The 70774-nt window shown below is 46.8% G+C and overlaps 3 protein-coding genes across 4 annotated transcripts in view; all 3 read left to right on the forward strand.

Annotated features, from left to right (window-relative positions):
* The window catches only part of LOC309534329 (WAP four-disulfide core domain protein 2-like), an 8186-nt gene extending 4474 nt beyond the window's left edge, over window positions 1-3712 (forward strand). The window contains exons 3-4 of the mRNA XM_082226594.1: window positions 2438-2590; window positions 3519-3712. Of these exons, the coding sequence (XP_082082720.1) occupies window positions 2438-2589 (152 nt within the window). The 3' untranslated portion in view covers window position 2590; window positions 3519-3712. The remainder of the gene's footprint in view (window positions 1-2437; window positions 2591-3518) is intronic.
* Window positions 3713-11416: 7704 nt separating this feature from the next.
* On the forward strand, window positions 11417-16688 carry LOC309535037 (waprin-Phi1-like). The gene is made up of 4 exons (XM_082227691.1): window positions 11417-11608; window positions 12633-12782; window positions 13434-13586; window positions 16035-16688. Exons 1-4 carry the CDS (start codon window positions 11500-11502, stop codon window positions 16064-16066), a joined length of 444 nt encoding a protein of 147 aa, XP_082083817.1. The 5' UTR covers window positions 11417-11499; the 3' UTR covers window positions 16067-16688.
* A 5994-nt stretch (window positions 16689-22682) lies between these two features.
* Window positions 22683-58692, forward strand: LOC309534133 (uncharacterized protein). Of its 2 annotated transcripts, none has more exons than XM_082226161.1 (13): window positions 22683-22877; window positions 24178-24369; window positions 28849-28989; window positions 30895-31038; window positions 33354-33497; window positions 34828-34938; window positions 36831-36977; window positions 40275-40427; window positions 41656-41805; window positions 47117-47179; window positions 48198-48263; window positions 55752-55889; window positions 58526-58692. In XM_082226161.1, exons 1-13 carry the CDS (start codon window positions 22811-22813, stop codon window positions 58567-58569), a joined length of 1560 nt encoding a protein of 519 aa, XP_082082287.1. In that variant the 5' UTR covers window positions 22683-22810; the 3' UTR covers window positions 58570-58692. The 2 variants fall into 2 exon arrangements, with proteins under 2 accessions (XP_082082287.1, XP_082082288.1); XM_082226162.1 differs by having other exon boundaries at window positions 24181-24369.
* The last annotated feature ends 12082 nt before the right edge of the window (window positions 58693-70774 follow it).

Genomic DNA, 70774 nt, shown 5'->3' on the forward strand with positions numbered 1-70774 from the left:
GCTCCCACTTCCATACATCACTAGCTTTAACTATATGGACCTTTGTTGGCAAGGTGATGTCTCTGTTTTTTAAGATGCTGTCTAGGTTTCTCATTGCTTTTCTCCCAAGAAGCAGGTGTCTTTTAATTTCATGACTGCTGTCACCATCTGCACTGATCATGGAGCCCAAGAAAGTAAAATCTCTCACTATCTCCATTTCTTCCCCTTCTATTTGCCAGGAGGTGATGGGCCCAGTGGCCATGATCTTCGTTTTTTTGATGTTGAGCTTCAGACCATATTTTGCGTTCTCCTCTTTCACCTTCATTAAAAAGTTCTTTAATTCTTCCACTTTCTGCCATCAGTGTTGTGTCATCTGCATATCTGAGGTTGTTGATATTTCTTCCGGCGATCTTAATTCCGGCTAGGAATTCATCCAGCCCAGCCTTTCGCATGATGAATTCTGCATATAAGTTAAATAAGCAGGGAGACAATATACAGCCTTGCCGTACTCCTTTCCCAATTTGGAACCAGTCAGTTGTTCCATATCCAGTTCTAACTGTAGCTTCTTGTCCCACATAGAGATTTCTCAGGAGAGCACCTAAAAAATGTTTAGCTGCTCTCATTTTCCTATTAATATTGAAATACCTCCCCTCAATGAAGTCAAAGTTAGATTCACAAAATGTTTAGGGGTATGCATCGTCCCCCCCCACATCCCCCCAGAAAAAAGCACTGTATCTATCATCTATCTATATCTATCTATCTATCATCTATCATCTATCTATCTATCTATCTATCTATCTATCTATATCTATCTATCTATCGTCTATCATCTATCATCTATCTATCATCTATCTATCTATCATCTATCTATCTATCGCATCTACTGTGAGGCAAGTATCTCAGGCAGCATGAGCCATGTGGCAGGAGATCTAGCCTCTGATGAATGCATCACTGCCAGCGCCTGCTCTTGATCTGGTGATAGCAACAGCTGTGTCACACTCCTGGTGCACTTCTTGGAAAGAGGGCTGTCACCTCCCCCACCGCTGCCTCTACAGTGGCCTTTGGGTGAACAGGTGGCACTGACGCTCTCCCCAGTATGGTGCCAGTATGGTGTAGTGGTTAAGAGCGGTAGTCTCGTTATCTGGGGAACCGGGTTCGCGTCTCCGCTCCTCCACATGCAGCTGCTGGGTGACCTTGGGCCAGTCACACTTCTCTGAAGTCTCTCAGCCCCACTCACCTCACAGAGTGTTTGTTGTGGGGGAGGAAGGGAAAGGAGAATGTTAGCCGCTTTGAGACTCCTTAAAGGGAGTGAAAGGCGGGATATCAAATCCAAACTCTTCTTCTTCTTCTTCTTCTCCCCCCACCCCTTGGGAGGAAAGGGCGGGGGCTGCCTTCTGGCGCCGCCTGGGGTTTGCACCGCCCAGCATCCTTCAGTGGGCCCTCCCCCCCCTTGCAGCAGCCTTTGATTCCCAGATTGAAGGTTGATTTGACCCCCACCAAACCCACACTCTTGTTTCCAACTTAGATCTTCACTCAGCCTTTTTTCCCTGGCAGGGGGCACCATTTGATGGTTCAACTCATGTGCCCAAAGACCTTGGGCTGGGCCCCAAGGGTTTGGGTCTGTATATCCAGAACCCTTGGAACACCCACCATTAAAATAAAAAATAGGAAACAAATTTAAGGAAACAGTAATTGAGGGGAGGGGAACAGAGAACACTGTTGCACACTAGTTTGTAAGGGTGCCCACCTGTGTGAACAGACAACACAGAGAGTAGCTGCTGCTTTAGACAATGTTATTGTGCGTCCAATTGCATACCATTCTGTACAAATGATCTGTGATCTAGTTGAGAATCCTACATTATAGGGGGTTGTACTGGGTGATCCTTTGGGTCCCTTCCAACTCTACGACTCTATGAAAAGTGCAGTGTGGAAAAGGAAGTGGTGTGAGCTTCAAAGGCTTCCTGTGTCCAACCTCAGAGGTAAGTCTTGTCCAGTGCTAGAAAGTGTGCTTGGGGTGGCAGCCGTCTGTCTGCAGCAGAGGCTTCCCCTTTAAGGCAACTGCTGCTGCTTCCACTTCTTACTGGTTCCCCACAATAGGCATCTGGTTTTCCACTGGGAGAACAGGATCCTGGACTAGAAGGGTCACTGGCCTGATCCAGCCGTCAGGCTCTTCTGGTGTTCTGTGTGACTCTGAAGCTCCATCTCCTTCTTCCTCCCCTTCCTTCCACCCTTCCTTGGTCTTCTGCTTTGCAGGATCCTTCTGTGGTTCCACTCCAAACATGCTCTTCCTTGCCTTCACCCGCCTGTCCACAAGCAGTGAAAAGCCTGGGCTGTCCTGGAGGAGGAGACCCACTGCCAGACGGGCGGCGGCAGATGCTTCCTCTGTCCTTGCCTTCCATTTTCCCCTGGGGCCCCAGATGTCCCTGCTTGCTCACTCTCTGCTCTTCTCCCCTTGCAGATAAGCCAGGCACTTGCCCCAGCCTTTCCATCGGGATCTCCATGCTGGGCGCCTGCCACAATGCGTGCGAAGTGGATTCGAACTGCCCGGGGGACAAGAAATGCTGTCAAAACGGCTGCGGCAAATTGGCTTGTTCCACTCCTGAATTCTGAGGTGACCCCGTTGTGGGAATGTTCAGGGATGCAGGAGAGGATATATTGTCTGATTATAGCCTTTCCAAATTGTGTTAACAAGTTTCACAATTTAGCAGAGTAACATCCCCCTTTTTAAACTCACAGCGGATGCGTTTGCTCAGGCTCGCTAAAGCCTCTGTAATAACTGTTCTGGTATCTTCCCCTTATTCCCTCATAAAAGATAAGACACGACACAGCCTTCTACAAAAGTATAAAAAGGTTTACTCACACATCATTTTATTCACAATCAGATCCCAGAAGGCAGACTTAGCTTAGAAAAGTAACATATACCTAGAAACTATCTCATAAGTAGACAGTCCCTTTGTCCTCTCTTGGCTGGAGGCCAAGGGAGCATCTTTGGCTAATCAGATGTTGCTTCTTTGATGCATGTAGTCAAAGAGAGAGAGAGATGGCTGCCCTGTCCTGTGCTTTTGTGGTTACCTTCACAGGTGAGGCCACGCCCCCTCTAGTCACATGCAGAGGAAGTCTGTCCCAGCCCAGAAGGAAACAGGAAGTTTACCTGCTGGCTGGATAAACATTCCTCCCCATGTGTAAACATGTTCACTCTAGGAACTGCTCTTGTGTTTCACATCCCACAAATCCCATAACCTGCCATGAGCTCCCCACAGGGTTTACTTAGGCATCACGGTATTGACCCACTAGCAGGATTTCTGTGGGACATTTATGATGCTGGGGTGGTGAGTGTCGTGGGCTGGATTCTGCCAGCCCAGCTCTGGAGTGCCTGCAAAACACAGGTCTTGCAACAGCGCCTTTTCCCACCTTTATGTTGTGAAATGCCCTGAGATCTTCAGATGGAGGGCAGTGTCTAAATTAAATAAATGGTAATAATTGCAAAGACACTCATGAGGCCGAGCTCACCATCTTCATCTCTCATCTTCCCTCTCCAGATGCAGCGTCCGGGACCTTGTGGAGCAGCAGCAGTGGGGGACCCTCCACAGACCCCGACCTGAGGGCAGTGACAACCACCGTCTCCCTGATGCTCTGCTCTCAACACCTGGTCGCCTCCCCACCTCCGCCATGTTTGCTGGACCCCCTCACCCACTTTTGCAGTAAAACTCTCACTTTGCACAGCAGTCCCTGTTTCCTGTGGCTTTGTTGCTGCCGCTTGCTCTGCCCTTTGAACCACCCGCCTCCCTTTCTCGGGGGGGGGGGAACACACCTCCCCCCCCAGGAGAGGCCCATCTCCCATTCCTCCCATCTGTCATTCCTCCCTCCTGGCTCACAGTGAAAGCCAAGCCAAGAAAAGAGCCACACAGATCGTGTGCCTAAATGCATACTGCACAGTAACACATGCCCTGTGTTTCCTGTGTTGTAAACAAAAATCTGCCCCTTTTCCCTTATGGGGTATCCAAGAGCCCATACAGAGTCATTATGTAGGTTCCCGATTGGTAGGAGAAAATAACAGAGGCCAACCAGAGAATATTGAGAAGCAAAGCAGCTAGGAAGCTTGATCTTTATTGATCTGTTGCAACAGGGTGCTCCCCTCACATGCAGGAAAGGAGGAGGAACCCAGAACAATGGCGTGCAAGGCCTTATATAGACATTTTAAATTGCCACCCTGTAGCTCAAGACCACCACATCATACCTACATCACAGAAGGGGCTGTCTACAAAAGAAATCTGAGTGCATTGTTTACCTCCTGTCTAGCAGATTACCTGTTAATGCTCACTTGACTGGATACCCTGGGGAGCCTGGCCAGTCTTTTGTAATGATAAATACTTAGTTCCTGAGTCAGGTCACAGGCTCACCCTATTCAAACACAGACATACCCTTAAGACAGGATTTGTGAAGGAAAAGACAATGGGGAGGCTTTTCCATTTTCCTTTGACCTTGCAGAGAAAACATTTGGTCAGTTTGGGACAGTTTGGGAATCAAAAATGGTTCCAGGTCGGTCTTCCTGTGCTGATCTATGTACATGCTTGGTTGGTACACTTATGAACATTTAACATATATCTAAGACCACAAAATTCCTATCACACCTGCTAGCTATGGGATTAAGGAAACTCTTCAGAGCATGAGATGCCGGGTTTAACAAAGGCGTCTTGCAAAGTGCTTTTCTTTGGTTGGTCTCAAAGAATCATATCATTGGGAGGGACCCTGCCGATCGTCTAGTCCAATGCGCAGCTGCCCCAGATGGGGACAACCTTGCCGTCAGCACCATGTTCTAACCAAATAGCTCAGTTTTTGCAAAGCTTAAATTACTTGACAATTACTCGCTTTGTTTGACAGTGCAAGACTTAACCACAACCTGTGCCTGAATATTTACTTATTTTATTTATTAAACTTGCATACTTCCTTTCACCCATAGATGTCAGGTTGGTTCACAGCATAAAGATACAAGATAAAAACATGCAAAACATAATAAAAACAAAAGCAAAACAATAGCACCCCCTCCCACAAACACATTAAAAAATAAATAAATCAGGATAAGCAAACAGACCATGGCTTGGATTTCCAAAGTTTGCTTTCCGTCTCTTCTTTCCTCCTGCCTTTATCTCCTGGCAAGCACCTGCTGCTAGATGGCCTGTCAAGCCACAAATCACAGACCATGGCTTCAGACGGTTGCTTGTTGGCAGGAAACAACCCATAGTTAAGCCCCTGGCCAGGTCTAGGCCTTCATCTAATAAGCCACAGTTCACTTTATGTGCAAATGAGGCAACATGAAACAAAATTGGAGGGCCAAATTTCAAAGCAGGAAGGAAGACTTTAGGGCTGAGTGTCTCCTCTTGAAATTGCAGGCCTGATTTCATTCTCTCATGGGATGTTTCTCTGGGGCTGCTTCCAGTGTGTGCACGGGGACTCATCTGGAGCATGCAGACGGGGGAATGAGTAGTTCCTTGCAAGTTTGCTGGGCTTCACTGGGTCACTGGCTGAAACCCAGCAAGGAAGCACTAAGGGAGTGGATCCCGGTTAGAGAGAAGACTTTTGCTTGTGGCAACCAGCAATCACACAAACAGGGAGATGCTTGCAGGTAGGAAAATCACAAAGCCGTTTATTGCCGTACCTACATACTTGGGTGATGGGACACAGGTGGCGCTGTGGGTTAAACCCCAGAGCCTAGGACTTGCCGATCAGAAGGTCAGCGGTTTGAATCCCCACGACGGGGTGAGCTCCCGTTGCTCGGTCCCTGCTCCTGCCAACCTAACACTTCGAAAGCACGTCAAAGTGCAAGTAGATAAATAGGTACTGCTCCGACGGGAAGGTAAAAGGTGTTTCCGTGCTCTGCTCTGATTCGCCAGAAGCGGCTTAGTCCTGCTGGCCACATGACCCGGAAGCTGTACGCTGGCTCCCTTGGCCAGTAAAGCAAGATGAGCGCTGCAACCCCAGAGTCGGCCACGACTGGACCTAATGGTCAGGGTGTTGTTGTTTAGTTGTGACAATGAGAGAGGTCAGCATAGAAATAAAGGTAGAAGGGTAGTCTGGGAATCTGGAGGTCCATATCTGTCTCAGCACTCAAACTTCCAACAGGTCGCCAACCACCTGGGGGGCTTGCTGTACCTTTCTTCTTCCCCTGCCTTGCGCATGACTTTCTGCACATTTGTTCCCACTTGCATGGTCAGCCTGGTCACTCTCAGAGGGGAAGCTGCAGAGCAAGGAGAAGATGGTGCTCCCCCAGAAGTAGGGTTGCCATACATCTGGGAAATCCCAGACATGTCCTCTTTTAGGGGTCCAACATGACCATCTGGGGGGATTTTTACATTTTAAGGGAAATGTCCAGGTTTGGGGATTGATTGATTGATTTAGTTAGTTAGTGGTTTCTTAGGCTTGGGCGGCTCAGGCTCAGACATGGGTGGCTTGGACTTGGGCTCCTCTACACACCACTGCCGCTGCCAACCTGAACCAGGGAAAAGGGCATGGCAGTGACGGCCCCGCATGCCTCTTCCCCCAGCTTGGACTGGCAGCAGCTTGGTCTGTCCTCTTTTTTGCTCTTCAAGTTACGGCAAGCCCTTTAAAGCCCTAAATGGCCTTGGCCCAGTAGACCTGAAGGAGCATCTCCACCCCCATCATTCTGCCCAGACACTGAGGTCCAGCGCCAAGGGCCTTCTGGCGGTTCCCTCAGTGCGAGAAGCCAAGTTACAGGGAACCAGGCAGAGGACCTTCTCGGTAGTGGCGCCCTCCCTGTGGAATGCCCTCCCACCAGATGTCAACAACTATCAGACTTTTAGAAGACATCTAAAGGCAGCCCTGTTTAGGGAAGATTTTAATGTTTAACAGACTACTGTATTTTAATATTCTGTTGGAAGCCGCCCAGAGTGGCTGGGGAAACCCAACCAGATGGGCGGGGTATAAATAAATTATTATTATTATTATTATTATTATTATTATTATTATTATGGCAACCCTTCCCAACAGCAAGATCCACTTCCTACCCCCCATGCAAAGTGGGGCGTCACAGCCAGCACCCTCCTGGCCTCTCGTGGAGGAGGCCCAGCAGCGAGTCTTATTGCAAACCGTATCATGGAACAGGATTCACCTGCAGCCCAGGAAACTTTGCAAAGCCATTTTCACTTTGCTTCTGTCTTCCTTAGACCCAAAATTCCCAGTCCAATGCCAGTTAGGGCAAGTGCTTGCAGGACAGCAGACCCTGCTTTCCTCTGAAAGCTGAGCCACAGTTTCTGGCCAATATCACTTTGCTTGTCATTGCACTAACTGACACGCCTCCAGTCGCTCTTCTGCAAAATGTGGAAATAACCCAAGTGACTACCAGCTGTGCAGATGAAGTACATTTCAGGCAATGTCCGTTTCCTGCCACTAGGTGGCTGCACTGTGGACGCTGCCCATTTCCTAAAGGGGCAGAGCTGTTCCCTTGCTGCTCTTCCGGCACTAGGGAAATGAAGAAGTGAAACTTGCGTAAGTCAAAAGGAACCACCAAGTTGGTGGTGCTTGAGGATTTATAATCCCCTCTGTTTAAAAACCTCCCAATAGGGAGAGTCCACCACCTTCCAAGGTAATCCATTCCACCGTTGAACAGCTCTTACCACCAGAAAGTTCTTCCCAAGCTTTAGTCGGAATCTCCTTTCTTCTAACTTGAAGCCATTGGTTTGTGTCCTGCCCTCCAGAGCAGAAGAAAACAAGTTTGCTCCCTCTCACATGTGAAAGCCCTTGAGATATTTGAAGAGGACCATCATATCTCCTCTCAGTCTCCTCCGCCGCCAGTGTGGTGTAGTGGTTAAGAGCAGTGGACTCATAATCTGGGGAACCGGGTTCGCGTCTCCGCTCCTCCACCTGCAGCTGCTGGGTGACCTTGGGCCAGTCACACTTCTCTGAAGTCTCTCAGCCCCACTCACCTCACAGAGTGTTTCTTGTGGGGCAGGAAGGGAAAGGAGAATGTTAGCCGCTTTGAGACTCCTGAAGGGGAGTGAGAAAGCGGGATATCAAATCCAAACTCTTCTTCTTCTCTTATGCAGGCCAGACAAACCTAACTCCTTCGACCTTTCTTCATAAGGCTTGGTTTCCAGACCCTTGGTCATCCTGGCCGCCCTCCTCTGCTTACCTTGCAGCTTGTTAATATCCTCCTTAAATTGTGGCGCCCAGAACTGGACGTAATATTCCAGATGTGGTCTGACCAAGGCAGATCAGAGTGGTACTATCACTTCCCTTGACCTGGACGCTACTTTTGATCCCGAAGTATAGTATCCAGATCAAGAGAAGGAGCAGTGCCACTGGTATATGCTAAGATATCCAGAGGAAGCAACAGACCAAATCTACATCAATATGGTAGGAATGCTGGAAGCTGCCTCGGACCGTCCATGTAGCACTATTTGTCACCAACACTGACTGGCAGCAGCAGTGGCTCACCTAAGCTTCAGAGGTGCTGCATAGGGGACTGTGGTCGGGGGCCGTCTGCAAATTAGCTGCAAACACAACCCAGCTACGTGACACTGAAGAGGCTAAACCTTCTCATAAAAAGGAAAGTGTGACTCACCTGTCTCAACAGGCCAGGGTCACACCTCTGGAGTTTTCCAAGTGGCCACAAAGTCTTCAACTGCAGGGAAGGTTTTGCTGTTCATGGAAATATAGATGCAAGGTTGGAAGGGGACCCTGAGGATCATCTAGTCCAACCCCCTGCAAGCAAAAATATGCAGCTGTCTCTCATGGGGATTGAACTTGCAGCCTTGGTGTTATCAGCACCACATTCAAACCAACCAGCTATCCTTGGTGGTCAATGTCTGGAGATGATACAGACCCAAAAGGGAGGAGTGCAGTAGGCATCCATAGCAGAGACACGTAGCTGGACCTCAGTGACCCAGGAAGGTCCATCTGGCTTCTCCAGGCCCTATAGGGCTTTCCACCTAAGAACCAATAGAGAGAAGCGATACGTTAGCCAACTTCAAGTCTCTGAAGCGCTGCCACATGGAAGATGGAGCAAGCTCATTTTCTGCTGCTGCTCCAGAGGGGAAGATCCGAACCAACGGATTAAAATGGCAAGGAAGGAGATTCCGACTCCACATTAGGAAGGACTTTCTGACGGCTGTCTGGCCATGGTGGAATGCATGGTTTCAGAAGGTGATGGACTCTCCTTCATTGGAGATTTTCAGGCAGAGTTTGGGTGGCCACCTGTGAGGGACACCTGAGCTGTTATCCCTGTGCTGCAGGGGGTTGGACTGGATGACCCTTGAGGGTCCCTTCCAACTCTACGATTCTCTGATTCTATGAGGAAATGTGCCTTGCCCTTCCTAGGAGGCCACCTAGTTTGCTTCCCTGAAGTTCTGAGCTCCTTGCCCTGTTTGTGGACTCCTTCAACGTGGGCTGCTGCTCCCAGCCCTGATCGTCCTGCTCAATCTCTCCTTTACTCTTAAGTAAGAGCCTCCGTTCTCATGGTCTGGGCAGGGGGTGGGACAGCAGAGAGAGAGAGAGTGCTCTCTAACAACCGACACTAAGCAGGTCCAAAAATCACTCAACAACCATTTCAAATAAGCTTGAATTTGGCGCATTATTCTTCAGTCAATACTGGTGCCCACTCTGAAACTCTGCTTTTCCTCACACCCAATAACTCAGTGGGGGGGGGGGGGGGCTAAAGGCTGCCTTGCAGCTTTACAGGGCTGAAGTTCTGGATATGTCCTGAAAGAGGGCAGAGGAATGTCTCTACCGGCACCTTGAAGAACACCCTTGTGGGGCATTTCCTCTTCCGTAGCACCAGCAGCCACCAAGTCTAGGCTCCCTCCTTCCTAAGAACATAAGGAGATCCTGCTGGATCAGGCCAATGGTCCACCTAGTCCATCATCTTGTTCTCCCAGGGGCCGGCCAGGTGTCTGAATGGGAAACCCACAAGCAGAACAAGAGGAACATTCTCCCCTCCTGTGTCACCTGACAGCTGGTATTGTTGTAAAAAAAACCCTGCCCTTTTCCCTTATGGGGCACCCAAGAGCCCATATAGAGTCCTTACGTAGGTCCTCTATTGGTAGGAGAAAATAAGACAGGCCAACCAGAGAATATTGAGAAGCAAAGCAGCTCGTAAGCCTGATCTTTATTGATCTGTTGCAACAGGGTGCTCCCCTCAACACACACAGGAGAAAGGAGGAGGACCCCAGAACCAAGGTGTGTCCGCCCTTATATAGACATTTTAAATTGCCACTCTAGATCAAGACCACCCCCAGAAACATCATACATACATCACAGAAGGGGTGTAGCTCAAGACCACCACCCCTGATACATCATACCTACATCACAGAAAGGGTGGTCTACAGCAGAAATCTGAGTACTTTTTCAGGTTACCTGTTTAATGGTCATTTGATTGGACTGCCTGGGGAGCCTGGCCAGTCTTTTGTAATGATAAATACTTACCGGTAGTTCCTGAGCCAGGTCAGGCTCACACCCTATTCATATCTTAAATGTGCTCTTAAGACAGGATTTGTGAAGGAAAAGACAATGGGGAGGCTTTTCCATTTTCCTTTGACCTTGCAAAGAAATCAGTTTGGAAATCAAAAATGGTTTCAGGTCGGTCTTCCTGTGCCGATCTATGTACGTGCTTGGTTGGTACACTTATGAACATTTAACATATATCTAAGACCTCAAAGGGATGCGGGTGGCACTGTGGGTTAAACCACAGAGCCTAGGACTCACCGATCAGAAGTTCGAATCCCCGCGATGGGGTGAGCTCCCGTTGCTCAGTCCCTGCTCCTTTCAACCTAGCACGTCAAAGTGCAAGTAGATCAATAGGTACCGCTCCGGCGGGAAGGTAAACGGCATTTCCGTGTGCTGCTCTGGTTCGCCAGAAGCGGCTTAGTCATGCTGGCCACATGACCCGGAAGCTGTATGCCGGCTCCCTCGGCCAGTAAAGCGAGATGAGCGCCGCAACCCCAGAATCAGTCACGGGGTCCCTTTACCTTTACGACCTCAACACTCCTATCTCAGTATTCAGAAGCACTGCTGTGGCTAGTAATTCTTCCCTGCTGCACCATTAGATATGTCCCACCCCAGAAGAAGCTGCATGGAAGTTGCAAGGGTCCTCAGGCTGCACCCTGAGAACCCCTCACAGCTCAGATGCAAGCACAGGATTTGTGGGAAGCCCTTAACCCCTGGCCAACACAGGTAAGAGCCATTCCTTGGGCTTCCAGGTTGCTGATGGCAAACCACCTGGCCTGGGCTGTGCTTCTCAGGAAAGATCGGCCCCCGAGTCTGAGCCTGCTCTCTGAGCCTCCAGCTTCCTGGTTCGCACCAGAGCCAGGGGTGTTACCTGATCCGATTGTGCAATGGAAGGAGGAGGGAGCTGGGCTCACCTTGTTCTCCAGTCATCGCCCAGGAGCCTCTCTCTGCCCTCCCCACCTCCCTGCCTCCCTCCCCCTCCACCAGCCACACCTGAGAGAGCTTAAAGCTTGGCTGGCAACAGCCAGAGACCACAACATCTTCTCTGCAAGCAGCATCACCATGACGCCCGGGAATAGCAGCTGCTTCCACCACCTCCTCCTCGTCTCCCTGGTGGGGATTCTCACAGCCTCAGCTCACCTGATAGACACACCTGGGCAGAACGTTACAGGTGGGTGTGAGCGGGTGGCAGTCCCTAGGAGAGAAGGAGAGAAAAGCAACCAAAATGGTCAAAGGCCTGGAAACGATGCCTTATGAGGAACGGCTAAGGGAGCTGGGCATGTTTAGCCTGGAGAAGAGGAGGTTAAGGGGTGATATGATAGCCATGTTCAAATATATAAAAGGATGTCACATAGAGGAGGGAGAAAGGTTGTTTTCTGCTGCTCCAGAGAAGCGGACACGGAGCAATGGATCCAAACTACAAGAGAGAAGATTCCACCTAAACATTAGGAAGAACTTCCTGACAGTAAGAGCTGTTCGACAGTGGAATTTGCTGCCAAGGAGTGTGGTGGAGTCTCCTCCTTTGGAGGTCTTTAAGCAGAGGCTTGACAACCATATGTCAGGAGTGCTCTGATGGTGTTTCCTGCTTGGCAGGGGGTTGGACTCGATGGCCCTTGTGGTCTCTTCCAACTCTATGATTCCATGAAAGCCCATGTCTCCAGCCTGGCCCAGCTGGACAAAGGAGCAGAAGGGCCAAAGCTCAGCGGGGGGAGTGTCTGCCTTGCCAACAGAAAGACCCATCTTCTCAATCCCTGGTTCATTTCCAGGTAGAACTGGAAGCTACCTCTACCTGGAATCTTGGAGGCCTGCTGCCAGTCCACCAACCAACAGCTCTCAGCCTCAGAAAGTTCTCCCTGATGTTTAGCCAGAAACCCCTTCCCTATAACTTGAAGTCGTTGGTTCAGATCTTACCCTCTGGAGCAGCAGAAAACAAGCTTGTTCCATCTCCCATATCATTTAGATATTTGAAGGTGGTTATCATAGAACTGTAGAGTTGGAAGGGACCCCAGAATGTCACCTAGTCCAATCCCTTGCTATGCAGGAATCTCAGCCAAAGCACCTATAACAGATGGCCATCCAACCTCTGCTTCAAAACCTCCAAGGAAGGAAAATCTTGAGGGAGGCAGTTCCACGGCCAAACAGCTTTTAAAGCCCGAAAGTTCTTCATAATGTCTACTTCTCTTTGCCTTTTCCAGTTGCTGCAGAGAAAGCTGGCACGTGCCCCAATGCAACTCTGGTGGCGGCCCGTGGAAACTGCACAGAAGAGTGCCAGTCGGATGCCAGCTGTGCAGGGACAGAGAAGTGTTGCTGGACGGGCTGCGGGGCTTCTTGCCGTCTCCCAAACGGTAACGCTTGCCCTCCTTTGCCCCCTGCAATTCTCCTGCCCCCAGGACCCAGTCTCAGGTGGGCCTCAATGCCACGTTCATAGAACTGTAGAGCTGGAAGGGGCCCAATCCTGCGCTGCAGGAGTCGCACTTTAAGGTGCCGGATGCAACATGGGGGGGATAGCTGTGATGGGAGGCAAGTTGCCCATGGTGCCAGGGGCCCAGCAGTGGCACCGTCTCCAGGCAGGGGCCCCTCCGCGCAGGAGAGTGTCCAGGAAAAGCATGCCCAATGCTCAGATGGTGACTTGGGCTAACAGCATTTGCTGGTGAGCTGCCAGAGAGATGAGTGGGCTGCAGCAAGCAACTCCTGATGGGTGAAGCATTCCTGCAAGGAGCACAATCTGAATTCCACTCCTTCTGTCGGATGAGGGAGGGGAAGCTGTGCAGGAGCCGGCCTGAAACCCGCCTGGAATTCTGCCAAGACAGCATGGATGGATGTCCTGTCTCTCCAGGCAATGCCTGCAAACAGTAGCATTGGAAGGGACCCCCCAGGGTCATCCAGTCCAACCCCCTGCAATGCAGGATTATTTTATTTTATTTTTGCCCAACTTGTGTCTTGAACCCACGACCTTGAGATTAGGAGTCTGATGCTCTCCCTCTCTCCCCCTGCAGATAAACCTGGGTTCTGCCCTCCGGATCCCCCTATCATCTCACTGCTGGGCATCTGCAGGGATCAGTGCAGAGAGGACTCCGATTGTCCCAGCAACAGGAAGTGCTGCATGAGCGGCTGCAAGAAATGGAACTGCGTCCCTCCCAGAGAGCAAGGTAAGGGAGTGGCAGAAGAGCAGCATTTGGGGGAAGAAGACATCATTTCTGTGTTGTGGGTCTTCAGATGAAGGTCTCCGTGAACCTGTCAGTATTGATTGCTGCTGGTTTCTCATTTAGCTGATCTCATGTTTCTCCTAATATGAACACCTTTGAATGTGATTTTGCCCGAGATGCACACTTTTGCAATCTGATGGAGGCTCCTTCGCAGCTAGCAGGTGAAGCAAAGACAGAGATTTCCCAGGACTCAGCTACACAGCTGCAAATAAAACGTTTTAAGTGTGTTAAAGGTAAAGGTACCCCTGCCCGAACGGGCCAGTCTTGACAGACTCTGGGGTTTGTGCACCCATCTCACATCTATTGGCCGGGGGCCAGCGCTGTCCGAAGACACTTCCGGGTCACGTGGCCAGCGTGACAACGCTGCTCTGGCGAGCCAGAGCCGCACACGGAACGCCGTTTACCTTCCCGCTGGTAAGCGGTACCTATTTATCTACTTGCCCCCGGGGGTGCTTTCGAACTGCTAGGTTGGCAGGCGCTGGGACCGAGCAGCGGGAGCGCACCCCGCCGCGGGGATTCGAACCGCCGACCTTTCGATCGGCAAGCCCTAGGGGCTGAGGCTTTAGCCCACAGCGCCACCCGCGTCCCTTTTAAGTGTGTTACAAATCACAATATACAAATGTGACACTAGATGGCGAAAGTGAGCTATGGCAAATTCAATGTATATATATATATTTTAAAAAAAAACCTTTAAAAAAAAAAGCATTTTCACACCATTATTTTTACATGTGTGTAGATTCCACCCTAGTCCACTGAATAGACCTTGCCCGACAAGCAAAGTAGAGAGCGTAAAAGCTATATTCATGCTGAATAAGGCTAGGGATGGTCGTGCGAGATCTCATAGAAAATCATATGGCACTTGCAAGATCATTTCTGAGCTTCACAGATGCAGCATGCTGAGCAGACGTTGCCCCCACTCCCCAGCAAAGCAGAGAGTTTAAAAGTTGTCTATGCACCCAAGCAGACCTGGCAAGAAATGAGCTTCTCCGCTTTGCTTGGGTTTAACTTGTGCAGTTTCAACCATCCTACCTTCAACCACATACAGTTAAAATTGCTCAAGTTAAACATGCATAAGATGCTATTGCACTGTAGATGTGCAATAAGTGCAATAAGATGCTATTGCACTGAAATCATCCCATGTCCTTCCACTGTTCACTTGCATTTCTGTCCCCTTCCTGTCAGGTGTCTCTACCTTGTAAATGGCACAGCCTTTGGGACAGGCACATTACAAACACCATCTACAGAGATGGTGCTGTGTGTCTTGCCAAATGCACGGTGGTTCTTTTAAAATGAGATTCAGAAGTGACACAAAACACGAGTGAAAAGATTGAAGATTTGGTTTTAAACAGCAAGCAATATATACATGCCAAGGAAGTGCCTCAGTCTGCCACTGGGAAGCCCTCAAGAAGTGGCGAAGTGACTCCCCCAGGTAGCCTCAGTTTGCACAGCCCCACAGCTATCAGTCTGTGCATGAGCTTCTCAGAAACTATGCCCCAAACCATCCAGTTTATAGCTAACTAGCCTGTTAGCCTGCATGGCTTGCTTGACTGGCTACGTGCAGACAATTCATTAGCCATCTCTCCCAGCGCCTCACTTTCTCCAAACAATGTCCGACATCAAAGAAGGTACCCAGCACTATCACTTCCTTCCAAAAGATTAAGACATTAAAGGCTGTTTCTCAGCCATCAAAGAGCTTAACAAGCGATAGGGAAGGGGAAAGGAACAGGGGGCAGGAAGGGTAACCATGACGGATCACTTGTTGTTGTTGTTGTTGAGTCGTTTAGTCGTGTCCACCTCTTTGTGACCCCCTGGACCAGAGCACGCCAGGCCCTCCTGTCTTCCACTGCCTCCCACAGTTCAGACTCATGCTGGTAGCTTCGAGAACACTGTCCCACCATCTCATCTTCTGTCGTCCCCTTCTCCTTGTGCCCTCCATCTTTCCCAACATCAGGGTCTTTTCCAGGGAGTCTTCTCTTCTCATGAGGTGGCCAAAGTCTTGGAGCCTCAGCTTCAGGACTGATTTCCTTAAGAATGGAGAGGTCTGATCTTCTTGCAGTCCATGGGACTATCAAGAGTCTCCTCCAGCACCATAATTCAAAAGCATCAATTCTTCGGCGATCAGCCTTCTTTATGGTCCAGCTCTCACTTCTACACATCACTACGGGGAAAACCATGGCTTTAACTATACGGACCTTTCTCGGCAAGGTGATGCCTCTGCTTTTTAAGATGCTGTCTAGGTTTGTCTAGGTTTGTCTAAGATGCTGTCTAGGTTTGACGGATCACTTAACTCCTCAAAACACAAATATCTTCTGGATAGACCGTGCATACAGTGTGTTGCACACCTCCAGCAAAGTTATGCTCACTAATCCCTCTCTCATCTTCCCTCTGCAGATCCAGAAGCCGAGACCCCATGGAACACCTGAGGTGGGGGACCCTCCACAGACCCCGACCCCAGAGCCATGACAACCACTGGCCTCCCTCATCTCTTGGCACTTGGTCTCCTCTTCACCTTCGCCATGTTCGTTGGAGTCCCTCACCCACTTTCTCCCTTTGCACAGTAGCCCTCAATTCATATGGCTTAGTCACCACTGCTTGCTCCGTCCTCCAGACCACCTGCGCCCGTCGCTCTGTGCATGCACACAACACCTGACAGTATCAGGAAGCTGTAGGACCTCCCTTTTGGATTTGGGGTCCCACTTCCTGTCCCTCCCTCCTGGCTCAGAATGAAAGCCAAGCCAAGAAAGCAGCCATGTAGATCATATACCACAAGCAAACACATTAAAGGTGCTTCTTATCATATACAATAGAATTAAGGGTTTGTTGTTCTGTTCTGCGCATGTGCCCCCTGTGCCCTGTGTTTCCTGCTAATTATGGAGTTGAAGAAATTCTTCAAAACATTTCATGTCATGTCCCTGTTCAGGGAAGTTTTTAATGTTTGAAGTTTTATTCTGTTTTTAATGCTCTGTTGAAAGCCATCCAGAGTGGCTGGGGAAACCCAGCCAGATGGCCGGGGTATAAATAATAAATGATTATGATCACCATCAATCATTATTATATATATATATATATATATATATATATATATATATATATATATATATATTTGCTTTCGTAGATTTTCACGGGTACAGGAATGCAGGTTTTGGTGTCTTCGGGTGTCTTCCCGTGTAAGAGTCGGGGTGTCTGTGCGACGTTTCGACGAGGTCTCACTCGTCATCTTCAGGCTGGTGCTTTCGGCTTCTTGTTACTGGAACAGAGCAGAGTCTGGTGTTTGTCACCAATCAACCACACCAGACCCAAACCCAGACCCTCTCCACAGACATATTACAGACTCCATCCAGTAGCCAAACTATAGTGGCACCTCCGGATGCTACACCCCCCTGCAATCCCTACACAGATCTGGCTGGCACAAGGCACAAAACCACAGCTCGCCCCTATACACGAAGCCAAGCCAGAGCACAACTAAATGCAGCACAGCCATCTTCTCAGAAAAACTCTTCACAAGCTCAAGAGGTCAAGACACAAAAGCTTTAGCAACTAATCTACACTTAATGACCCACCCAGTGGTATTCAGAATATCACTCATGAAATCACTCAAGATATCCCTCAAGTAATTAAGGAACAAAAGAAGAAAAGGCACACTAATCTAGGAACTTCCTCTCTGCCCAGAACGTTGGAGGCTATACACCACACCCCCAACAGTATTTATAGGAACTCAAACACCAGACTCTGCTCTGTTCCAGTAACAAGAAGCCGAAAGCACCAGCCTGAAGATGACGAGTGAGACCTCGTCGAAACGTCGCACAGACACCCCGACTCTTACACGGGAAGACACCCGAAGACACCAAAACCTGCATATATATATATATATATCCTCAGAAACCCAAAAGACAAAATCCAGCTGGAAAACCAAGGGGTCTATGAAATACCCTGCAAAGTCTGCCCAGCCACGTACATTGGACAAACAAACAGACGAATAAATGCACGTATCGCAGAACACAAGAATGCCGTCAAAAAAGAAGAAAAAACTTCCTCTCTTTTCCAACACATGAAAGAAACAGGACACGAAATTAATTTTGCAGATTCCAAATTGCTCTTTAACATGGAACATCACCACAAGAGAATAATCATGGAAGCCATCGAGATAGAGAAACACCCTCACAACATGAACAAGCGTGACGACACGTCCCGCCTGCCAGACATCTGGAAATTAGCCCTCCCCACAAAAACCGACACCAGAACCAGAGGCACACAGAACACCGTCACCAATCAACCACACCAGACCCAAACCCAAACCCAGACCCTCTCCACAGACATATTACAGACTCCATCCAGTAGCCAAACTATAGTGGCACCTCCGGATGCTGCACCCCCCTGCAATCCCTACACAGATCTGGCTGGCACAAGGCACAAAACCACAGCTCGCCCCTATACACGAAGCCAAGCCAGAGCACAACTAAATGCAGCACAGCCATCTTCTCAGAAAAACTCTTCACAAGCTCAAGAGGTCAAGACACAAAAGCTTTAGCAACTAATCTACACTTAATGACCCACCCAGTGGTATTCAGAATATCACTCATGAAATCACTCAAGATATCCCTCAAGTAATTAAGGAACAAAAGAAGAAAAGGCACACTAATCTAGGAACTTCCTCTCTGCCCAGAACGTTGGAGGCTATACACCACACCCCTCAACAGTATTTATAGGAACCCAAACACCAGACTCTGCTCTGTTCCAGTAACAAGAAGCCGAAAGCACCAGCCTGAAGATGACGAGTGAGACCTCGTCGAAACGTCGCACAGACACCCCGACTCTTACACGGGAAGACACCCGAAGACACCAAAACCTGCATTCCTGTACCCGTGAAAATCTACGAAAGCATATATATATATATATATATTATTTTGACAACGTAATAATAAAAAATTGTTGTTGTTGTTGAGTCGTTTAGTCGTGTCCGCCTCTTTGTGACCCCCTGGACCAGAGTACACCAGGCCCTCCTGTCTTCCACTGCCTCCCGCAGTTTGGTCAGACTCATGCTGGTAGCTTCGAGAACACTGTCCCACCATCTCATCCTCTGTCGTCCCCTTCTTCTTGTGCCCTCCATCTTTCCCAACATCAGGGTCTTTTCCAGGGAGTCTTCTCTTCTCAGGAGGTGGCCAAAGTCTTGGAGCCTCAGCTTCAGGATCTGTCCTTCCAGTGAGCACTCAGGGCTGATTTCCTTCAGAATGGAGAGGTTTGATCTTCTTGCTGTCCATGGGACTCTCAAGAGTCTCCTCCAGTACCATAATTCAAAAGCATCCATTCTTCGGCGATCAGCCTTCATTATGGTCCAGCTTTCACTTCCATAATAAAAAAAGAATAAAAAATAAATTAGAATAGAAATGTGTGCCCCACCCCCGAGACCATTCCATTGTAACTATCCAACCTCCCAAAATTTCATCACCTCTTGCGGTGGTTTGACCCCTTTCCTGTTTTCACAGTACAAATTCTACAAACACCGTCACATAAATGGTTATAAGGAGCCATGCCTACATGAGGTGAAGAGGGCAAATTCCTGCATCTGAGAAAAACAAGCTTTATCTTATGAATTACGAGGTGTCATAAAGCGAGCCAAAAAAGTGGGCATCGGCATTTCTTTGGAGTTATTCATGGCCATGGAAATGCATCAACAGGTTTTCTCTGGTCGCCAGTTTCTCAAGGTGCTCCTCCTTCCAGTCTCTGGAGCCAGGAACACTCTTGTGGCAGCTCAATGTCACAAATGGGCCAAGGCACCAAGAAGGTCCCAGGTTTTTGTATTATGAGTCCCGATGGAATGATGCCCTGATCCGTTAAAATGAGCCAGAGAATTTTTATTTGATAGATATGATGTTGTATAAATCCTTGGTTTTCTTTTCTTCTCTTCTCTTTTTTTCTTGATCTTTTCAAACTTATTTGTTTTTTATTTCTATACTTATCTTTGTTGTATGTTTGCATTTTAAATCAATAAAGATATTAAAAATAAAATAAAATGAGCCAGAGAAAAGGCATATCCTGCTGATCTCTTTTTACTGATGGTTGCAATAAAAGGAAAAGTGCCCTTTTTTTGAAGGAGGAGGAGGAGGGTTTTTAAAAATCCATGAGTAAATTAAAAAGATGAATAACTCCTGCTGCTTCTAGAGGAACAGTTCAATGCTGCAGATTAATCATATTACAAGGAACAGGCCCAGCCTGCAAGCTGACAATCTGAGGGTCAAACCAGACCCAGGGCATTGTAGGAGCAAGGTTTTTAATTTATATGAAAATGCACAAATGGTATCAGCTGGTGTGGGGTGCGGAGGGTACGTGCCCAAAGGTGGATTCTTCTGAATACAAATAGCCCTTCCAGAGGAATCGTAGAATTGTAGAGTCAGGAGGGAGCCCTGAGGGTCATCTAGTCCAACCCTCTGCAAGGCAGGATTCACAACTAAGGAATTCCTGGCAGTTGGACATCCAACCTCTGTTTAAAAACCTCCAAGGAAGGAGTATCGACCACCACCTTCCTTTTTTATATAATTTTTTAATTAAATTTTTTTTTTGGGGGGATGCATATAAACCAAAGCCATTTCAAACATCAAAATGCAGAGTTCTTTTGAACCCTTAGACCTCCTTCTCTCCCTCCATGGCTTCCATCTTTAAGATTAAATTTACTGCATTTTTTACCCTTATCTAGCTATTCTATAACCATAATTACCATTACAACAATTCCACATTACAAGCGTCTTTCCATCCCTGCCAAAGGTTTTAACTGTTTACAGTGGTCTTCTAAATAAATGACAATTTTACTCCAGTCTTTGGAAAATACTTGATCCGCCACCTTCCAGGGGAGTTGGTTCCTCTGCCCAACAGATCTCACTTTCAGAAAGTTCTTCCTGATGTCCAGCTGGAATCCCCCTCCTCGCGACCTCGAGGGTCCCTTCCAACTCTACAATTCTATGAGGTCTGCCATAGTTGCATCTGAGTCCATCTCCTCTCTGACTGGCACCCAAGAGACCCAGAGCCCTTCATTAGGAAATGGCAGACCTGCGGAAGGTGGAGCAAGCTTGTTTTCTGCTGCTCCGGAGCAGAAGACCCAAAGCAATGGATTCCAACAACAAGAAAGGAGAATTAAGCTTCCAACTAGACCTTCTGACAGCAAGAACTGCTTGATAGTAGAGCTGATCACCTCAGAAGGTGCTGGACTCTCTTAACTGGAGGTTTTCCATCAGAGGTTGGATGGCCAACTGCCAGGAAGCTTCTAGCTGTGCTTCCTGCATTGCAGAAGAGGGGTTGGACTAGATGACCCTTGTGGGTCCCTTTCAACTCTTCAATTCTATGAAGAAGAAGAATTTATTATTTCGGTCACAGACCAGTTCCAGCCCACATACAATATCAAGGAAATCATAAAACACAATAGGGATACATTTGAATTTGCAGTTAGGTATGACAGGGACACTACAGATATAGCAACAGTTAAAAAATATATAAATTAAAACTTAGTCACTAACATATAAACTAAAATTATTATTTAAGGTCTTAATCATTCAATTCTATGACTGTAGGAGCAACAGCTGTGCAAACTTGGCAAGGTGCTTCTGTGGTCTCTGGCTGGAGGAGCAGAGAAGCATTGTCCTGGAATTCAATGGGCAAAGCAGGAAACCTCGGTTGCTTCTGGACTCCCCCAGTCCTTGGCAACGTGACCCGACTCTGATTCCCCTTGTCCTCCCCTCACTGACTGCAGAGAACAATGGACAGGCAACTGGTGACAAATGGACACAGCCAGGCAATCACTCCCAATCACTTCACCCTCCCAATCACTTCAATTTTAACTGCATCCCCTAACCACCAGTTCCTGCCAACAAAGACAGCTTAACTCCAATGAAACTGTTATAAGAATTTTAAGGTCTTATATATAAAAAATGTTCATAAATGTACCAACCAAGCACTGACATAGATCAGCACAGGAAGACCAACCTGAAACCATTTTGACTCCCAAGCTGACCAAGTGTTTCTCTACAAAGATGGAGGGGGCGAGGGAACCTTCCCATTGTCTCATGAATTGGGAAATCACCATCTCAAAGGAATGGCCAGACTGCCAGGAAAGGCAATCAGATGGGGCATTATCAGATAACCTGGCAGACAGCAAAAACAACAACATTCAAATTTCTGTTGTAGACCACCTTTTCTGTGATGTAGGTATGATGCTTGTGGGGGTGGTCTTGGGTTACATCCCTTCTGTGATGCAGATATGATGTATGGAGGGGTGGTCTGGAGCTCCAGGGCAGGAAATTTAAAATGTCTCTATAAGGGCGGGCACACCTTGGTTCTGGGGTCCTCCTCCTTTCCTGCGTGTGCGGGGAGCACCCTGTTGCAACAGATCAATACAGATCAGGCTTACTAGCTGCTTTGCTTCTCAGTATTCTCTGGTTGGCCTCTGTTATTTTCTCCTACCAATAGGGAACCTACGTAAGGACTCTATATGGGCTCTCGGATACCCCATAAGGGAAAAAGGGCATATTTTGTTTACAACAAAACAGAACTACATTTTTGCCATATTTCTGGTATTACTATGTAGAAACATACATAGGAAGCTGCCTTATACTGAATTGGAGGGTTGGTCCATCCACCTCGGTATTGTCTGCACTGGCTGACAGCAACATTTCAGGCTTAGGTAGGGGAGATTCCCGGTCCCCCTGAGTCCAGCGCCCAGTTCTCCCAGTGGCCCATTATGAGAAACCAGCAAGAAGAATCTGAGCACAAGAGCAACTCTCTTCCGCCCTGCAGTTTCCTGCAGCTGGAATCCAGAAGCACGGCAGAGGCATCTCCTCCAACGCTTCTGGTGTTTCCACGGATCAGTGCTCAGGACTCCCTGGGTCTGTGATCCGCTGCTCCAAGGCCTTGACCCAGCAGCTCTGCTCATGTCACGGTGACAGCTGCAGATGAGAAATCGTGGCTTGCCGGGAACCAGGATAACCAAACCCTGGAGAAGGAGGGCAGAGGCTGCTTTCATGCTGGCAAGGACCCACCGCCGGCTCAGATGGGAAACTCCTGTGCAAGCGCCCCCTGTTCTCCTGGGAAGGCGGCGAGGGAGGGAGGGCCGCCAGGCCAATGTATATATATAGCCCAAGGCGGTGCAACTCTGGGCAGGCCAGCCGCTTCCATGCAGCGCCATGCAGCTCCCATCCCTCTGCCTTCTCGCGGGGCTGATCGTCTCAGTGGTCAAGCCAGGGCTGGCAGGTTAGTGGAGAAGGGTGTGCAAGATGAGGAGCCAAACAGAAACGTGTGTGTGTGTGTGTGTGTGTGTGTGTGTGTGTGTTTGCAAGAAAGAGATCTCTTTTCTTCCTAATTTTATTAAATTTGCTTAGTAACATAACATTATTATATATATTCTATAAAACAAAGAATACAAAACAACATTCATTCATGCTACAATGCATAACTACATAACATTAATATATATGGTTTCTGAAGAAAGGCTTACATAACAAAATCAATTCAAAATACCACCCGGTTTACCTTTTTCTTCCCCCCTCCCCTCCAACCCTCTCCCCCCCCCCCCCGATCATATTTTTATCCATGTACACAGTCTGTTCATTCGAGCTTGTATGTTAGGGTTGGCTTCCCCCCTTTCTATCCAGTTCCTGTAAAATGTGTGTTTATTTGTGATTCTTTGGCATTTATTTCCCCATCTATCCTCTGCCACTATCTGTGCAAATATTTCTGATTGTACGTGTTCAAAAACACAACCAATCCATTTTTCCATATTCCATTTGGCCTTTTCTTTCCATCCCAGAGCAATAACTGCCATTCCAGCTAGAATCATAATCTTGTACAAGTCGCAAGAAAGAGGTGTGACTCTTCTCCTGCACAAGCAGGGAGTTCCTCTCCTCTCCAGGAGCTGCTACGAAGGGATTTGCAGCTCAGGGACTATTGATTTTTTATTTTACTAATTGCCTTTATATCTCACCTTTTTCTCTCCCAGGAGCTCAAAGTGGCGTACGTGGTCCCCCCCCCTTCCTCATTTAATCCCCACTCCTGTGAGGTAGGCTAGGCTAAGAGGCACCATCTTCCCCCCCCCCACGGTCACCCCCAGTGAGCTTCATAGCCAGAGCTGGATTTGAACCCTGGCCTCTCCCAGGTCCTACTCTGACACCCTAACCGCTACACTGTACTGGCTCGCACTAGGAGGCTGTCTTCTCCTGAATCAGACTGTTGGTCCACCTTGTCCAGTGTTGCCTACCATGGCTGGAAGCAATGGCTCCCCAGAGCTCCAGGCAGGACTCTCTGCCAGCCCTACCTGCAGATGCCTTTGGGGATTGGGACCTTCTGCTTGCGAGGCAGCTGCTCTGGCACTGAGGGATCAGCAGCCCCCACTGGCAGCTTTTCTGGAAGACCTTCCTCTCCAGAGAAACACCTTCTCTCCTTCCTCTGGTGCAGAGGAATTCACAGGAAAGGCCGGCCAACCAAGAGGAGGCTGGGAGGCTGTGACTTTTCTCTGAGAGGCTCTGCTGCCCGAATGGTCTCTTCTTTTCCACAGCAGGCGCTGGAAAGGGAAGCCCACTGCCCTCAACTCCTGCCTCTACCCTGGAGAAAGCTGGCCTGTGCCCACCAGGGAGGAATCCAGATGCCCAGCCCTCCAAGGTCTTCTGCCTCTCCGACGCTTCCTGTCCCGGCAGTGAGAAGTGCTGCAACGTGGGAACTCTGAGGATCTGTGCGCATCCTGCAATGGGTAAGTGGGGCAGACAGAGGATGGGAGCAGCGGTGGTGAGAACCACCTGCTTAGGGGAGGCCAAATGGTTTGACTTTCCACAAGCACAGAGTTAAACTATGGAACTCTCTCCCGCAAGAGGCAGGCGAAGTCCACCATTCTGGATGCCCTGAAAAGAAAATTACCGTATTTTTCGCTCCATAACACGCACCTAGTTTTTAGAGGAGGAAACAAGAAAAGAAAAATTCTGAACGAAACAGTGGATGTATGATTTTTGTGGTTCATGCTGTGGCCACAGACATGTGATCTGATGGTGAATTTGGGGTGACCCAATGCAAAAATCCTGAGGATCCATGTGGATCCATGCTTCATAACCACCTTTTTGTACCATTGCAGCCCCAGGAAACAGTGGAAACATGATTTTTTTGGTGCAGGCTGTGGCCATGGACATGCTATGTGATCTGATGGTGAATTTGGGGTGACCCAGTGTAAAAATCCTGAGGATCCATGGGCTTTTACCTCCCCCCTCCCAGGCAGCTTCCGCTAGTGTCCCTTATCTCTCTTCCAATCCCACCGATCAGCTGTTTCCTTTCAACACTCCCTTCCCTCTTATTTACCTTAGTGTCTTTTCCTTAGCCAGAGCAGTTTTTTGCTCCTCCTTTTCTTCTAATTTCTCTCCTTATTGCTTTAGTCTTCCTGTCCCCCCCCCCCGCTTTGCAAGTTTGCTGTCTTTACCTCCCCCCTCCCAGGCAGCCTCCTTTATCTCTAGCGTTCCTTATCTCCCTCCCTGATCGGCAAACGATCAGAGGCTTTGTTTCAACACCCCCTTCCCTCTTTCAAAAAAAAGCATGATCTGCTTTTCGCCCCGGGGTAATTCGGCTCCAGGGACCACGCATTCGCTCCATAAGACGCACAGACATTTCCCCTTACTTTTTAGGAAGAAAAAAGTGTGTCTTATGGAGCAAAAAATACCGTAGGCAAGTTCATGGAGGAGAGGACTCTCCATGGCTAGTAACCACGATGGCTCTGCTCTGTCTCCAGAGTCAGAGGCAGTGATGCTTATGAGTACCAGCTGCTGGAAGATACAGGAGGGGAGAGTAGCTCTTGCCCTCAGGTCCTGCTTGCAGGTTTCCCATTGGTTGGCCACTGTGAGAAGAGGATGCTGGAGGTCGTGGACTCTCCATCACTGGAGGTTTTTAATCAGAGGTTGGATGGCCATCCAGGGCCTTGCAGAGCCAGGCAGAGGCCCAGGCCAGGTAGATAATCTGCCCCCCCTTTTTTTTACCCTGGGGATAACTGAGGTCTTATCTTATAAATAAGTAAGTATATAAATAATTTTCACAAAAGTTATGCTGGCAAATAATTTTATTTCAAGGCTTGAACTGTACCTGCATATAAAGACAAAATGGAAAATATAGATATACAATAGTGCTTTTTAAAAATACACAGGGAAAAGGATTATTTTAAGTATCTACATTTAAAAATGCTTTCCTAGCTTTCTTTTCTGCAAATTCTTGAATTACGCAGGAAAAATCAAGCAACTTCACCTTATCGTGGTGCATGTTTATCATTGCTAAACCATTTAGGCGTTCTTGAGCCATTGTTGATCGAAAGAAAGACTTAATTCGTTTTGTGAATATGCTGACCGAGGCCCCCTTTGGAATCTGAGGCCCAGGCCAAGTGGGCCATATGGCCCCCCCTCTGTCTGGGCCTGTGGCCACCTTTCATGGATGCTTGAGCTGAGATTTCTGCATTGCAGGGGTTGGACTAGATGACCCCTGAGGGTCCCCTTCCAACTCGACATTTCTATGCTTCTATGCTTCTCTGACTAGATGGACCATTGCCCTGATTCACCAGGGCTCCTCTTATCTTCTCAAGCCTCCCCTCACCCCTGGCCATTGGCTCAGCCAACTTTCTGCCATGAATATTCAAAAACACTCTGAGTGTTTTTGAGGGGAAAGACTCTGTTCTGAAATGCTAACAAAAAGTGGCTCAGAGATAAAATGCTTATATTCCGTGAACAGGAAAGAGATATTGAAACATCCCTCCTGATTCTGCCTTTCCAGCAGCAAACCTTCATAGAATCATAGATTTGTAGAGATGGAAGGGACTCTAAGGTTCATCTAATCCAACTCTCTTCAATGCAAAAATCACATACATCGAAGTCGGTAGATAGGCACCATTATTTCTGTTGTACATAAATTTTAGAGAAAAAATGTCAGTGGGAAGGGGGCCATGATTTTCATTTAGCTTGGTTTCTTGGCAAGATGACTGTCAAACCAGGGTGAAAGAATCAGCTCCAGGAATAACCTCAGCAAAGACCTGCAGTAGCAGCTGGATCAGGCCAAAGGGGCCCCATCCAGGCCAGCATCCTCTTCTCGCAAGGGTTGAGCAGATGCCTCTTGTGGAAAAACTGCCAGCAGGACCTGACCACAAGAACCATCCCCCTTCCTTTGTTTTCCAGCAACTGAGATTCAGAAAGCACTGCTGCCTCCATCTGTTGAGGCACAGCAGAGCCATCCTGCCATCCATAGTCCTTTCCTCCTCCATGAATCTGTCCAATTCTCTTAAAGTCATTTTGGACTCATAGCTGTCCATGGAGGCTCAGGTCCATTCCGTGTCCAGGGCAGCTGTCCACCAGCTCCATCTGGTATGCAGGCTGAGACCCTCCCTGCCTGAAGACTGTCTCGCCAGAGTGGTGCATGTTCTGGTTATCTCCCGCTTGGACTACTGCAATGCGCTCTATGTGGGGCTGCCTTTGAAGGTGACCCAAAAACTACAATTAATCCAGAATGCGGTAGCTAGACTGGTGACTGGGAGCAGTCGCTGAGACCACATAACACTGGTCCTGAAAGACCTACATTGGCTCTTAGTACGTTTCTGAGCACAATTCAAAGTGTTGGTCCTGACCTTTAAAGCCCTAAATGGCCTCAGCCCAGTATACCTGAAGGAGCGTCTCCACCCCGGACACCGGGGTCCATCTCCCAAGGGCCTTCTGGTGGTTCCCTCCCTGTGAGAAGTGAGGTTACAGGGAACCAGGCAGAGGGCCTTCTCGGTGGTGGCACCCGCCCTGTGGAACGCCTCCCACCAGATGTCAAAGAGATAAACAACTACCAGACTTTTAGAAGACATCTGAAGGCAGCCCTGTTTAGTGAAGCTTTTACTGCTTAACAAACTACGGTATTTTAATACTTTGTTGGAAGCCGCCCAGAGTGGCTGGGGAAACCCAGCCAGATGGGCGGGGTATAAATAATAAATTATTATTATTATTATTGTTGTTGTTGTTGTTGTTGTTGTTGTTGTTATACTCTAATCTGGTGGTCATCACTGCCTCCTGTGGCAGGGAGTTCCATAGTTTATCTATGCATTGTGTTCTTTCTTTGACCTCTCCTGAGTCGTCCGATCTTCCTGAATCCAGTCCAGAACTTTGATGCCTCCTGCAGGTGAATCAACCACAACTTTTTATCTATCAAGCTGGAGTTGGGAGGAGAAGGTCAGGATGAATCTTCCCTCAGCCCTGAGTCACCAGCACAAGCCCTGAGGCCACTCTGAGGGACAGGCCCCCAGGCCAAAGGGGTTTCTGCTGTGGGAACACAGCATCCCTTCTGGTCTGTCTCCTCCTGGCTGGGACAGACCCACAAGACCTCCTCACTCTCTGCTGACTCAGTCCCTGACCTGCTCCCACCTGGCTTGGCCTCAAATCAAGAACATTTCTGAAGGAACCTCACCTCTTACTGAAGCCTTCGCCAATGGGGTGAAATTCCGTTCAGGTCACACTTCCAGACAAACCTGCCCGATTTGCTCCTTCCAAAAATGCAGGCATCCTCCAAATTTTGCACTTCTCCAGCACAGCGCAGTTTCCCACATGAGAAATCTGATGAAAGAATAAGTTAATAAGTTAGAATATGCAGGAAATACAAATAATAATAATAATAATCTAAGGAACCGCAGAAAGAGAAGGAAGGAAGTCGGTTTTTGAAATGTGAGAATGATTGTAAAATTATTGAAATGTATATAACTGAAAATCATAAAAAATAATACTTTAAAAAAAATATGTATGAGAAATGTGTACAAGAGTGCAAATAACAGGGGAGTGTGTGCATAAAAATGCATGCATACGTGAAACTAATATGTTCAGCCAAACTGCATAGACAAGCATGTATATTTTCATGGAGAAGAGTCTGCCAATGGTGACAAGCCATGACGGTTATACTCTGCCTCCATGTCAGACACAGTAAATGTTCCCAGATACCAGTTTCTGGAAACCACAGGAGGGGGAAGTGACCTTGCACTCAGATCCTGCTTCTGGGTTTCCTGTTGAAGCATCTGGCTGTCCCCTGGGAGAACTGGAGGCAGGACTAGATAGGCCACTTGTCTAATCCAGCAGAGCTCTTCTATGTTCATATGGTGAATTTTCATGAAGAAAATCCATGGCAATATGGGGAACTGAACAACTTGAGTTTGGAAATGATTTTGGCCCCCATCCCTCTTCTTCCCCAGTGAGCCCAGGCTACTGTCCGAAGCTCTGCTCTGGACTGAAGGAGGCCTGCCAAGTGAGCTGTCTGGATGACACCTGGTGTGGCCCCGGGGAGAAGTGCTGCCCTGACGATTGCCACATGCGCTGTGTGGCAGCTGCCCCAGGTAAGCAGAGGTCTTTGAGCTGGCAGATCTCAGCTTGGGAGAGGGAAGCTCTTGGCTGTCTTCCTAGCCAAAGAATCACAGAACTGTAGATTCAGAAAGAATCCCCAACCCACTACAAGGCAGGAATCAGAGCTGAAGAAGCCCTGACAGGTGGCCTTCCAACCTCTCCAAGGAGAGACACACCCTTCGAGGGAAGTGTGTTCCACTGTCAAACAACTCTTACTGTCCAAATGTTCTTCCTGATGTTTAGTCATAATCTCCTTTCTTGTAACATGAATCCATTGGTTGAGTCCTACCCTCCAGAGCAGGAGAGAACATGCTTGCTCTCTGTTCCATGTGACAGCCCTTGAGATATTTGAAGATGACTTTCATATCTCCTCTCAGACTCCTCTTTTCCAGGCTTTGTTATTTAGTCATTCAGTTGTGTCCGACTCTTCATGACCCCCTGGACCACAGTTCGCCAGGCACTCCTGTCTTCCACTGCCTCCCTCATGTTGGTAGCTTCAAGAACACTGTCCAACCTTCTCATCCTCTGTCGTTCTCATTCTCTGTTGTCCAGAACTGGACCCAGGGTAGAATAGACCTTATGCCACATGCATAAGACGAAGCAGAAAATGGGAGATTCAGACCAGTCACTAAAGGAAGGAATCCTTCACTCTGCATGCAGCTAAACTATGGAATTTGCTCCCACCTGGTACAGTGATGGCCATTCATTTAGATGGCTTTGAAAGAGGATCATGGAAGTGAGAGTTGAACCATAAAGAAGGCTGATCGCCGAACTGATGCTTTTGAATTCTGGTGCTGGAGGAGACTCTTGAGAATCACAAGGAGGGCACAAGGAGAAGGGGAAGACAGAGGATGAGATGGTGGGACAGTGTTCTCGAAGCGACCAGCATGAGTTTGACCATGGCATGCTCTGGTCCAGGGGGTCATGAAGAGTCGGACACGACTGAACGACTAAACAACAACAACAACAAAAGAGGATCAGACAAATTCATGAAGCAAATGAAGGCAATTGAGAGCTGGTCCCAGGAACACAAGCAGCTGCTGCCTCCTAGCTTAGCACTGCTTACACAAACTGGCAGCAGCTCTCCATGATTTCAAGCAGGCATTGTGAGGTTGCTTATACCCAGTTCTTTTTTTCAGGGGGCACTCAAGGGTATGTAGTCTGGCACCTTTTTTTGTTGTTGTTAAAAAGTGTGGCACTTACTGCAACAACTTCATGGCCAGCACCTATTTTTCTGGGGGGGGGGGAGCACTGCTGATACCAGACATTATTTATTTGCACATGGCTTAACGCCCAGATGTGCTGAGTGAAGAAATCCTCCCTCTTCAAAGATCTGCCCTGGCTGCCAATTTGTTACCTGGCCAAATTCAAAGGCTTCCCTTTGAGTAGATAAAGCCCTCCAGAGCTCAGAGTCAGTTCGGTCCAAGAATCGCCTTCCCCCGCAATCTAAGTATCCCGCCAACCGCTTTGACCTCCGTAATGGGCACATAACGTTCCTTCTCCGCTTGCGAGGGGTTGAGCTTTCCAGGTGGCAACAATGACAACATTCTGGCACTCGCTGCCTGCGAAAACGGTAGGTGCCCTCCGTGTTGCCTCTTCTAAATCATGGTGTTCATGTTTAGGGAACAGACTGAAACAGGTCACTGGGACAGAAGATTAATGGCAGCGTTGATGGGCAGAGGCAGGAAGAGGCCTGGCGGTCCCGAGATCGGGGAGCAAAATAAACACTCCAAATCAATAAACTTGCATAACTAGCACCAGAGGACAGGAATGTCGCTTCTGAGGAGGGGGAGGTAGACACTGCAATATATGTCATACTGAAAGGCTCTTGGGCAGCAACCTTGGGGCAGGAGAACAAAGGCTTCGACTGAATGGCGTTGTGCTTCTTTCTGCCCCAGTTAGGCCTGGCATTTGCCCACGGAGGATGGCATGGCCGAATGGCACCCTCTGCCGGAACCAATGCGAAGATGACAGAGACTGCCCTGAGGACCAGAAGTGCTGCTTTGCTGGCTGTGGCCTTGAATGCCTGAACCTCTCTGCAGGTACCAGAGCCATCTCATGAGCATCTCTGGGGCACAAAGCATGGGGGTGGGGAGTTTCCGGGTGCTTCACTTTTCTGCGTCACAGGGGGTTGGACTAGATGACCCTCGCGTCCCTTCAAACTCTACAATTCTGTCATTCTGTGATTCTAAACTCAGGTGCATCCAGCCAAAGGTTGCAAACGCAGGCATGGCCATCCTGGCTGATTCTTCACCATGACACCAAACTTGCTAGCCAGCCGGCCTCTCACAGATCAAGCCAGGCCACCCAGACCTTAGCAGTCAGCTGCTTACAGTGCAAATAGTTGCAGGTGGCTCAAGCAAGCAAGCCCAGCCACATCGTACCAGAAGAGAAAAGAGGGAAACTCACAGACTCTCCAAACTGGGCACCTTTTCCTGGGCAGAAAAGTCCTGGACAGGCGATGTCCTTCCTGGTTTCTGGTCCCCACAGAAAGCAAGTTTGGAATGAAGCAGCCCTAGGGCAGGGCCGCAGATCAGTGGCAGTGTGCCTGGTTTGCCTGCAAGCTTCAATCCCCACTGGCAGCATCTCCAGGTAGGGCTGGGAGAAATCCCTGCCTGGAATCCTGGAGAGCTGCTGCCAGTCCGTGCAGGCAATGCTAAACTAAATGGACCCACAGACACTTACAGTTATCTGTGTCACATGACAAGGCAGGGATGAAGGAGGGCAGCAATACCTGGGAAACAGTTGTAGGAGAGAGCAGAGGGAAGAGGGAGTTTTGTGCCAGTGACCCTCCTGCTAACCTTATTTGCTCAATGAAATGCACCAGCAGGTTTTGTTTGCCAAACTCGCTGCTGGATCTAAGAGAAGGTGGCCAGGAGCCAGTTTCCCAAGGCTCAGAGAAAATCCTCCGCAGCCAGTTCAGGCCTCTTCACACAACAAACCTCTGCCTTTCCCAACTGTCTCCCAGGAATAGGGCTGAGCTCAGAGTGGCTGTGGGCCAGGGAGCCTGGAGAGTGTTGTTCCTGGACAGGGGTGCCTTTAAGCATAGGGTTAAAATATGAAGGATTTGGAAGAAATGCACCCAGGTCTTGCCGCATTGCCAGGAGGTGCAGTGGCCATGGTCTTCGTTTTTTTGATGTTGAGCTTCAGACCATGATTTGCTCTTTCCTCTTTCACCCTCATAAAGAGTTACAGATAGGTAGCCGTGTTGGTCTGCCATAGTCAAAATAAAAAAATTCCTTCCAGTAGCACCTTAAAGACCAACTAAGTTAGTTCTTGGTATGAGCTTTCGTGTGCATGCACACTTCTTCAGATACACCCGATACACCTGTGTATCTGAAGAAGTGTGCATGCACACGAAAGCTCATACCAAGAACTAACTTAGTTGGTCCTCATAAAGAGGTTTTTAAATTCCTCCTCACTTTCTGCCATCATGTTTACTTAGGAAATATTTATCCAGGGCAGTTCGCAATGACATAAAACACAGTGAAATAAAAGCAGCAGAGAAAAGAACAACCCAAAGGCATCATTGGAAAAGTTTTAAATACGTGGGCTTGTGTGACCTGAAAGAAAAGCAGTCCCTGGCAGGTCACCTGTGCACATGTGTCTCTTTAATCACACAGTAAATGTGGCACATGGGACTAATGGGACATGGGACAAATCAAATGTATTTTTTGGTACAGTGATTTATTTGTGCAATTTAAAGGGTTGCCAGACCCTTTCTCTCAGGTTTTAATGCTTCTCTTCCTTTTGATTTAAAATGCTAAACCAACTCTTATTATTATTTATCGTGCAGTTTCCAAGCATAGAAACCCAGTATACAGTCATTAAAATATCAACATCCATAATTAAAATATGTTCCTCTACAACCAGGCCTTTGGCTGATTAATATTCTACAGCCTTTCAAATGTGTTTTTACAGTGCTTTTCTCTGGGGGGACACATACCCCAGACATTTTGTGAATCTTTGTACTTTTGTCCATTTGCAGTGTTTTTCCCGATTTGAACTATAAAAAGGTGGTTTTCTTGAGTCAAAATGAGAGTAACCCCTAAGCATTTTTTAAGGGGGAAAAGCACTCTGTTTTTATCTGGGGGTGCTATTCTTTCGTTGTTTTAGTTTTAACTACTTATGTGTGTTTTTACCTTGTATTTTTATGTTGTGAACTGCCCTGATACACAGATTAAAAAATAAAATAAACGAAGGACATTAAAACTTGTGGGCATCAAATGAAGCTGCGTTCTGGGCAGATAAAAGACAGGGTTCTCGTCATGCGGCGCAGGGTTCAATTGTGGAACTCCCTCCTGCAGGAGGCAGTGAGCAAGATTGTGATTGTGAACAACCCTCTCCCCCCCCCCAGAAACTCCCACTCCGTGTTCAGAGGCACCAGCCGAAACCACTCCAAAGAGCTGCATTGATTTCTGCAGGGATAACTTTGACTGCCCAGCAGGCGAGAAGTGCATCTCCACAGACTGCGGCTTCAAGTGTTCAGCGCTTCACCCAGGTACCTTGTCTTCCCCTAGTGGGACTCCTGAAAGGTCAACTTCTTTATCAAGCCACCGCAGGAAGGCTGGAGTCTGTCAGGTGACACACACACACACACCCAGTATAAACCTCTGCATTGCAAGGGTTGGGCTGAATGTCTTTTGGGGTTCCTTGCAGGTCTGCAATTCAGTGATTCTATTGTTCTAACAAAATAAAATAAATTCCTTCCAGTAGCACCTTAGAGACCAACTAAGTTTGTTATTGGTATGAGCTTTCGTGTGCATGAACACTTCAGATACCTGCATGCACACGACAGCTCATACCAATAACAAACTTGTTGTTTAGTCATGTCCGACTCTTCGTGACCCCCCTGGACCAGATCACACCAGGCCCTCCGGTCTTCCACTGCCTCCCACAGTTTGGTCAAACTCATGCCGGTAGCTTTGAGAACACTGTCCCACCATCTCGTCCTCTGTCGTCCCCTTCTCCTTGTGCCCTCCATCTTTCCCAACATCAGGGTCTTTTCCAGGGAGTCTTCTCTTCTCATGAGGTGGCCAAAGTCTTGGAGCCTCAGCTTCAGGATCTGTCCTTCCAGTGAGCACTCAGGGCTGATTTCCTTCAGAATGGAGAGGTTAGATCTTCTTGCAGTCCATGGGACTCTCAAGAGTCTCCTCCAGCACCATAATTCAAAAGCATTGATTCTTTGGTGATTGGCCTTCTTTATGATCCAGCTCTCACTTCCATACATCACTACTGGGAGAACCATAGCTTTAACTATACGGACCTTCGCCATTTATTGATGTGATGTCTCTGCTTTTTAACATGCTGTCTAGCAGGAACTGGCAAGCCACTCCAGTATCCCTGCCAAGAAAACTCCATGGACAAAGACAACAGGCATATAACAAACTTAGTTGGTCTCTAAGGTGCTACTGGAATGAATTTTTTTTAATTTTATTTTTTTCGACTATGGCAGACCAACACTGCTACCTAACTGTAACTAGATCTATTGTTCTAGTTCAGGGATGTCCAACTCCCAAGAGACTGTGATCTACTCCTACTATGAAAACACTGGCAGTGATCTGCCCAATGGATTGACCCAAGCTGTTGAGCTTGTTGAGTTTTTTTGGGGAGGAACCCCCACAGTTGTTCAGCTTCTTCTGGGGAGACTTCAGCAAAGTTGTTGAGCTTTTTTGGGGGGGCGGCGATCAATCAGGATCACGCAATCAACCAGGAAGGCCCCGCGATCGACCGGTTGATTGCGATCGACCGGTTTTACATCCCTGTTCTAGTTGGTCTTAATGGGAAGCGCTTCTCTTGCTCTTGATTCTGCCCCATTCCCCCCCCCCCAGCTGCAACCAAAACAAACACAGCGGTGCCAAGACTCGTGGGACCCACCTCAGCCAGCGTTTCTGCACCTGGCCAGCCGGGCAAGGGCCCCATCCTGACCCCCCCACCTGCAGGTGAGTAACTCTGGAGGGAGTACTGGGGCTACAAGGGCACTGCCCTCCCCTGGAAACTCAAGAATCTTTCCCCTCCCCCAAAAACCCTCCTCAAAATCTCAGAGCCACACACCTTTCCTGTTCCCCACACCTTTTAGGTCCCTTGTAGGGGCTCATTCGCAATTCTCTTGTGCCTTGCCTAGCCTAGAAACCATGGCCATCTGGAGAAAATTCCTGCTTGCTCCCGTTGAGCACTAGAGAGTGGTTTTCCCCAGGGGACAATGAGGTTTCTCCAGGCTGCCATGCTCTCTGGGTGAGGCACCAGTGAAGTGCGGAGGAGCCCATAGAGGGGCATCTCTGCCAGTTTCCCCTTCTCCTCCTCCTCCTTGGTCAGCTTATTGCACTGCTCAGCCAATCCTCGCTCAGGCATGTAGCTATGGCAACAAGGTCCCTCCCTCTTTCTGACCCCTTGGAGCGGGGAGGAGGGGGATGTGGAGTATTTTGTGCCAGTTGGGTCTTGAAATCTGTGCACCATTTCATGGTTGAAAAACCCCAGAAATAACCCTCAAAGCAGTTCACAAAGAGAATGAAACAATAAAATGGTCATTGAAAGCCACTCTTGAAAACATTCAAAAAATAAGTTCTGCAATAAACTAAATACAGATTAAATGTGCTCCAGCAACACCCAATGCGTCTGTGCTGGCTGGTCTAAACAAGAATGCTTTCTTTTCTCTTTTCTCTTCTTTTTTTATTACAAATTTGCAGCAAATTTTAACATAATCAAGAATTCAAATTACATTTTACATTTCATAATTACACCCCCCCATGACTTCTCCCAACTTCCCTTCCTGGTTTATCACATATTTATTTTTTCTGCTTATGATATACACCTTATTTTCTAAGATTAAAGTTATACATTATTGATCCATTTTCTATTTTCAACATTTTATCCACATAATTACCGTATTTTTTGCCCCATAGGGCGCACCTAGCACCAGAACAGGCTGCTATCCGCTAGCCGTGGGAGAGCGACTTCACGCAGCTCTCCCACGGCTAGCAGAGAGCTGCACGAAGTCAGAAGCTTGGGGCGTGCTGAGCTCAGCGCGCCCCAAGCTTCTGGGTGCAGGCAGGCTCTCCCACGGCTCGCGGATAGCTTCCTGAAGCCTGGAGAGCGAGAGGGGTCGGTGCGCACCAACCCCTCTCACTCTCCAGGCTTCAGCAAAAGCCTGCATTCGCCCCATAGGACGCACCCACAGTTCCCCTTCATTTTTGGAGGGGGAAAAGTGCGTCTTATAGGGCGAAAAATACGGTGCATTTTTTCTATTTGTTAATTGTAAGTGCCTTAGTCAAATCCTGCAAGTGAGTCCATTTCAGTACATTGTTTCTGTATATACATCATAAAAGCTTCCCAGTCTTTACTGAAGTCATCACTGTCCTTGTCTTTAAGTCTTTCAGGCAATTTTGCCATTTCAGCGTATTCCACCAACTTTTCTTGCCATTATTCTTTCGTTGGCATTTCATCACTTTTCCATCTTTGAGCTAATAAAATCCTGGCTGCTGTTGTCGTATACATGAATAGATTCTTCTTATCTTTTGGCAAATCTTGTCCTAAAATTCCTAATGAGAATTTGCTTGCTTATTAAACAAGAGTGCTTTCAGCCGGCGCAGGTAAAGGCGGCCGCTTGATATCAAGAGGCAGGCAGTTCCAACGTGCAGGTGCTGGAACATCCGTGTCTTAGAAATGCAGAAGGGGTTTTGTGCAGCACCACTAACAGTGCCTGTTCTGGTGTTCAAAGCGGTCAAACACAGAGAAAGGCAAAGTGGGCATTTATGGGGTAACCAATAAACAAGTTTTAATCGTGGAAACAAATGGAATTCCTAAACTCTCCCCCTCTGCTTCCCTCTCCTGTCAGAGGCAGAGCGGCCTGGAGCCTGTCCTGTCGTGCCCCCAAATACCCCACGGTGGTGCTGGCAGGGGTGTAGGGCTGACAGCGAGTGCCCCGGAGCAAGGAAGTGTTGCTGGAATGGCTGTGCCCGCGTCTGTTTGGTGCCTCTCCTGGGTAAGTTGCCTCTTGGAGGGGGTTACGGGTCAGGTATAATAATAATATAATAATAATTTACTATTTGTACCCCGCCCATCTGGCTGGGTTTCCCCAGCCACTCTGGGCAGCTCCCAACAGAATAGTAAAAACACAATAAAACATCAAACATTAAAAACCTCCTGATACAGGGCTGCCTTCAGATGTCTTCTAAATGTCAGGTAGTTGTTTATCTCTTTAACATCTGATGGGAGGGCGTTCCACAGGGCGGGCGCCACTACCGAGAAGGCCCTCTGCCTGGTTCCCTGTAACTTGGCTTCTTGCAGTGAGGGAACCGCCAGAAGGCCCTCGGAGCTGGACCTCAGTGTCCCTCAGCAAAACGATGGGGGTGGAGACGCTCCTTCAGGTATTAGGGATGCTGCAGAAACATGCTTCATTCTGCATCATGCGCATGAGGAGTGTGGCTTTCAGAGGACACACGAGAACAGAGGCGGCTGTGGTGCACTAATGTGGTTTTGAGCAGGCTTTGAAAGAAGATCAGATGAATACATGGAGGAGGAGGAGGCTGCCAATGATTACTCCATGAATGGAGGCAGTCATGCTTCTGAATCCCAGTTGCTGGAAACTGCAGGAGGGGAAAAGGGCTATAATAATAATATTTTATTTATATCCCACCCTCCCCAGCTGAAGCCGTGCTCAGAACGGCTAACAACAATAAAAGTAACACAGCATTCTAAAATCAATTCATTCTAAAATCAATTCAGAATCAAATTAATGGCAACCATTGGGCTATGAGGATTACCAAAGGAGAGAGGTGGTCAGGCTGTGCCTTGGCCAAAGGCCAGGCGGAACAGCTCTGTCTCGCAGGCCCTGCGGAAAGATGTCAAGTCTCACAGGGCCCTAGTCTCTTGTGACAGAGCGTCCCACCAGATCGGGGCCACAGCTAAAAAAGCCCTGGCTCTGGTTGAGGCCAGCCTAACCACCCTGTGGCCCGGGACCTCCAATATGTTTTTGTTCTAAGGCCATAATGTCCTCTGTGGGGCATACCAGGAGAGGCGGTCCCGTAGGTACGAGGGTCCTAGGCCATATAGGGCTTTAAAGGTTAAAACCAGCACCTTAAACCTGATCCTGTTCTCCACCGGGAGCAAGTGCAGCTGGTATAGCACCGGGTGAATGTGATCTCGCAGCGAGGACCCCGTAAGGAGTCTTGCCGTGGCATTCTGCAACACTGGAGTTTCTGGGTCAGTCTCAAGGGCAGCCCCACGTAGAGCGACTTACAATAATCCAGTCTGGAGGCTATGCGCCGAACAACTGCTTGTGAGGTTTCCATTGGGGCATCTGATTAGCCACTGTGAGAAAAAGGATGCTGGTCTTAATGGGCCATTGGCCCCACCCAGCAGATGTTCTTCTGATGTTCTTAATGGTATTTTGCATAGAAACATGGGAAGTTGCCTTATCCAATGTCAGACCATTGGTCCATTAGTTCAGGATCTTCCACAGTAGCCTGGTTCACACGTAACACGAAACCATGGTTTGCTAAGCTATGGTTCAGTACGCTGTGGCTTACTGCTGTGTGTGAACGCAGCTCAGGAGCTTACTTGAGGTTCATTAAGTATGGCTAGAGGCTTGTAGTTGGTTTACAAACCATCATTAACATTAACCGTAGCTTAGTGTGGCATGCAAACCCCAACCTCCTCTTTATTTAAGGAGTAGTCCTTGCCCAAAAACTATCCACAAAATTCTCTAGTTGTTTTTCCTGCATTGCAAGGAGATTGACTAGTATCTATCCCCACCAGGATCTTCAGGTAGGTCTGGGTGAGACTCCGTGCCTTAACCCCAGAGAGTTGTGGCCGGTCAATGTGGACATTACTCAGGGCCGTCTTGAGCATATGCACCGCTGGGGTGCAAAGATGTGTCCAGCGCCCCCAAATTCAGTTTAGCCCCCAAATTAACATTTATTATGCTTATGTCAGACACCACGCTTATGCCTTATCTCTTGTTTACGAAAGAAGGGAGGAAAAAGAAACAAACCTTTTTATTTGCCCATTTATTTACAATACACTTATACTTAATACAATACAATACACTTATACAGTGGTACCTCGGGTTGCATACGCTTCAGGTTACATGCGCTTCAGGTTGCAGACTCCGCTAACCCAGAAATAGTGCTTCAGGTTAAGAACTTTGCTTCAGGATGAGAACAGAAATTGTGCTCCGGTGGCACGGCGGCAGCAGGAGGCCCCATTAGCTAAAGTGGTGCTTCAGGTTAAGAACAGTTTCAGGTTAAGAACAGACCTCTGGAACGAATTAAGTACTTAACCCGAGGTACCACTGTACTTAAGTATACAGCACCACACTTAAATAAGTAGTGTTCAGCACCTACTTAGGAGAAACATCAGTTGTGTCCAAGGTGCCACTGACCCCGCTGCCACATAGCAGCTCATTACAATACGTAACTTAATATTTTGATGCAAGAGTTAATTTCGTTGAGAATGACAAGTGCCGCTGCTGGCGTGGCACATCTTTGGTAAATGAGCGCACAAAGTCAAAAGTTCTTTAGTGAAACAGTAGGTATACATTTCGGTAATACCTAGCTATATATGTACAGTGGTGCCTCGCAAGATGAAAAGAATCCGTTCTGTAATTCTCTTTGTCTAGCGGTTTTTTCGTCTTGCGAAGCAAGCCCATTGACGGATTAGCGGATTAGCGCTATTAGCAGCTTTTAGCGGCTTTTAGCGGCTTATCTGGTGATCAGATCAGCTGATAAGCGGCTTAGCGGCTTAGAAAAAGGGGGGGAGGGAAGAAAACCAGCAGGAACTCGCAAGACATTGTCGTCTTGCGAAGCAAGCCCATAGGAAATTCGTTTTGCGAAGCACCTCCAAAACGGAAAACTCTTTCGTCTAGCGAGTTTTCCGTCTTGCGAGGCATTCGTCTTGCGGGGCACCACTGTATTTTGTTTTTCTAGCTTCATCAAAATTATTTATTATTTCATAATAGGTAGATAGTTAAGAGCTTAGGGGCTTCAGCAGCACGCACCTGGCACCTCCCAGAATTCAGCGCCCAGGTGCCCCACACCCCTTGTGGGTGAAGATGGCCCTGACATTACTGAGCGAGATGAGCCAATGGTAGCTTCCTAGGTTATCTCCTGGTCACCATCTCCCAGCTCCTTCTCTCTGGGAATTGCACTGTCCAGCCAGATGGACGCTGGAAAGCTTTCCTGCTTCATTCGTCCCCTGACCCTTCTCCAGCCTGCTCTGGTGGGATCCTCACCACCATTGCCTTTGTGCCTCAGAGGTCCATGGGTTTTGTGTGTTGCAGTGAAGCCCGGAGCGTGTCCTTTGCAGCTCAGGGGCTCCATGGGGCCTTGCCCAGAACCATCCCTGAGGAACTGCAGCCATGACTTTGACTGCGAGGGCAGCAAGAAATGCTGCTCCATCAGCTGCACCAATGTCTGCAAGGAGGCGGAAGAAGGTAAGGCTGCCTGGCTTCTCCCCAGGCTCTGGGGGCCACACAAACCCATCCTGTCTCTTCCCCTCCCTTCCAGTTCCTGGGCCTGGCTAGGAGGGCTCTTGGAGACGGAAGTTAATGGGGAGCTGAGCGGAAAGAGACTGGGTGATCCACAGGGCTGCGTCCTGCTCAAGGCTTAGACAAACTCTGCCACAGTTAACCCTGGGATCTGCTCTAGTCTATATTTTCTTCCTCTCCTGACTCTTTATGGTCGTTTCCATAAAGTACTGCATTCAGATTGCTATACGATTACTGTGTCACCAAGTATGATTACATTTTCACCAAAGGTTACATCCGCTGAGTCTATTACTCTGCTTTAAAAAAGGTATTTTCCTTGCGTGCACAGAGGACGGGGTCAAGATGACAAAGGGCCTGGAGAGAGAGAGAGAGGAGATATGAGAGCAATCTTCAGATAGCGTTGCCATATTTCAATAAGTGAACACCTGGAGCTTTTTTGGACAAAGTTGTGGAGCTTTTTTGAAAAATCTCAAAAAACAAAACAAAAATGCACTACCTTTTTGAGCTATTTTTAAAGAGGGAATGTTCAGAAATTCTGCCATGACACTATTTCTGATGGACGGTTGGCAGTCCTATCTTCAAATATCTGAAGGGCTGTCACATGGCAGATGGAACAAGCTCGTTTTCTCCTCCTCCTGAAGCTAGGAGCTGAACCAATGGCTCCAAATTGCAAGAAAGGAGATTCTGCCTAAACATTAGGAGGAACTTCCAAAGGGTAAAATCTGACTGACAACGGAATGGACTCCCTTGGAGGATCGTGGAATCTTCTTCCGTGGAGGTTTTCAAACATAGGTTGGATGGCCATCTGTCAGGGAATCTTCAACTGTGATTCCTGCATTTGGGGGGGTTGGGCTAGATGACCCCCAGGTTCCTGTCCAACTTTGCAAATCTACTACTCTTACCTACAAGGAGGAGCCTCCGCCATTGTGTTTTGGGAGCCCGGACAGTTGGATGCATTGCTATAGGCCCTAAAGAGATTTGTTTTGCAGTCCTATGGCCCAAATTTGCACAAAACTTGCATATGCTAATTTATATGTATAGATTCAAATTCTGGCCACGTTTTGGAAGTAAATCCGCCGTTCATGCCAAAAAAAGAGAGTCCTGGGGCTGCCCACTGCAGCCACCCCCTCTGGCCCCAGTTTCTCCCTCCTCCCCTCTGATTCCCCCCCCTTAGTGCGCCCTGGGACCTGCCCCCTCCAAGCTGCAAAGAGCCAGGAGCCGGACTGCTCCACCTTGACCTTCTGCGTCAGAGACAACGACTGCTCCGGGCCCAACGAGAAGTGCTGCTGGCTGAGTTGCGGGTGGGTCTGCCTGGCTGTCGCAGGTGAGGCTGAGGATTGGCTGGGGAGGGCAGAGGATACTCGGGGGGGGGGGGGTGGCACATGAACTGGGCACATCCTGGAGTCAGAGCTGGAGACTGGAGGTTCCTTTGCCCATTTGGGGGTGGCACCTCCACTAATTATTCCCCTTACGGTTTTGATTTATGGGCTAAATGAGGCTGCTTTTTAAATTGCATTTTAACCTGTATTTTAAATTGGGGTCCCCCCCATTATGTTTCCATTGTAATTTTACTGGTGTTAGCTGCCCCGAGACTGACTTTGGCCAGGGAGGGCGAGGTATAAATAAAAATTATTATTATTATTATTATTATTATTATTATTATTATTATTATATGCCAGGGGTTTCTCTATAACAAGAACTTTGGCTGATTAATCAATCTATGGCTTTTTAAATGGTATGTCGAGGGGTTCTTGTTTTTGTTTGCTATTATGGTATGTATTTTTGTTTTTTATATATATCATGAACCACCCTGTGAACTGCTGGTGAAGGGTGGTATAGGGAATGAATGAATGAATGAATGAATGAATGAATGAGGTTAAGTCCAGGAACACCCCTAGACTGTAATCTGGACCGCTGAATGGGAATCCAAAACAGGCTGGATTCATGTTATGATGGATGTTTTAAGAGAGTTTGTGTACTGGTCCAGTAAACGCTTCCGCTGCGCCACCAGCAACAGCTCTCTTTGCAGAGCATTAATTAAGTCCAGTGCAGAGATTCTTGTTGCAGTACAAGCTTCAGAGTCTCAGCAGCAAAGAAATAACGACACAGGGAAGCCTGTCTTTCCAAAGACAGGTTTATTGCAGAAAGATAACAGAAACACCTCCGGAGCTTTCGGACATTTTTGCTTCACGCCCCACACACTGAGAAACAAACACTCTTTATATACTGAGCAACTTAACAACTTAACGAACTTGACTACTTAAAGTTACATGACATTGCTAACTTGCCAGCGTCTTAGGTTTCACACCCTAACACCCCCTCTCGCTGGCAATACAAAAAACAAAATTACTTCAGACCCATTTCTTCACAAAAGTTTTCATGCCGCTGAAACCCAAGCGGTTTTGTAAAACCATCAGCTTGGTTTTCATGACTGGGACAGTAATTTAATTTAACAATTCCTGCTTTTACCGTTTGACAAACATTTTGAAAGCGGATATCCAAATGTTTTGTACGACCTTTAAACTGCCCATTTTGTGCTAACTTAAGACACGGTTGATTATCACCCCATACAGTGATTGGAGTGATGGCCTTTTCATACATCTCTTGTGCCAAGCATTTGTAAAATTCTAGATCTCTACATAACTCAGACAAGGCACAGAACTCAGCTTCTGTTGACGACAAAGCAATCAGGTTCTGTTTCTTGGATCTCCACCCAATCAGAGAGTTACCAAATTTTATTACACAGCCAGACACGGATTTTCTATCCTTTAAATTTGCCCAATCACTATCTGCCCAACAAGTAATCTGTGCTTGTCCTTCCGAAGACAATTCAAGGCAAAAATCTTTGGTGTATTGTAAATATCTTAACACTCTTTGAATTCCTTTCTGAGCAGCAACTGCTAATAGTGCCCGTAGGGTTTCACTCCTTGAAGTGGGTGCATAGACTTCAGAATAATGTAACCCCTTTCTTTGCGTAAAACCTCGAGCTACAAGTCTTGCTTTGTACTCTGGTTTCCCCATCGCTGTTGTTTTTATCCTGTACACCCACCTACAACTTACTGCCTTGGTACCTTCTGGCAGTTTGGTGATGGAAAACACACCCAGTTCTTTCATAGAATTCAACTCCTTTTGCATGGCCTCACGCCACCTACTGGCCTCCTCCTGGGGTAATTGCTCAACCTCCTCAAAACTTTCAGGTTCGCAATTTGCCAAACCAGCCCAAACACTAATAGCTTGGTACCTTTCAGGAGGTTTACCTTTGTTGGTACGCTTAGAACGCCTTAACAGTTCCTGCGATGTTCCTTCAGTTTCCCCCTCTGACCCAGAATCGCTAGTCGTCACCTGTTTGTCACTAGTAGTTGAAGAACTTTCTGATTCTGACTTTACACGTCTCTCTTGCTGTACAGGTGAACTTTTAGAGCTAGAAGATTCTGATTTTACAGACTTGGGTGAACTAGGCGATTTCTCACCCTCGTCCTCAGATTTAAATTCCTCAGTCTGTTCTGGAACTAATACCTGCCCTGGGGCCTGAGTTTCATTGCTACTGTTCACCACATCAAATAGTATGTCAGGATTTCCATGAATTTTATTCCAACCATCCTGTTCACAAAATTCTGCACTTCTGCTGATTGTGATTTTCGTTTGATTGCCTTCTACATTCACAAATCTCCAACCTTTTGTGTTTGCTTGATAACCACAGAAAATCATTTCTTTAGACCTAGGATCGCCTTTCCTACGTTGTGCCCTAGGCACCAGCACATAAGCACGACATCCAAAAACTCTTAGATGATCAATTTTTGGTTTTTTTCCAAATAGCATGAAGTAAGGAGTGTTGCCTACTGTGGTATTGTACACTCTGTTAAAAGTATAATTCGCATACAGTGCAGCCTCAGCCCAAAAACGCTGTGGAAGTCCAGAATCAAACAGCAAAGCAGCAATGGCTTCCTGTAATGTTCGAAAAAAATTTTCGGCAACTGCATTCTCCTGTGGTGAATAGGGATTGGTAAGTCTATGAACTATACCTTTCCTTTTTAACCACGTCTCCAGCGTGTGGTTCACAAATTCCCCACCACGATCTGATTGTATTTTACGTACCCTGGTGTCAAATTTACATTCGACTTCTTCAATCCAATCCATCAGGATGGAAGCTGCTTGTGATTTTTCTTTCAGAAAGAAAACCCAACTAGCCCTTGAAAAGTCATCCACCAAAATTTGCATAAATCTCGCACCTCCAAGCGATTTGACTGGCATAGGGCCACACACGTCTGTGTGCACAAGTTCAAAGGGTTTCTTGCTTACTCTATCAGATCTAGGATAGTTACATGTCTTAACCTTAGCATGTTTACAAGCACAACAATCCAGAAAATTTGGACAGGGTTTAATGTTACACCCCTCAGCTAAATCTGGCATCTTGCTTACATACTTAAAGCATATATGAGCTAACCTTCTGTGTAGTAGATGTGCACAACCTGTATGAGGAGCCTTATTTACACACTTAGCTTGCGCTTCACCTGTTGAACATCTACCTGCTGCTAACTGCTCTTCTACCAAAACAAAAAGCCCATCCTCACAGGGAATTTTAACTAGCTCCTTTCCCTGTTTCGAAATGGTGCACACATCATTTTCAAACTCAACCTTAAAACCACTTTTTACCAGGCATGACACACTCAAAAGTCCATTCTTCATTCCTGGAAGAACAAAAACAGGAAGGTTAGTTTGCAAACAGTTAACAAAAATTGTGCCTTTAAGGTTCATTTCTCGTTTACTATTGTCTGCTATAGTCACGGTTTTTGCAACTGGCAATGTCTTGCAGTTCATCAAGCGGCCACTAGATGTCGCTGGAACTAAACTGTGACTTGCTCCACTGTCAATTATCCACTTCAAAGTTTGTTGGCTCCTTTTAGGACTCTGTTGTGCTGCCATTGCAGATAGTCCCTTATCAGCACCTGCTCCCCCTCTGGATCGTTGATTCTTGTAGTTCTCACGTCGTCTTCCCCTGTAATTCCGGAAACTGGCCCTGGACTGTTGAAATTCCTGTTGCTTTTCTGGACACTTTGCTATCAAATGAAACCTGCTGCCACATCGAAAACATGACTTGCTGGCCATAGCAGACACTTGTGAGGCTTCCTTACAGCTCTGCCTGCTAGTTTCCCCACGCTGGGAATTATCTGAACATCCAACCCTTGGGGTATTTGAATTGTCAATACGTTTTCAATGATGTTGATATTCTTGCTCACACAGTCTACCAGTCACATAATTCATATTCAGCTGGTCCTCTGGCAAAACTTGTAAGGTTAGTACTAAGTTTTCAAACCCTGCATGCAGGCTGCTAAGCAGAGTATAAACTTTAATATTTTCAGGAAAATTCACACCTAAAGATGACAGTCGGTTGAAATACTCAGTCATCTGTGACGTGTGTTCAACCACACTATCCCCTGGCTTCAGTTTCAACTCATACAAAGCACGTATAATGTTCACCTTCTCTCCGGGCGTGGCTCTATGGTGAATTCGCCTAAGAGCTTCCCAAATTTCAAATGCAGACCTTAAATTTTCCACATGAGGTAATTGGGAATCGTCTATCGATACCATCAACATGCATCTAGCTTTAGTGTCCATTTTATCATGTTCCCTGTTCTGAGCATGTGCAGCAGCCTGTTGCTCTGCTGTGGCATCTGCTGCAACAGCCACAAACGGCTTTCGCCTCTGGACATAGTCAGCCCACACTTCTTTGGCTTCCAACCAGACTTGAGCCCTCTTAGACCACTGCACGTAATTAGCAGAGTTCAACTTTGTAAAGGGAACCTGGAAACTTTCCACTGCCATTCTTGGGGTCTGCTGCTACTCCCTCTGTGTGCCCTTTCTTCTCTTTCCCCTTGGGATTTGTTTTACTCACTTTTCAGATGCCTCCAGCCTCCTCTGAAGCCTTTTAAACTTTCACTTACGCAGCTCTCTCAGTTCCTTTAAGAGCTGGATTTACGACCAAGCCGGTCTTCTCTCATCCGAAAGCTGCTTTCACTTTCTCTGCACACAATACAGCTGTAGAAATGTAGAAGGAGCCATAACCTAAGAGAGTTTGTGTACTGGTCCAGTAAACGCTTCCGCTGCGCCACCAGCAACAGCTCTCTTTGCAGAGCATTAATTAAGTCCAGTGCAGAGATTCTTGTTGCAGTACAAGCTTCAGAGTCTCAGCAGCAAAGAAATAACGACACAGGGAAGCCTGTCTTTCCAAAGACAGGTTTATTGCAGAAAGATAACAGAAACACCTCCGGAGCTTTCGGACATTTTTGCTTCACGCCCCACACACTGAGAAACAAACACTCTTTATATACTGAGCAACTTAACAACTTAACGAGCTTGACTACTTAAAGTTACATGACATTGCTAACTTGCCAGCGTCTTAGGTTTCACACCCTAACATGTTTAATGCTGTATTGTTTTTAACACTCGATTGGAAGCCGCCCAGAGTGGCTGGGGAAACTCAGGCAGATGGGTGGGGTTTAAGTAATAAATGATGATGATGATGAGGGGCACCTTTGTCTGGTCTGGATTAAGCTGCCATTTGTTCGCTTTCCTGTGGCCCATTGCTGCCTCCAGGCAACATTAATGCCAAGCCGTTGATAATGCTCTTCTCTTAGATAGTCCAGCTATGGAACCACCGACATTCAGCGCTGAAGCCCAGACAGAACTTGGAGCCACAGGTTGGTAGAGAGAAAAAACAGAAGGAAGAAGGGAGGGGGCTGCTCCTTTTCTCTCCCCCCCCCCAAGGTGGACTTATAAAAGGACCCCTATGTGCCCAGGATATCAAGGGTCCCATTTTATTCTCACCTTTATATCCCACCTTTTCCTCCAAGGACCTCAAGGTAACGTACATCCTTCCCTGCTTCCTCAAGGAAACCCCACCACAACCTTGGGAGGTAGGCAAGGCTGAGAGACGGTCACCCAGGGAGCTTCATGGCTGAGGGGGAGATTTGAACCCTGGTCTCTCCCAGGTCCTAGTTTGACTCTCTGACCATTACACCATGCCAGCTTTTATCATTTCCCACCCTTCCCTCTTCTGTCAGAAACTCTGCCATTGGAGACTCTTTAGAGAGAGGCAGTCTTTTTTCCCCCTTCAAATTTTTTTATTGATTTTCCAGATTTTTCACGCATGACAAAAAACATGACAAAGTACACAACAAAGACAATAAACACAAAAGAAAATTATTACTTCAAATACCTAAATCTCTTAACATTGGTAACTGACTTCCTCAAATCCCCTCTATCTGAATTTCATTATATCACCTGTATAACAGTTCTCCAATTTCATATTTCTAATAATATTAACTCCTTTCATTGACTAACCTCTTCTCTTTTATTATTATTCCAATCATTAATATTTACTACCACATATTCTTATTCTACCCCTAAGCCTATTTGTTACTTCCAAGAATTTTCTATTTAATCTTATATTACAAATATTCTTTAAATATTCTTTAAATTTCTTCCAATCCTTTTGCGTCTCCTCTTCTTTCTGGTCGTGGATTCTTCCAGTCAGGTCAGCCAGCTCCAAAAAACCCAACATCTTCATCTGCCAATCTTCTATTGTTGGTATTTCTTGCTAGAGAGAGGCGGTCCGGTACACCCAGAAAATTGCCCAAATTCCAAGAACCAATTAAATATCAAGGGTTAAGGTGTCCATCTACAGCTTCTTGTTTCTTTCATGGTGCTTTTCCCCAGGGGCTCCAACTCTGATGCCTCTTCTGAGGAAAACAGAGAAGCCAACAGAGTCACCGATATCAGCAGGTAAGGAGGACGAGAGGAGAGGAGAGCCTTCGCCAACATGGCACCAGCTAGACATGATGGACTGCAACCTTTTCTGACCAATAAGGGACCATAGCTGGTTGCTCAGGTAGCTCTCGTCTCGGGGGGGGGGGTGTTTAGAAAGGCACAACCTTGCTGAAGGACCTTCACCTGCTGCCCCCCCAAAAGTGAATAGTGAAACTTCATGCATTCTTCATATAAAGATCAGTGAAATATAAAACCATCCACTTGCAGAAAACCATTAAGCAATAGATCAACAAGGTCCCCCTGCACCAGATAATCCTGGCAACAAATGATTTGTAGGTCCAGTTTTTGGAAAATCAGGTTTTGAGAAGTGCCCTGCCCTTCAAAAATGCAGATTTTTGTGTTCCTTAATACATCAGAAGCGAGAGTGCTTCTTCCACCTATAAAGTCATTTAACTGGCGGATGGGATTGTTTTTCTTCCTTGTATTTCTCAATTTTTGATCTCCTAATACTCATTCTAGTCCCTGCATGCTAGTTGTTTCAGTTCATGTTGATGATGAACGATCTCTTGCCTGTTATCTATGCTGCTCTAAAATGCGATTTATTTATTTATTTTAAAAAACTGTACTTGTTGTATTGGACTTCTATCTATAATATTTTTTAGGATGTTGTAAACGCTTAGGAGATTTTCCTTGAAATACGTAGCAGTTCATTCATTAGAATGATGCTTTGCAGGGTTAAAGGAAGAGAAAAATGGTGTGAAAAGTATAAAGAGAGAGGTAATCTACATTAGACACAACAGCTTAGAAAGAGTAAAAATTTCGAGGTCTTAGAACAAAGGAAGGAAGTCAACATGTGTATATGTAGGTAATGACTGGATTAGAATGATGATATGGTTTTATTTGTAGATGTGTGTTTTTGCTTTATGTTTTTTTGGGGGAGTTCTTTTTTTCTTTTGTGTTTGGTTTTTTTTCTTTTTGCTTGTTAGTACTGTTTTATTCTGGATTCAATGTTTGTAATTTTTGTTGTAATTTTGCATTGAATTATTTTTTTTTTAAAAAAGCCACTTGGCTCTCCTTGGAGAAACAGGTAGGATAAAAAATACAAAACATTGAGCATGAACAATGGAAAGAAAGAAAGCAAGAAAGCAAGAAAGCAAGAAAGCAAGAAAGCAAGAAAGAAAGAAAGAAAGAAAGAAAGAAAGAAAGAAAGAAAGAAAGAAAGAAAGAAAGACGTAGCGGTTCATAAATGACCTGAATATAAGTATATACAACTCCCAGCAGCCCCAGCCCAATCAACTGTGCTGAGGAAGGCATTGGGGGAGAACATTGGGGGGGGTGGGGGGTGTAATTTCTGCTTCTCCCACGCCAGAGGCTCCCATTCCAGCATCTGAGGCAAGGTGGAGTCAGCCTGATCCCAGAGCTTTTGGCCAGGGGACTCAAGCCTTTCCATTGTGTGTCCAGTTCTGGGCACCACAGTTCAAGAAGGACACTGACAAACTGGAACGTGTCCAGAGGAGGGCAACCAAAATGGTCCAAGGCCTGGAAACGATGCCTTATGAGGAACGGCTAAGGGAGCTGGGCATGTTTAGCCTGGAGAAGAGGAGGTTAAGGGGTGATATGATAGCCATGTTCAAATATATAAAAGGATGTCACATAGAGGAGGGAGAAAGGTTGTTTTCTGCTGCTCCAGAGAAGCGGACACGGAGCAATGGATCCAAACTACAAGAAAGAAGATTCCACCTAATCATTAGGAAGAACTTCCTGACAGTAAGAGCTGTTCGACAGTGGAATTTGCTGCCAAGGAGTGTGGTGGAGTCTCCTACTTTGGAGGTCTTTAAGCAGAGGCTTGACAACCATATGTCAGGAGTGCTCTGATGGTGTTTCCTGCTTGGCAGGGGGTTGGACTCGATGGCCCTTGTGGTCTCTTCCAACTCTATGATTCTATGATTCTATGATTCATCTGCGAACGCTCTTAACTTGTAATGTTTAGGCATCGTTTCCAGGCCCTTGACCATCTTGGTTGCCCTCCTCTGGACACGTTCCAGTTTGTCAGTGTCCTTCTTGAATTGTGGTGCCCAGAACTGGACACAGTACTCCAGGTGTGGTCTGACCAGAGCAGAATACAGTGGCACTATTACTTCCCTTGATCTAGATGCTATACTCCTATTGATGCAGCCCAGAATTGCATTGGCTTTTTTAGCTGCCGCGTCACACTGTTGGCTCATGTCAAGTTTGTGGTCAACCAAGACTCCTAGATCCTTTTCACATGTACTGCTCTCAAGCCAGGTGTCACCCATCTTGTATTTGTGCCTCTCATTTTTTTTTGCCCAAGTGCAATACTTTACATTTCTCCCTGTTAAAATTCATCTTGTTTATTTTTGCCCAGTTCTCTAATCTGTCAAGGTCGTTTTGAAGTGTGATCCTGTCCTCTGGGGTGTTAGCCACCCCTCCCAGTTTGGTGTCATCTGCAAATTTGATCAGGATGCCCTTGAGTCCATCATCCAAGTCGTTGATAAAGATGTTGAATAAGACCGGGCCCAAGACAGAACCCTGTGGCACCCCACTAGTCACTCTTCTCCAGGATGAAGAGGAACCATTGATGAGCACCCTTTGGGTTCGGTCAGTCAGCCAGTTACAAATCCACTGAGTGGTAGCATAGTCAAGACCGCATTTTACCAGCTTCTTTACAAGAATATCATGGGGCACCTTGTCAAATGCCTTGCTGAAATCAATGTAGGCTACATCCACTGCGTTCCCTTCATCTACCAGGCTCATCTACCTGTCAAAAAACGAGATCAGGTTAGTCTGACATGACTTATTTTTCAGAAATCCATGCTGACTATTGGTGATCACAGCATTCCTTTCTAGGTGCTCACAGACTGTTTGCTTAATGATCTGCTCCAGAATCTTCCCTGCTATTGATGTCAGACTGACTGGGCGGTAATTATTTGGGTCCTCTCTTTCCCCCTTTTTGAAAATAGGGACAACATTTGCCCTCCTCCAGTCTGCCGGGACTTCGCCTGTTCTCCAGGAACTCTCAAAGATGACTGCCAGTGGTTCTGAGATCACATCTGCCAGTTCTTTTAATACTCTTGGATGCAGTTCATCTGGCCCTGGAGACTTGAATACATCTAAACTAGCCAAATATTCTTGTACTATCTCCTTAGTTATTCTGGGCTGTGTTTCCTTTGCTGAATCATTTGCTCCAAATTCTTCAGGTCGGGCATTGTTTTCTTTATCGGAGAAGACTGAGGCAAAGAAGGCATTGAGTAGTTCAGCCCTTTCTGTGTCCCCTGTTTGCATTTCACCATCTTCTCCTCTGAGTGACCCCACTGTTTCTTTGTTCTTCCTTTTGCTACGAACATACCCATAAAAGCCTTTTTTGTTGCTTTTAACCTCTCTAGCAAGCCTGAGTTCATTCTGTGCTTTAGCTTTTCTGACTTTGTGTCTACATGTGCTGGCTATTTGTTTGAATTCCTCTTTGCTGGTTTCCCCCCTTTTCCATTTTTTGTACACATCCTTTTTTAATCTTAATTCAGTTAAAAGTTCTTTAGATAGCCACCCTGGCTTCTTTAGGCACCTTCCATGTTTCCGTCTCATTGGTATTGCCTGACGTTGTGCTTTTAGTATCTCCCTCTTAACAAACTCCCAGCCATCATGAACTCCCTTTCCTTTTAGTATTGTTGTCCATGGGATCTCACCCAGCACTTCCCTAAGTTTAATGAAGTCGGCTTTCTTAAAGTCAAGAAATTGAGTCCTAGTATGCTTGGCTGCTCCTTTCCGCTGTATAGTAAACTTCAGAAGAGCATGATCACTCGCGCCTAATGATCCTTCCACTTCTACCCCACTAACCAGGTCATCAACATTGGTTAGGACCAGATCTAAAATGGCTGTTCCTCTTGTTGCTTCTCCCACTTTCTGGACAATGAAGTTGTCTGCAAGGCCAGTGAGGAATCTGTTTGACCTTATGCTCTTGGCTGAGTTTGACGTCCAACAAATATCCGGGTAATTGAAGTCCCCCATTACTACTATCTCCCTTCCTTTTGCATGCTTGGCCATCTGTTCCAGGAAGGCATCATCTATGTCCTCCGTTTGGCTTGGGGATCTATAGTAAACTCCCACAATGAGGTCTCTGTTATTCTTCTCTCCCTTAATTTTGACCCAAATGCTCTCACTTTGGCTTTGAGGATCTAAATCTTGGATCTCTTCACAGGTATACACATCCCTGACATATAACGCCACTCCTCCTCCTTTCTTGTCTGGTCTGTTTCTCTGAAATAGATTGTATCCCCCCATTATTACATTCCAATCGTGGGACTTATCCCACCAGGTTTCAGTGATGCCTATTATGTCATATTTAGTTTGCTGTACCAAGAGCTCAAGCTCATCTTGTTTATTTCCCATGCTTTGCGCATTAGTGTACAGACATTGAAGTCCATTAATCATTCCCCCGTGTCTCTTATTTAAGGATTTTTTCCTCCCACCACTAGGTCCGTGTGCTGTTTTCTCCATTTGGTCTATGACATTTGGATGATCATCTTCATTAATTGATAGGCTCCTACCTTCAGGAGCACTGTCTCCCTCCCCCACATTAGTCAGTTTAAAGCCCTCCTGATGAGGTTTCTGAGATTTTTGGCAAAAACATTTCTCCCAACCGTTGTGAGGTGCAGCCCATCACTTGCCAGAAGTCCATCTTCAAGAAACTGCAGTCCGTGATCTAAGAATCCAAACCGTTCCTGTTTACACCATTTGCGAAGCCAGCTGTTCACTTCCACTATTTTCCCCTCTCTCCCTGGGCCACGTCGTTCAACTGGGAGGACAGATGAGATGACAATTTGTGCATTTAGTTGCTTCAATTTCCTGCCGAGAGCCTCGTAGTCTCTTTTGATCTTCTGGAGGCTATTGCTTGCAGTGTCATTGGTTCCCACATGAACCAAGAGGAAGGGGTATTTGTCAGTGGGTTTTATGATTCCTTGCAGTCGTTCAGTTACATCTTGGATCTTAGCCCCGGGGAGACAGCACACTTCCCGAGACATCTTGTCAGGCCCACAGATCACTGCTTCTGTTCCCCTCAGTAGGGAATCCCCTATCACCACTACACGCCTCCTCTTGGGTTTGGTCGGGGTTCTTCCGTGAGCTGTCCGTTCCAAGGTCGCCTGCACATTCCCTGAGGACTGACTTTGCTGCTCGTCTTCATATACCTGATCGACTGTAATGAGGGAGAGATCCTCAAATGGAGTCTGCTCTTCGTCTTCCATGCTAGGGGAGAGGACCTCAAAGCGATTGTGTATTTCTTGTATTGATCTTGTATTGACTTTGCAAGAGCCAAACACTAGTACGAAAAGAGTGTTGGAAATAATCCAACAATTTGGACAGGTAGCTGGATTTAAATTGAATAAGCAAAAAACTAAAGTCTTAGGGAAAAACCTAACAGATATTGAGAAAAATAAGTTTCAAGAAGAGACAGGTTTGATGGTGGTCAAGAAGGTGAAATATCTTGGGGTAAATTTAACATCTAAAAATTTGAACTTGTATAAGGATAACTATGAAAAATGTTGGTCAGAAATTAAAAAAGATCTAGAAATATGGTCAAATTTGAAATTGTCAATGCTAGGCCGAATTGCAGTGATTAAGATGAATGTATTGCCTAGAATGTTATTTTTGTTTCAAACCTTGCAGATTATTGATAAGATGGATTGTTTCAAGAGGTGGCAGAAAGATATTGCGAAATTTGTCTGGCAGGGCAAAAAGCCCAGAATAAAATTTAAAATATTAACAGATGCAAAAGAAAGAGGGGGATTTGCCCTGCCGGACTTAAAATTGTACTATGAAGCAGCAGCGTTCTGCTGGCTGAAAGAGTGGATGCTCCTCGAGAATACAGATATCTTGGATTTGGAAGGTTTCAATAATGCATTTGGTTGGCATGCATATTTGTGGTATGACAAAATCAAAGTGCATAGTATCTTTAAACATCACATTGTCAGGAAAGCGCTGTTTAATGTTTGGATGAGATATAAAGATCTGTTGGAAAATAAAACCCCTAGATGGTTGTCACCTTTAGAGGCTAAGGCACATAAAAAAGTTAATATGGAGGTCGGATGGCCAAAGTATTCTGAGATTTTGGAACAGGAGGGGGAGAAATTGAAACTAAAGAGCCATGAAAAACTAAAACCCAAAGTACAAGATTGGCTCCACTACTATCAAATAATGGAGGTCTATAAACAAGACAGGAAAATTGGCTTCCAGGTGGAAAAATCAAAACTTGAGACAGAATTGTTAGAACCCAATACTAAGAATCTGTCAAGAATGTATAACTTGCTGTTGAAATGGAATACACAAGATGAAACAGTTAAATCAGCTATGATTAAGTGGGCACAGGACATTGGTCATAACATTATGTTTGCTGACTGGGAAAGGTTGTGGAACACCGGTATTAAATTTACGGCATGTAATGCCTTAAAGGAAAATGTTATGAAAATGATCTATAGGTGGTACATGACCCCAGTCAAGCTAGCAAAAATTTATCATTTGTCTGATAACAAATGTTGGAAATGCAAGGAAACTGAAGGTACTTTTTATCATCTTTGGTGGACATGCCCGAAGATTAAGGCTTTCTGGGAAATGATATATAATGAAATGAAAAAGGTATTTAAATATCCTTTCCTCAAGAAACCAGAGGCCTTTCTCTTGGGCATTGTCGGCCAATTGGTACCTAAGAAAGATAGAACCTTTTTTATGTATGCAACAGCAGCAGCAAGAATATTGATCGCAAAGTATTGGAAGACACAAGATCTACCCACCTTGGAAGAGTGGCAGATGAAGGTGATCGACTATATGACATTGGCGGAAATGACTAGCAGAATTCGTGACCAGGGAAAGGAGACTGCGGAAGAAGACTGGAAGAAATTCAAGATTTATCTTAAGGACTATTATAAACTTACTGAATGTTAGAATGTCGAGATTTTATAGAAAGAAAGGGCTGCAGCAATATAAGATTAGACTAAAAAAAAAAGGACTATGATGAATTAGGGCTGAAAAAATATTTATAAGTTGCTATTAAAATATGGACATGAGGATGCAGAAAGGGGAGGTATGGGGGAGTCCGAGGAAAGAAGTTTATGAAAGAACATTATGAAATAATACTTGTTTGTTTGTCTTTTTATATGTTTGTATGTTATAAAAAAGCTTTGTAAAACCAATAAATTTTTTTTAAAAAAAACAAACTACAAGAAAGAAGATTCCACCTAAACATTAGGAAGAACTTCCTGACAGTGAGAGCTGTTTGACAGTGGAATTTGCTGCCAAGGAGTGTGGTGGAGTCTCCTCTTTTGGAGGTCTTTAAGCAGAGGCTTGACAACCATATGTCAGGAGTGCTCTGATGGTGTTTCCTGCTTGGCAGGGGGTTGGACTCGATGGCCCTTGGGGTCTCTTCCAACTCTATGATTCTATGATTCTATTCTATGATTCTATGATTCATTCTCAGGTGTCTTTCTGTTTGCACAGCAAAACCAGGCCATTGCAGGGAGTCGGCTTACAAGTGTGGGAAGACAATGCTCACCCATGAATGCAAGAGCGACAGCAGCTGCAGTGGGACCATGAAGTGCTGCCTGAGTGGCTGTTCCTGGAAGTGTGTGGAGCCAGGTAAGGGCAGTCAGACCCCCACCCCCCACCCCCCACCTTCTGCCTGGCAAGAGGAGGTCACTCAGCTTTATCCCTTTGCAACAGGAGCCTTTGCTCAACACCCACAATTCCAGCTGCTCTGGACAAAATGCTCTTAACCGTGATGAGTTGCAAAGCACCAAAGAGATTGTGGAGGCCAGAATTCATAGAATCATAGAACTGCAGAAATGGAAGGGGCCCCCGGGGGGTCATCTAGTCCAACCCCCTGCAGTGCAGGCATCACAGCATCAAAATCCCCAACAAATGGCTATTTAATATCATGTATGAAACAAACGCAATCTATAAAACGCTATTAACATAGCAGCAACTAAAAAAAATAAGCCAAACATCACAATTACAGCAAAAGGCGTATCACACGATTAGCAATTGATATGGCATTAATAATAATAATAATAATAATAATAATAATAATAATAATAATAATAATAATAATACTTTATTTATACCCCGCCCATCTGGCTGAGTTTCCCCAGCCACTCTATAATCTATAAAAGAGCATTAACAAAACAGCAACTAAAAAAAAAAGCTGAGCATTGTTAAGTTCATATGTACTCTCTCCATGCCCCCCGTGATTCATAATCTTTCTATTCAGTTCACTACACGTAAAATACTCATAATGCCCGTTGTTAAGACAGCTCACCCAAATGCAACACGGGCTGGGGTCCTCTGGTCCTCCATGATCATGAAACGAGTGACCCAATTAAATCACGGTTGTTTTTTTCCATTATGTCTTATTACATTATTGTTATTTAATGTTTGTAAGCTGCTTTAAGATTCATTTCAATGAAAAGCAGCAAGGAAACACAATAAATCAAATCAAACGGGGGGCGGGGGGCTCTTTAACCTCTGTTTAAAAACCATCATTGAAGGAGAGTCCACCACCTTCCAAGGTGGTCTTTCCCATCATCAAGCAGCTCTTGCCATCAAAAGGTTCTTCCTAATTTTGAGTCAGAATCTCCTTTCCTATCATTCAAATCCATGGCTTTGAGTCCTCTCTTCTGGAGCATCAGAAAGCAAGCTTGCTTCCTCATCCAGGTGACTTCAGATATTTGAAGATGGCTATCCTATCGCTTCTCAGTCTCCTCTTCTTCTGGCTAAACATTCCCAACTCCCTCAACTGTTCCTCCTAAGGCTTGGTTTCCAGACCATTGATTGTCTTGGCTGCCCTCCTCTGTACCCCATCCAGCTTGTCCATGTCCTTTTTTATACATGAGAAGGTCTAGGAAACTTCCGAGCTGCTTAAACCCAGTGAGATGCATTTCCTGCAGTATTGGTCCTGTATGAATCTAGAGAAGTCTCTGCAAGGGGGTGGAGTCTAGAATAGGGGGTCAGGAGATAGAGGTTTCAAAAACATCAATCTGCGCTCATCATTTTTGGGAGCAAGTGGCCCTGAAGCACCAACTTCACCTGTGGGCTCCTGCATCAGTCTTGAACCTGAGGTCAGCAGTCTGGGGTCTTCCCATGGTGAATTGTGGCAAGACCATATTTAGCACAATCTGCTCACCCAGCTGACAATACTGTCCTTTTCTGATTACCCACACACTCCGAAAAAAGTTACAGGTAGGTGGCCGTGTTGGTCTGCTGTAGTCGAAACAAAATAAAAAAATAAAAAATAAAAAAAATTCCTTCCAGTAGCACCTTAAAGGTAAAGGTACCCCTGCCCAAACGGGCCAGTCTTGACAGACTCTGGGGTTTGTGCGCCCATCTCACATCTATTGGCCGGGGGCCAGCGCTGTCCGAAGACATTTCCGGGTCACGTGGCCAGCGTGACAACGCTGCTCTGGCGAGCCAGAGCCGCACACGGAACGCCATTTACCTTCCCGCTGGTAAGCGGTACCTATTTATCTACTTGCTCCCGGGGGTGCTTTCGAACTGCTAGGTGGGCAGGCGCTGGGACCGAGCAGCGGGAGCGCACCCCGCCGCGGGGATTCGAACCGCCGACCTTTCGATCGGCAAGCCCTAGGCGCTGAGGCTTTAGCCCACAGCGCCACCCGCGTCCCTAGTAGCACCTTAGAGACCAACTAAGTTTGTTATTGGTATGAGCTTTCATGTGCATGCACACTTCTTCAGATAGTGCATGCACATGAAAGCTCATACCAATAACAAACTTAGTTGGTCTCTAAGGTGCTACTGGAAGGAATTTTTTTATTTTGTTTTGACTCTAAAAAAAGCATTTGATGAATCAGAAGATGCTGCAGTCTTGTAGAGCGATTTCTAAATAAGTGTAACCAGGACAAAATAGGTGGTCATAATTTTCAAGCCGTTTTCTACTTACACAGTTATGAACTCCGTGTTAAGAAAAAGTTTGCAGTAAAGTGAAGCAGCGTTGAAAAGAATGTTTTACCCATTTAAATGAGAATAATGAAATGCCATAATGGGAAGAGGGCCAAGCTCTTGGCTCACAAGCTGCTTCACAGGGGTTGCAAGGGGTTGGACTAGATTACCCTTTGTGCCCCTTCCAGTTCTGCAAAAATTGGGGATGAGATTATGGAACTAAGGAGGCATTGGCCCAGAAATCCCAGCCTTAATGTGTCTGAGGCTATGATTCACTATAAATTTCCTATTCACCTGTCACTTGTGTGCATTATCTTTTACAGGTGTGATGACCAAGAAGGCCTCTGTCTACAGAGTTCATAAATAACCAGTAGAACCCATAGGCTGCTTAAAATGAAGTAAATATTTCACCTGGAACTTAACACTCTTATTTTAACTGTTGACACTGTTATGCTGAAACTGAAGGGAACAAATAAAGTTCAATATTTAATATTGTGTGTGGCTGTTGTTCTTTTAATGCAATAAAGAACAGCAAAACCTGGAAATGTAGAATTAACTGGAGTCAGAGCTAGGATTAAGCGCTGCTGCTACACCAGCTATTTGGAAAATAGCCCAGTATATATAAGACAAAACTGGATTGGTGCCGCGGGTAACCCAGGCCTCATTTTGCCTGCGTGAAACTTGACTGTCTTGATTCATGCTGCAGTCTGACTGTGAGGCTGGCTTGAGTGCGATTCTGAGCTCTTCTTCCCTTCGGAATAAATGAGGCCAGAATCTTACCATGGAAATGTTCCTTATTGTATAAAGTAACTTCTGCAAGGGGGAACAGAGGAGCAGAAACTCCGGTTGTGCAATGTCTTTGGGTCCAACTGCTCCAGGATCCTGGAGAGGGCTTGGAAGATGCATGTTTGTTGCTGTTTAGTCGTTTAGTCGTGTCCGACTCTTTGTGACCCCCTGGACCAGAGCACGCCAGGCCCTCCTGTCTTCCACCGCCTCCCGCAGTTTGGTCAAACTCATGCTGGTAGCTTCGAGAACACTGTCCAACCATCTCGTCCTCTTTCGTCCCCTTCTCCTTGTGCCCTCCATCTTTCCCAACATCAGGGTCTTTTCCAGGGAGTCTTCTCTTCTCATGAGGTGGCCAAAGTCTTGGAGCCTCAGCTTCAGGATCTGTCCTTCCAGTGAGCACTCAGGGCTGATTTGCTTAAGAGTGAATAGGTTTGATCTTCCTGCAGTCCATGGGACTCTCAAGAGTCTCCTCCAGCACCATAATTCAGAAGCATCCATTCTTCAGCGATCAGCCTTCTTTATGGTCCAGCTCTCACTTCCATACACTACCGGGAAAACCATAGCTTTAATTATACAGAACTTTGTTGGCAAGGTGATGTCTCTGCTTTTTAAGATGCTGTCTAGGTTTGTCGTTGCTTTTCTCCCAAGAAGCAGAAGATGCATAGCATCAGGCAAATGTCCATGTGTGGCCCAAGGAAGGTCCAGCTTGGGATGTGCTGCTGTCGGCCCATCTGAGACTGAGCCACCTCCAGGTGGTGGCTGAAAAGATGCTTCTCAAGGGGTGAGGCCACCTTCATGGGGCCCTGCAGACCAGAGTCAGCCAGGCTGGCCAGGTGGCTGCTAAGGGTGGCGAGGTGAAAGACCCAAGCAGGCAGTTTTTGCAAAGCTCACAACATTTGCCTTCCTGCCAGAGTCACGCTGACCTGCCCCAAGCAGATTTGCTGGGCCACTAGATAAGGCTGTTGACACACCCTGGCAGAGTGACCCGCACACAGGATTCTGGGAATTGTCCCCAGCTGACCAAGAGGTGGGCAGGTAGCTGTGTGTGTCACAAGCAGAACAGTCAGGTCCAGCCTGGGGGCTTTATATTCCAGCCTCGCCCATGATGTTCCATGTTAAAGAGCAATTTGGAATCTGCAAAATTAATTTCGTGTCCTGTTTCTTTCATGTGTTGGAAAAGAGAGGAAGTTTTTTCTTCTTTTTTGACGGCATTCTTGTGTTCTGCGATACGTGCATTTATTCGTCTGTTTGTTTGTCCAATGTACGTGGCTGGGCAGACTTTGCAGGGTATTTCATAGACCCCTTGGTTTTCCAGCTGGATTTTGTCTTTTGGGTTTCTGAGGATATTGGCTATTTTTTGGTTGGTGCACAACACCAACACACCAATGTGTTGGTGTTTCCAACACATGAAAGAAACAGGACACGAAATTAATTTTGCAGATTCCAAATTGCTCTTTAACATGGAACATCACCACAAGAGAATAATCATGGAAGCCATCGAGATAGAGAAACACCCTCACAACATGAACAAGCGTGACGACACGTCCCGCCTGCCAGACATCTGGAAATTAGCCCTCCCCACAAAAACCGACACCAGAACCAGAGGCACACAGAACGCCGTCACCAATCAACCACACCAGACCCAAACCCAGACCCTCTCCACAGACATATTACAGACTCCATCCAGTAGCCAAACTATAGTGGCACCTCCGGATGCTGCACCCCCCTGCAATCCCTACACAGATCTGGCTGGCACAAGGCACAAAACCACAGCTCGCCCCTATACACGAAGCCAAGCCAGAGCACAACTAAATGCAGCACAGCCATCTTCTCAGAAAAACTCTTCACAAGCTCAAGAGGTCAAGACACGAAAGCTTTAGCAACTAATCTACACTTAATGACCCACCCAGTGGTATTCAGAATATCACTCATGAAATCACTCAAGATATCCCTCAAGTAATTAAGGAACAAAAGAAGAAAAGGCACACTAATCTAAGAACTTCCTCTTTGCCCAGAACGTTGGAGGCTATACACCACACCCCTCAACAGTATTTATAGGAACTCAAACACCAGACTCTGCTCTGTTCCAGTAACAAGAAGCCGAAAGCACCAGCCTGAAGATGACGAGTGAGACCTCGTCGAAACGTCGCACAGACACCCCGACTCTTACACGGGAAGACACCCGAAGACACCAAAACCTGCATTCCTGTACCCGTGAAAATCTACGAAAGCATATATATATATATATATACACACACACACACACACCCCGCCCATCTGGCTGTGTTTCCCCAGCCACTCTGGGTGGCTTCCAACAAAATATTAAAACACAGTAATGCATCAAACATTAAAAGCTTCCCTAAACAGGGCTGCCTTCAGATGTCTTCTAAAAGTCTGGTAGTTGTTGTTCTCTTTGTTCTCTTTGACATCTGGTGGGAGGGTGTTCCACAGGGAGGGTGCCACTACCGAGAAGGCCCTCTGCCTGGTTCCCTGTAACTTGGCTTCTTGCAGGGATGGAACCACCAGAAGGCCCCCAGAGATGGACCCCAGTGTCTGGGCTGAATGATGGGGGTGGAGATGCTCCTTCAGACTCCGAACCCAAGAGCACCTCTGTCCTGCCCACCAACCTTTGCTGTCCTTGGCAAGGAAAAGCCCCCTGGGCAGCTGACCAGCCATGATGCAGCCACAGGAGAAGGTTTGGTGCCAAAGGTGCTAAGGGTGTGTCAGGATGACCCTGCCTTATCAGCAGACCTGAGAGCAGGGAGGGTTGTGCGTCACGGACGTGGCCCAAGCCAAGAGTCCATTGGCATTCCCTGCCTGGTCTGCTCCTCCCCTTCCAGAAGATGACTTGGCATAGCCTGGCCTGATCCTGCAGCCTCCTCTTAGGGCTCTGCTTTTTGCCAATTCATTTGCATTGATCTTCCAAATTTTTAACAGATTAACAGCAAATTAATTCAAATTTAACACAAATTTAAATGTCGACTTCATTTTTACTCACCTATTATCTATGCTTAATTAAGTATTCAATGTATATGTTTAAATCTATGTTTGGTTCTTGCTCCTATTTATTTAATAATTATTCACTTAGATTCATACTGTTATGCTATTTATTTGGATGTTTTGCTTATATTGGTCTATGACTGTAATAAAGTACTTGACTTGAAAGTTGACTTTTAACCCCCCCTTCAAAACATTTCTCTTCCCTCCCTCCTTTGCTGCTCACAATAAAATACTTCCTAATTTCTATTACTTTCCCATCCATTCTCTGTTGCTGTCAGGGCTGCTTCCAGATCCCAGCTCACAGAGGATCACGCTAGCCAGCGTTCACTTTATAAAAGTCTTTATTAAGTTACAGTTTCCATTATCAAGTGGCTGCGTGCAGCCCTACGTCTTAGAAGCTAGACCGGCGAAGCTCCGTCTGAGTCCCCGCCTCCTGTACACCAACTTAATACCCTAGCCTTACTCCACCTTTTCCGCCTTTCCTTTCTTCTCTGGGTCCCTCTGCCCCCCGTGGTCTCTTCCTTCCGGGACTCTTCTGACGCTGACCCCCCGGACCCTTCTGTCTCCTTGCGGCGGGCTTTAGGACCTGGCTCCCTTTCCGGGCTGCTTACTGTGCCGCCTTCCTGTGCATTTGAACTTGGCGCGCGCGCCCAACCTTCCACTTTCCGCTTGACCGTTTCTTCTCTCTCCGATGGAGGTGTGGCCACTCCTGACTCATGTCCTCCCCCCTGCGGCGAGCCGCCGGATCCCGATGCCTGGCGCCCTTCCTCCCCACTGCGCTCTGTTGGGGACGTTGGCCCCGATTTCCAACTGCTGATCTCTGAACCCCCTCTTGTCCCTTCTTCCTGGGGTGTCCCCCTAAGCTCCTCCCTTGCTCTGGTCACTGGCGCTCCTTTCTGTGAATCTTCCGATTCACTGGAAAGACTCGGAGACCTCGGGTCATCGTCATCGCTCATCTTTCCTTCGGACTCCTCCCCCTCGCTCTCTGTTTCCTCCCTTGCCCTTGCCTCTGCTCCTGAACCCCTGACAGTTGCCATTGACTGCTCATGTTCAATTCCTGCTGAGACTTTTCTTTAACTATTTCCCCAGTTAATCAAGTAGATTTCATCTTCCTTTGTCAATCCATATACATGAATCACTGGTCATGATTTTGAATCGAAATTTCCTCCAATGCAACTTCTTCTTATCGCGCAACTTATGTCCTTAAGTTCTTACGGCAACAGACTCAGGATGCCTTCTCCCTGCTTCACTCTTCCCTTCCTCTCCAGAGAAAAGGGGCCTTTGCCCCAAGAGCCGCCTTTTGCCCGCGTTCCGCCCGTGCGACAGCGAGTGCAAGGACGACCGAAGTTGCAGCCTTGGGCAGAAGTGCTGCTTTAAAGACTGCGGCTTGAAGTGTGTCGACCCCGAGATTCACCATCAGGGCAGTGGGCAGCGCGACAGGCAGCTCTGGGAAAGGGAGAAGGCTGAGCCCAGCGGGCATGGCGGGCAGGAGGAAGGTGAGTTGTGGAACCACAGACTCAGAGGACTGTAGAGTTGGCAGGGACCCAAGGGCCTTGCAATGCTCTAGGGCAGGGGTCGGCAGCCTAAGGCCCATCGGCCACAAGTGGCTCACGAGGGTTGTTTAACCGGCGAGTCCCCGTGCGCTGCACTAAACTGCACTATACATGGAAGCGAGGCTCCAGAAGCAGCAGCAGCAGCACTGGGAACGTTTGCAGGATTCTCATTTTGGCCTCCTTGTAGGGCGGTCAAGAGCTACTGCTGACTCCAGGAAGAGGGCCTAACCCCCTCCTTCAGAGGAAGGCAAGGCGAACAGGGACAGAAGTGGGGTGGTGGGTCGGCCACAGTTGGGCAGGTGTCCCAAAGGAAGTGTGTTCTTAGGAGATTGATTTTCAATCAATCAATCAATCTTTATTACGGTCCAGAGACCTAACAAATCATTACAAAACAATGCACAATTCAGACAGCCTACCTCCAGGTTAAACAAGCATTTTGTTCAGACTTAAAGACAGGGATTATTGGTTCTTGCAACCACCGATAAAAACTTCCCCACGGCTAATGTTCTAGCATTTGTCCGGTCTTCCAATAGGAACCTGACATAGTGAGCCTCTGATTTTCCTGGGAAAGGTACCAGCAAGAATAATATCAATTCTGCCCTGGCTTGCTCATATTTCGCCCAGTGCAGCAAAATATGTTTTATAGAATCAATGTCTTGAGCACATGAGCAAAGTCTGTCCTGGTAGGGAACTCCTCTCAACCTGCCATCCAACACTGCAGAAGGAAAGACTTTTGGCTTTGGTGAATAACCTTCAATAATTTGGTACTGTCAGGTTTGTAATGTAAGGTGTTAACTTAAAGTCATGCCCATATTGTACTTGTTAGAAGATTTTGTTCATGGCTTCAGTCTGAGGTTCCATAAAAAGGGGGGTGAAAGGAACCAAAAGCCTTGGAGAGCTGGCATCAGCAATTTAGTTGAAAGATATATGAGAATAAGTGGAATTTAATGATAAAGATGAAACTTGAAGTAATGTTATGTCTAAACCAAGCAGTTAAGCATTTGATAAAAATACTTAAAGTTTGAGGCATAATATATGAGAACTAGAAAATAAGAATTGAAATAAGGTAATAAATTGCTGTTTATAACTTTATTATGGAGAACGCAGGAAAGGGAGATGTGAGGAAGTCCAGATAGTCATGAAAAAACAATGTATGAACGGTTATGATCTTTTTTATTCTATGTTTTTGTCTACTTATGTTTTGTTTGTTTGTTACTTTTTGGTGAAGGTATTGTATATGTCTGGTGATTTTCTTTTGTTTAAAACTTGCAATAAAATATTTATATAAAAAAACAAAACAAAAAAGCCTTGGAGAGCTGCTACTTCCAGGTCTAGAGTTCTGCAGAGCCATTGACTGTCTTTAGGAAGTGCAAAAGCCCCCCACCCATTTCTCAGTGGTCCAAGGCAAGCAGTGAGAGGCTCCTGAAGATGCTGGTTGCACCCAGAGGCATAGCAAGGTCAGGTGGTACCCGGTGCGGAAAAAAATTTGTCACCCCCCCCCACACACACATTGCAATTTTGGGGAACGTTGCCAGGGGTGCGAGCCGCGGCCTCCGGGGGTGCCAGCGCTGCCAATTGGGAGTGCGAGCACTGCCCATTGGGGGTGCCAGCACCGCCCGCCAATCGTGAAAATCCAACCGCTGATCTCATAAAACCTCCCGCCTGGGCTGCGAGTGCCACCCATCAGGGGGGGGAACACCACCCACCAGGGGGTGACAGGCTGATCGCCAGGCACATTCGTGCAATCAGCGGGCATATTTTCACGACGACAATTGTGCCAATCGCAAGAATCTGCCCGCTGGAGGTGCGAGCTGTGGGAATGTTCAGGGATGCAGGAGAGGATATATTGTTTGAGTTTAGCCTTTCCAACTTGTGTAAACAAGTTCACAATTCAGCAGAATAACATTCCCCTTTTTAAAAACTCAGCGGATGCATTTGCTCAGGCTCACTAAAGCCTCTATAATAACTGTTCTGGTATTTTCCCCTTTTCCCCTCTCATAAAAGATAAGACACAACACAGTCTTCTATAAAAGTATAAAAAGGTTTACTCACACATCATTCTGTTCACAATCGGATCCCAGAAGGCAGACTTAGCTTAGAAAAGTAACATATACCTGGAAACTATCTCATAAGGAGACAGTCCCTTTGTCCTCTCTTGGCTGGAGGCCAAGAGGGCATCTTTGGCTAAGCAGATGTTGCTTCTTCAATGCATGTAGTCACACAGAGAGAGAGATGGCTGTCCTGCCCTGTGCTTTTGTGGTTACCTGCACAGGTGAGGCCACGCCCACCTCTAGTCACATGCAGAGGAAGTCTGTCCCAGCCCAGAAGGAAACAGGAAGTTTACCTGCTGGCTGGACAAACATTCCTCCCCATGTTTGTAGGGCATCATCATAGTTTGTAGGGCATCAGTTGAAGAAGGAGCAAAAAGGGTTTTCTTGTGTCTGTGTGTTTCTTTGAGGCTGATTAGCTGTTTTCCCTGTGTAAAGGTCAGAGGGGGCAGGGTTTCTGTTGAGGCAGGGGATTAGCTGTGGGAGGAGCTTATCAGAGTTTGCAGGGCAGCAGTTGAAGAAGGAGCAAAAAGGTTTTTCTTGTGTGTGTGTGTTTCTTTGTGGCTGATTAGCTGTTTTCCCTGTGTAAAGGTCAGAGGGGGCAGGGTTTCTGTTGAGGCAGGGGATTAGCTGTGGGAGGAGCTTATCAGAGTTTGCAGGGCAGCGGCGCGCGCCTAGCGGTGCGCGCAGTTATACCCATCTTTTAGATTTAGGGGAGCTAGTCTCAAACGTTTGTTGGGGGAGATCTAGGTGTTTTTTTGTGTGGGGGAAGTTATTTGTCCTGTCTTCAAGCTTTTTATGATGGAGGACCTCTGTAGCCAACCCCAACGACACGATCTCAAGATGGAAGGGGAGGGAACAGCTGCAGTCGCCTGCGATTCCTGCGCAATGTTTGCCATCTTGCCAAAGGTTGCAGGCAGCTTTACCTGCAGCAATTGCATGTTGATTGCCCTCTTAAAAGACAAAGTCCAGCAACTGGAGGAACGTGTAGCTACGCTCCAAAGAATTAGAGAGCTGGAGCTCTTCTTGGAAGCAACAGAGCACACCGTCTCCACCAAGGAGGAGACAGGGGACTCCCCTGAGAAGGAGTCTAGTTCACCAACACAGGAGCCAGATATATGGAGAAACGTGACTCAAAGAAGTAGGAGGCCCAGGGTTCACTCTGATTGTTTAGAAATACACAATCGCTTTGAGGTCCTCTCCCCTAGCATGGAAGACGAAGAGCAGACTCCATTTGAGGATCTCTCCCTCATTACAGTCGATCAGGTATATGAAGACGAGCAGCAAAGTCAGTCCTCAGGGAATGTGCAGGCGACCTTGGAACGGACAGCTCACGGAAGAACCCCGACCAAACCCAAGAGGAGGCGTGTAGTGGTGATAGGGGATTCCCTACTGAGGGGAACAGAAGCAGTGATCTGTGGGCCTGACAAGATGTCTCGGGAAGTGTGCTGTCTCCCCGGGGCTAAGATCCAAGATGTAACTGAACGACTGCAAGGAATCATAAAACCCACTGACAAATACCCCTTCCTCTTGGTTCATGTGGGAACCAACGACACTGCAAGCAATAGCCTCCAGAAGATCAAAAGAGACTACGAGGCTCTCGGCAGGAAATTGAAGCAACTAAATGCACAAATTGTCATCTCATCTGTCCTCCCAGTTGAACGACGTGGCCCAGGGAGAGAGGGGAAAATAGTGGAAGTGAACAGCTGGCTTCGCAAATGGTGTAAACAGGAACGGTTTGGATTCTTAGATCACGGACTGCAGTTTCTTGAAGATGGACTTCTGGCAAGTGATGGGCTGCACCTCACAACGGTTGGGAGAAATGTTTTTGCCAAAAATCTCAGAAACCTCATCAGGAGGGCTTTAAACTGACTAATGTGGGGGAGGGAGACAGTGCTCCTGAAGGTAGGAGTCTATCAATTAATGAAGATGATCATCCAAATGTCATAGACCAAATGGAGCAAACAGCACGCGGACCTAGTGGTGGGAGGAAAAAATCCTTAAATAAGAGACACGGGGGAATGATTAATGGACTTCAATGTCTGTACACTAATGCGCAAAGCATGGGAAATAAACAAGATGAGCTTGAGCTCTTGGTACAGCAAACTAAATATGACATAATAGGCATCACTGAAACCTGGTGGGATAAGTCCCACGATTGGAATGTAATAATGGGGGGATACAATCTATTTCAGAGAAACAGACCAGACAAGAAAGGAGGAGGAGTGGCGTTATATGTCAGGGATGTGTATACCTGTGAAGAGATCCAAGATTTAGATCCTCAAAGCCAAAGTGAGAGCATTTGGGTCAAAATTAAGGGAGAGAAGAATAACAGAGACCTCATTGTGGGAGTTTACTATAGATCCCCAAGCCAAACGGAGGACATAGATGATGCCTTCCTGGAACAGATGGCCAAGCATGCAAAAGGAAGGGAGATAGTAGTAATGGGGGACTTCAATTACCCAGATATTTGTTGGACGTCAAACTCAGCCAAGAGCATAAGGTCAAACAGATTCCTCACTGGCCTTGCAGACAACTTCATTGTCCAGAAAGTGGGAGAAGCAACAAGAGGAACAGCCATTTTAGATCTGGTCCTAACCAATGTTGATGACCTGGTTAGTGGGGTAGAAGTGGAAGGATCATTAGGCGCGAGTGATCATGCTCTTCTGAAGTTTACTATACAGCGGAAAGGAGTAGCCAAGCATACTAGGACTCAATTTCTTGACTTTAAGAAAGCCGACTTCATAAAACTTAGGGAAGTGCTGGGTGAGATCCCATGGACAACAATACTAAAAGGAAAGGGAGTTCATGATGGCTGGGAGTTTGTTAAGAGGGAGATACTAAAAGCACAACGTCAGGCAATACCAATGAGACGGAAACATGGAAGGTGCCTAAAGAAGCCAGGGTGGCTATCTAAAGAACTTTTAACTGAATTAAGATTAAAAAAGGATGTGTACAAAAAATGGAAAGGGGGGGAAACCACCAAAGAGGAATTCAAACAAATAGCCAGCACGTGTAGACACAAAGTCAGAAAAGCTAAAGCACAGAATGAACTCAGGCTTGCTAGAGAGGTTAAAAGCAACAAAAAAGGCTTTTATGGGTATGTTCGTAGCAAAAGGAAGAACAAAGAAACAATGGGGTCACTCAGAGGAGAAGATGGTGAAATGCAAACAGGGGACACAGAAAGGGCTGAACTACTCAATGCCTTCTTTGCCTCAGTCTTCTCCGATAAAGAAAACAATGCCCGACCTGAAGAATTTGGAGCAAATGATTCAGCAAAGGAAACACAGCCCAGAATAACTAAGGAGATAGTACAAGAATATTTGGCTAGTTTAGATGTATTCAAGTCTCCAGGGCCAGATGAACTGCATCCAAGAGTATTAAAAGAACTGGCAGATGTGATCTCAGAACCACTGGCAGTCATCTTTGAGAATTCCTAGAGAACAGGCGAAGTCCCGGCAGACTGGAGGAGGGCAAATGTTGTCCCTATTTTCAAAAAGGGGAAAAGAGAGGACCCAAATAATTACCGCCCAGTCAGTCTGACATCAATAGCAGGGAAGATTCTGGAACAGATCATTAAGCAAACAGTCTGTGAGCACCTAGAAAGGAATGCTGTGATCACCAATAGTCAGCATGGATTTCTGAAAAATAAGTCATGTCAGACTAACCTGATCTCGTTTTTTGACAGAATTACAAGCCTGGTAGATGAAGGGAACGCAGTGGATGTAGCCTACCTTGATTTCAGCAAGGCATTTGACAAGGTGCCCCATGATATTCTTGTAAAGAAGCTGGTAAAATGCGGTCTTGACTATGCTACCACTCAGTGGATTTGTAACTGGCTGGCTGACCGAACCCAAAGGGTGCTCATCAATGGTTCCTCTTCATCCTGGAAAAGAGTGACTAGTGGGGTGCCACAGGGTTCTGTCTTGGGCCCGGTCTTATTCAACATCTTTATCAACGACTTGGATGATGGACTCAAGGGCATCCTGATCAAATTTGCAGATGACACCAAACTGGGAGGGGTGGCTAACACCCCAGAGGACAGGATCACACTTCAAAACGACCTTGACAGATTAGAGAACTGGGCAAAAATAAACAAGATGAATTTTAACAGGGAGAAATGTAAAGTATTGCACTTGGGCAAAACAAATGAGAGGCACAAATACAAGATGGGTGACACCTGGCTTGAGAGCAGTACATGTGAAAAGGATCTAGGAGTCTTGGTTGACCACAAACTTGACATGAGCCAACAGTGTGACGCGGCAGCTAAAAAAGCCAATGCAATTCTGGGCTGCATCAATAGGAGTATAGCATCTAGATCAAGGGAAGTAATAGTGCCACTGTATTCTGCTCTGGTCAGACCACACCTGGAGTACTGTGTCCAGTTCTGGGCACCACAATTCAAGAAGGACACTGACAAACTGGAACGTGTCCAGAGGAGGGCAACCAAAATGGTCAAAGGCCTGGAAACGATGCCTTATGAGGAACGGCTAAGGGAGCTGGGCATGTTTAGCCTGGAGAAGAGGAGGTTAAGGGGTGATATGATAGCCATGTTCAAATATATAAAAGGATGTCACATGGAGGAGGGAGAAAGGTTGTTTTCTGCTGCTCCGGAGAAGCGGACACAGAGCAATGGATCCAAACTACAAGAAAGAAGATTCCACCTAAACATTAGGAAGAACTTCCTGACAGTAAGAGCTGTTCGACAGTGGAATTTGCTGCCAAGGAGTGTGGTGGAGTCTCCTACTTTGGAGGTCTTTAAGCAGAGGCTTGACAACCATATGTCAGGAGTGCTCTGATGGTGTTTCCTGCTTGGCAGGGCGTTGGACTCGATGGCCCTTGTGGTCTCTTCCAACTCTATGATTCTATGATTCTATGATTCTATGATTCTATGTGAAAACATGTTCACTCTGGGAATGTTGTACTTGACTGCTCTTGTGTTTCACATCCCACATGAGCGCCACCATGCTGATCCGCCCAGGGGGGATTTTGTCATCCCCCCCCCAAGCATGACACCTGGGGCAGACTGCACCCCCCTTGTGATGCCTCTGGTTGCAGCCCACCTCTGTAGAGCATCCCAGTGTGAGAGTCCACTTTCTCTCTTTCAGTGCGCCCCGGACAGTGCCCTGTGCCCTATGGATCCGGGACGTGCGCAGAGCTCTGTCATAGTGATGCCCCTTGCCCG

This window comes from Podarcis vaucheri (genome assembly GCF_965113315.1).
Source record: "Podarcis vaucheri genome assembly, chromosome: 6".
Lineage (NCBI taxonomy): Eukaryota > Metazoa > Chordata > Lepidosauria > Squamata > Lacertidae > Podarcis > Podarcis vaucheri.

Excerpts from the sequence above, each read along its gene's own strand:
- LOC309534133 (XM_082226161.1), top strand. The coding sequence starts at position 22,811 with ATGCAGCTCCCATCCCTCTGCCTTCTCGCGGGGCTGATCGTCTCAGTG. Across the intron at positions 34,939-36,830 it reads CCTGACCCCCCCACCTGCAG|AGGCAGAGCGGCCTGGAGCC; the intron begins GTGAGTAACTCT and ends CTCTCCTGTCAG. Across the intron at positions 48,264-55,751 it reads AGAGTCACCGATATCAGCAG|CAAAACCAGGCCATTGCAGG; the intron begins GTAAGGAGGACG and ends CTGTTTGCACAG.
- LOC309535037 (XM_082227691.1), top strand. The coding sequence starts at position 11,500 with ATGACGCCCGGGAATAGCAGCTGCTTCCACCACCTCCTCCTCGTCTCC. Across the intron at positions 11,609-12,632 it reads ACCTGGGCAGAACGTTACAG|TTGCTGCAGAGAAAGCTGGC; the intron begins GTGGGTGTGAGC and ends TGCCTTTTCCAG. Across the intron at positions 12,783-13,433 it reads TTCTTGCCGTCTCCCAAACG|ATAAACCTGGGTTCTGCCCT; the intron begins GTAACGCTTGCC and ends CTCCCCCTGCAG.